Source organism: Humulus lupulus, chromosome 8, assembly GCF_963169125.1.
Source record: "Humulus lupulus chromosome 8, drHumLupu1.1, whole genome shotgun sequence".
NCBI lineage: Eukaryota > Viridiplantae > Streptophyta > Magnoliopsida > Rosales > Cannabaceae > Humulus > Humulus lupulus.
In genome coordinates, this window is record NC_084800.1 from 30,893,020 (window position 1) to 30,965,108 (window position 72,089).

At 37.8% G+C, this 72,089-nt stretch overlaps 3 protein-coding genes across 3 annotated transcripts in view; 1 reads left to right on the top strand and 2 right to left on the bottom strand.

Moving 5' to 3' along the window:
• Positions 1-7,698: 7,698 nt before the first annotated feature.
• LOC133796631 (uncharacterized) lies at positions 7,699-8,545 on the bottom strand. The gene is made up of 2 exons (XM_062234232.1): positions 8,363-8,545; positions 7,699-8,247 (listed from the first exon to the last, which is right to left on the bottom strand). The coding sequence occupies exons 1-2, from the start codon at positions 8,478-8,480 to the stop codon at positions 8,054-8,056; spliced, it is 312 nt and encodes a 103-aa protein (XP_062090216.1). The 5' UTR covers positions 8,481-8,545; the 3' UTR covers positions 7,699-8,053.
• Positions 8,546-8,580: 35 nt separating this feature from the next.
• LOC133796630 (SPX domain-containing membrane protein At4g22990-like) lies at positions 8,581-17,822 on the bottom strand. The gene is made up of 12 exons (XM_062234231.1): positions 17,596-17,822; positions 15,453-15,533; positions 15,140-15,260; positions 11,758-12,069; positions 11,524-11,637; positions 10,649-11,106; positions 10,255-10,556; positions 10,128-10,172; positions 9,842-10,032; positions 9,484-9,674; positions 9,049-9,182; positions 8,581-8,964 (listed from the first exon to the last, which is right to left on the bottom strand). Exons 2-12 carry the CDS (start codon positions 15,503-15,505, stop codon positions 8,726-8,728), a joined length of 2,160 nt encoding a protein of 719 aa, XP_062090215.1. The 5' UTR covers positions 15,506-15,533; positions 17,596-17,822; the 3' UTR covers positions 8,581-8,725.
• Positions 17,823-66,214: 48,392 nt separating this feature from the next.
• The window catches only part of LOC133796633 (uncharacterized), a 6,019-nt gene continuing 144 nt past the window's right edge, over positions 66,215-72,089 (top strand). Inside the window, exons 1-16 of the mRNA XM_062234233.1 lie at positions 66,215-66,374; positions 66,469-66,559; positions 66,882-67,056; positions 67,145-67,250; positions 67,698-67,780; positions 68,062-68,088; positions 68,171-68,337; positions 68,463-68,576; positions 69,023-69,103; positions 69,267-69,331; positions 69,796-69,852; positions 70,276-70,347; positions 70,499-70,744; positions 70,932-71,047; positions 71,137-71,253; positions 72,016-72,089. The exon at positions 72,016-72,089 is cut by the window's right edge and continues 144 nt beyond it. Coding sequence (XP_062090217.1) covers positions 66,321-66,374; positions 66,469-66,559; positions 66,882-67,056; positions 67,145-67,250; positions 67,698-67,780; positions 68,062-68,088; positions 68,171-68,337; positions 68,463-68,576; positions 69,023-69,103; positions 69,267-69,331; positions 69,796-69,852; positions 70,276-70,347; positions 70,499-70,744; positions 70,932-71,047; positions 71,137-71,253; positions 72,016-72,089 — 1,645 coding nt within the window. The 5' untranslated portion in view covers positions 66,215-66,320. The remainder of the gene's footprint in view (positions 66,375-66,468; positions 66,560-66,881; positions 67,057-67,144; positions 67,251-67,697; positions 67,781-68,061; positions 68,089-68,170; positions 68,338-68,462; positions 68,577-69,022; positions 69,104-69,266; positions 69,332-69,795; positions 69,853-70,275; positions 70,348-70,498; positions 70,745-70,931; positions 71,048-71,136; positions 71,254-72,015) is intronic.

Consider the following 72,089-nt stretch of genomic DNA (forward strand, 5'->3'; position numbering starts at 1 on the left):
CACAATTGAGTTTTTGCGTCAGTTTTATATGTGACGCAGAATTCCATGACGCAAATGACAGGCGTTTGCGTCAGTGGAGCACTGCCACAAATGCTAGGTTTGTGACAGTGCCCCACTGACGCAAATGTCAGCCTAGTTTGCGTTAGTGGGCACTACCACAAATGCTAGGTTTGTGACAGTGCCCCACTGACGCAAATGCTATATAAAAACAATTAAAAAATGCTATGAATCGCGACCTCGTGTACCCAACCACCCTATGCGACCCCAGCCCCCCCTATACCCAGTCCCCAGCCAGCCACCTCTCAACCCCTGCAACCCCAGCCACCCCCCACAACCCCCGCGACCCCAACCACCCCTATGATCCCTGCGAGCCCAGTCAAAGAAAAAAATTAAGAGGAGTTTTTTGGGTTTTGGTTTTTGGTTTTTCAAACAATAATCTTCAAAATAAAAAATCTATACAAAAATTTAAAAAAAAAACTATGTATAAGGTTCATAAACATATTATATTCATCAATTTAACTTTAAAATTAAAAAAATGAAAAAAACTTACCAAAATGGGTTGAGAAATTCGGAGGCGCCGCTAGTTGGGAGAAAACCTAAGTCTTTGAATTTGAGAGAATAAGGGGCTCGGGGACGATGGTTGGGATTTAAAACTGAGCGCACCGTTTGCGTCAGTTGCCCACTGACGATAATGGCATGTTTGCGTCAGTGGGGAACTGACGCAAACGGTGCGTTAACGGCGTCAGTTGGCCACTAACGCAAACTTCGCCAATTAACAGCGTCAGTGTTATCACTGACGCAAATCCCCCTGTATTTGTGGCAGTGCTCAACTGCCACAAATGCTGATTCTCAATCAAACGGCGTCAGTCAACTGCGTTGATTGACGCGTTTGACTGACACAAAAGGGGTATTTTGGTGTAGTGTATAATTAAATGAAATTGTGTATTTATATACACATATATATATATTTGAAAGGTAAGGAAATTTCAATTAATAGGTAAATCAGACATAGTCCATTACATAAAGCATGATCAACAATAATAGGCTTACCAAGTTGTATACAATAAAAATGAAGAAAACCCTAACAACTACCTTTACTAAAGGTCCAATAAGGCCCCAACTATCGAACATCAAACGAGTGTTAAGTAGACTAGGTTTCCTAACCAAATGAGCATATGACATATTTATCCCACTAATAACAATCAACCAAAAGTCTTCCAATAAAAATTGGGAAAAAATAAATTAATTATTCAAACAAGAAATAAGGGTAGCATAGTAACGACCAACTATGCTCGTGAAAATCAACTCAAGAGAACGGAAATTCACGAAGTACATGGTCAACAAAGATAGAGATCGAGGCCTCCCCTGGCTCTGAAGGCCAAGGAAATCATGATCAAGATCCTTGCAGAAGCAAACTGAGTAGCTCAATGAAACACCTGTTAGGAAAAACTTATACGGGATCTTTATTTATTTTCATGTATATCTAATATTAAACAAATTAATATGAAATAGCCTAGAACATATTGTTAAAATTGAATTAAAAGATAAACAATGATTAGAATACTTACAGTATACGCAGCGGAATTAAAGAGTCATTCATTCAGTTTCTCTAACTCTTGAATCCTTTTTGTCGTAGAGTATTATCAAGAAACTGAACCGTTCTTCTAATTTCTTCACAGCCTTCCAATGTATCCTTAGAATCACCTAGACTATAGTGGGCAATTCTCAACACATGAGCTAGATACAGAGAGAAGAAGAGATAATAGCAAAGAGGCTTAGAAAATAACTTGTGTTTAGAGAGAATCTAAAACTATCAGAAAACCAGTGTCTGTCATCTCAAAAATCTGAATCTATGACTTCTCTCTAAGCACTCATTTTATAGAATTAATTAGGTCATTTAATTTAATTAAAAAATCAATAAAATAATAATCATTTTAAAGCCCTAGGTCGAAATTATCATGGGCTTTAGGTCCGTGAAATTTCTCATTTGATTATAAGTCCATTGGACTCAAAATCAAGGCCTGTATTATTTTTTATTGCTTTAATTAATTAAATAAGTATTTAAACCCTTTATCAAATTAATTATTTATAATTTGAACCTTGATTTAAACTTATTTATTAATTTAGATACAAATTTATCTTAATTAATAAATATGTCATAATTTCTCTTTTCTTCTCAAAATTACATAACTCTGTGAAACTATCCAAAATTGACCTGATCAACTTTGATAATTCTAATTGATAATTAAATAAATTAATTGAGACTATCTAGATGATTTTATCCAAGGTACAATGGGGGCCATGGGCCTAGGAAATCAAGCTCCAATAAGTTATCATAAATCTAACAAATAAATTTACTAACTTATTAATTCCTCGTGACTCCACTATAGACTCGGAATTGCACTATTGAATTCATAGAACGCTCTATAACAAATATAGATACGCTATTAATTATCCATTGTTACAATCATAATTGTCACACAATCCTCTATAGACGATCTACAATGAGATGGGACTAAAATACCGTTTTACCCCTTATTGTATTTTATCCTTAAAACACTTTGTTCCTTGTAAATGATATTTCAGTAAACTAATTTAATTATTGAAATGAGATCTCTATCATTTAACACCTTGAACCAAACTAAAAGGAAACCATCGTTTCACTTCTTAATCAGAAGCTATAGATGTTCATATCTATGATTAACACTCTCACTCAATTATACTACCAAGTTCCCAAGATGTAAGTATGAGCTAGTCCGTAGGGTAAGCTGGTAACAAACAAGTCAAATAACTCAAATAATACAATCAGTTAGAAAATTAACCACTCAGAATTGAGATTGAATTGACATATGGTCAACTATATGATATGACTAGAATAGATTTACTTATCTTATCAACTGTCAATATCGGTCATGTCCGATGTAACAAATACATCCGATCTTATCTACTTTGCTAATGTTCTAGAAAGAACATAACACTGTAATGTGTAAGTAGATCATATCGTAGATTGACAAGTCAGTGTAAATCATGTGCATTGACTAATCTTATGACTAACTTATTTTGAACATACAATCATATTTATATTCCACTGTGATTACGTCACTATAAATAAGATTAGCTACATGCTCGAGATTTAATAGAAGTTTATATTAAACAAATAATCATGAAATTAAAACATATGAGCAAAGTGATTGACCAAGTCAAAAAATAAATGATTTCTATTCTTTTATTGATAATAAAAGGAGATTACAAAGAATTTGAGTTTTAATTAGGGCATAAAATCCCAACAACACCAACCACCCAAAAGATCACACAACCATTCTCCTAAACGCCAAAAATAAACATGCACCAAACAAAATAAGCTTCACCATAAGCACCATGGATCCCCGTAAAAGAACAATGGACCGATGAAGGGTGAACAACACCATTATTAATTAAAATTAACACAGACAAAATTAAAGAAAATAAACAACAAGGCATGTGAAATAAAAAAAAAAGCAATAACCCCTTCACACCAAACCAACCATCCCAACACCCCCTGCCCTTGATTCAAACCCAAAATGACGAACCCCATCGATACCACCGCCCACCAGCACGCAAAGCAGCACCCGACCACCCACGCAAGATAGCCACGGACGGAGATGACCTAAGAAGGATAAGACCAGGCAATAAACCAGAAGCAGTAGAGCAGTGTAGGAGAAAGAGGGGCGAAGGGGTTGCTTGCGGTATCACCAATGACCTATCGTTCGAAGCCTTGCCGAAGCCCAGAGGTAGTCCAACGAAGCCCTAACTGAGAGGGGACTCTATGGCAGCAACTAGGGTTTCAGAAGACCCTATGCGAGAGAGAGAATACGAATACCAGCTAATTTATGTATTTATATTTGAATTTGAATTTGAATTTTGATTTTATTTTTAAATGTATCTATTATTTTGTTTTGTTTTAGTTTTTTTATTTAAATTTTAAACAATTAATCAATATAGTTTATATAAGAGTATTTTAAGAATTTCAATAAAATATTATCTATAAGTTGACTATAATTAAAGTCAAATGTTATTTTTATTTGTATTGGCAATTACAATGTTTATTATAGAATTTTATAAAATACAAGATAATATATGGTATTTGACAAAAATAAGGAATATATAATGATGTAAACACTTTGTTCTTTTGACAAAATTATACTTTATTTTTAATTTTATATATCAAATAATTTTTTAGTTGGTTTATTCTTTGATTCGTCACTATTTTTAATTATAATCAGTCTGAAATGATAATTTTATATTTTCAATAATACCATTTTCATACCTAGTACATTGTATATATTATCTAAAATTAGTTAAAAGGTACAATATTTTGAGATAATTTACAATAAGCAAAGTATAAAGTAAACAAATGGGTAATAAGGTGGGTTTAAGATCAACAACATGATACTAAAATAATATTATAAGGATCTGATCTATCTCGTGGGACTCACTTCGGACTCAACATTGAAGAGATTATCCAAGGGAAATTTAGGTATTTATGCATGATGTAGTTTACTATATCTAAAAAATATCATCATTTACCAACATTTTAAAATAATGATACTATTTGCTTGGTTTTCAAAAATATCATTTTCAATTTTTTAGCCTCCATCTCTCTTCTCTTCTCTTCTTTCACTCTATCTTTCGGGTCACCCTTTGATTCTTTGAAAAATCATGACAGTCACCACAAAACCATCATCATTACCAAATTTATTTGAAAAAATATCCCCAACTTTGGCATCCTTCTCCCTTTTTTTCTTATCTCTTTATTCTCTCTTATAATATCCATGTAGACTAAAATAAAATGCCCCATGACATTTTATGATGATAAAAACATAAACTCACTAAAAGTTTAATTAAGACACTAATTTATGCATTTCGAATAGATATATGCATGATTTTTTTTTGTTTTGTTTTTATAATTTTTTAGATTTGAAACGTAAAATTTTGTAGAAAATTCGATACGCCTTGATGCCCAGTTCGATGGGCTCTTAAAAATAATGATTTTTATGAAAAAAAAAACAATTTTATAGAATTAGAAAGTGTATAACTTTTAACTCGAGTATCCGTTTGAGATAATTTTTTTTTAATTTGAATATTTTTCTATGAACTACACATGTGAGATGTGTACACCTTTGAGAAGTTTAAAGCTTGAAAATATACCCACCTTTAACCGTCCAATGATTTTGATAATTTGGTTGGATTAACTCGTTTAAAAAAGATTCATTTATGTATAAAAACTCGAGCGATAATTTGTTATTGTCGTTTATTCATCTCTCTTCTCTTTCTCTTCTTTCACTCTCTCTTTCGGGTCACCCTTTGATTCTTTGAAAGGTCTTGACAGTCACCACAAAACCATCATCATCACCAAATTTCTTTGAAAAAATATCCCAAATTTTGGCATCCTTCTTCCTTTTTTTCTTATCTCTTTATTCTCTCTTCTAGTATCCATGTAGACTAAAATAAAATGCCCCATGACATTTTTTGATGATATAAAACTTAAACTCACTAAAAGTTTAATTAAGACACTAATTTATGCATTTCGAATAGATATATGCATGATTTTTTTAATTTTTTAGATCTGAAACGTAAAAATTTACCGAAATCTCGATACGCCTCGATGGATTCTTAAAAATAATGATTTTTATGAAAAAAAACCATTTTATAGAATTAGAAAGTGTATAACTTTGTATAAAAAGTCAAGCAATAATTTGTTATTGTCGTTTATTCACATAGTGGTCTTGTAGCATTGATGTTTTTCACGTGCTGTAGCTTTATGACATATTGTCGTTTTATTAGCTGATTTTGGTTACGCTAATGAAAATATCTGAATTTGTCCTAAATTTAAATGCATCCAACTTTATTTACTCAAACGATGTGGGATATATTGTAGAAGATTCATTTTACTAAAAAGTAGTAACTTTTTATTGTTGTCTTAACATAACATATTCATTTTTCATCATAGAATTATTGTCGTTTACACAGCTATTGTTGTTTTAACATTCACATATTTATTGTCGTTTAATGTGTTGTCGTTTTCACAAATTGTTGTTGTTTCTATATGAATTTCTTTTTTATCAGCTAACTCGGTTAGACAATTGGAGGCGCTTTAATTTATTCTTAATTTAAATGCATTCCTATCATTCAAGAAGTTAATCTATTACAACAATGTAAGCTACCCTACATAGCTTAATTCGAGGCTAACAGCCTGAACAAAATAACAACTAACTAGCCGACGGAAATACTAAGTAACAAAAATAACAAATATCATTACACATAATACTCCCCTTAAGATGGAGAGTATAAATTTTTGAGGCCCATCTCAGAGAGAAAGCATGAAATACAGTAGGAAATGAAACCATAGTAAGGAGATTGGCCATATTATTTTTGGAGCTGACATGGATCATCTTGAGCATCCTAATTTGGACATTTTCTATAATTATGTGACAGTCAATATTTTGTGTGCTCGTGAAAAACAGGGATTTCAGAGAAATGAATTGCAACATTATTGCAAAAAAAAAGCAGGGTAGGAGTTGTGTGATAGACTTCAAAATCTTTGAGGATAACAAGTAACCATATGATTTCACATGTTGTGTTAGCCATTGCACGATACTCTGCTTCAGCTAAAGAACGGAACACTGTTGACTGCTTTTTAGACTTCCAAAATATTAATGAGTTACCTAGGAAGACACAATAGCCAGAAATAGATCTCCTTGTGTCAATACAACTTCCCCAATCGGCATCAGCGAAGGCAAAAATTTGCAAAGCATTTGAATGGTCAGCAGTAGGTGAGAAAGATGGGAAGAACCCTGTCCTGGTGTAGCTTTTAGGTACTGTAAAATTTGATTGCAGCATGAAGATGAGGCTGGCGTGGATCAGTAAGACATTGGCTCAAATGATTGACTACATAGCTTATGCCTGGTCAGGTAATTGTTAGGTAAAGCAACTTGTCAATGAGACTTCTATAAGCAGCAGTAGGATCTTGAACTAGTGTTCCCAAATTCTTGCTGAGTTTGACATTGGGTTTAGTAGGAGTAGAAGCAGCTTTAGTACCTAAATAACTTGTGTCAGACTAATTGCAAAGTAAAAAGTCTTTGAGAGAGATATTACATTTTTATTTAGCCCAATTTTAAATTCTAGAAAAAAATGAATATGACCAAGATCTTTAAATTTAAACTTGTTGTCTAATTAAATTTTAAAATGTGATACAGCTTGTTCATCATTATTAACTACATCATCTACATAAACAGGACTAAGTATACACCATTATAGTGATAATGCATTAAGAATACTCCTCAACAAAATCAAAATTCGGTTGTGGAGCACAAATATCAACTAATACTAAATGTTGGTAGAGTACTTTCTTTTCAATCAGCTGTTCTTTTAGCTTATTGGAATTTTTTAGTCTGCACTGCAGTGTACTTTGTTTACACGACCTATGTGGGATATATTATAGACAATTCATCTTAATTTACAAAGACGTTGTCGTGGAAGTGGAATGATCTTTGCTGTTTAAGGTTGGTACGTTCTCACTGGCTGCTCAGTTAAATTGTTTTTTCCTTCTCTGCTTTATTTTAATGGAAATATATATTTCCCTTGTGAGAAAGTTAATATGAAATTAAAGAAAGAAAAAGAATAAAATTAAAAAGCATGATTTTCGACTCCTAATCAACATGACATATATTGCATTTTATTATTTCAAAGCAAATAGTTCATTTCAATATTTTTCATGAGATTAATGTGAGGCTTGTTAAAACCTACTGCTGATCAGTAGAATAAACAACATAACAATTCGTGAGAGTTAGCCATCAGAGTGCTCGATCGCAAGTGGCTCGTTGGCTCTTTTTAGCTCATTATCCCCAAATTACAAAAATTACAAAGAGCTCTCTCTTTTTTTGGACCGATTTTGGATTTTGATCGGTGCATGGTAAGAAGTATGAGGTTCCATCTCAAAACCAATTAGTGATGAGTAGAGTAACTCATGCTCTTATAAATAGTATGATGATCCCACATACTTTCCATGTGGGATTCATTCACTAACAATCTGAAACTGGGTCTGAATATTATGCAATAACTCATACTCTGTCAAGCACACAATGACATACACTCCTCCATTTATCTCTGATATATTTACCCATTCACATATTTTGATCTTGATCCGCCCTTCAATTCTTTCCTCAGACTCAGTTCGATAACAAATCAATATCAGTATTAGGCTCTCAGCTACAAAAATAATAAAAAATGAGAAAAAACTTTAGTTTAGAAGCAAAAGAGGCTGTTAATGACTCTGTCCCAGAACCTATTATTGACTGTTAATGATGAAGTCAAATAAACTTACTGCATTTTTTATAGACAGGTGAAGAGTAAAGATCTTTATTGGCATCCATTGGCTTGTAATTCCCAGTTTTGTAAGCCTTATAGATCTCTGCTATGTTAGCCACCACCAATTTACACATCGTTCATGACATAAACGGAACAAAGAAAAGAAAACAAAGGTGGGAAAATGTGTGAGTGCGACAAAAGGAAAAGTTGATGACATAAAAGTGAGATGAGAGATAATAAGAACAAAGTTAATTTGCTTAGAAAGTTATAGTCATAAAATACAGTCCTTAAGCTATTTAATATTAACATTATTACTATACAACAGGGGTAGACAAGAGGTAAGAGGAGGAGTTGTTATTATAGTTTTGTACATATTGTATTAGTAGAGAGAGTTGTAAGTGAAGCAAGTGGCAAATATGGAGGATATACAAATGAAGAAACAAGGAAGTAAGGTGGTATTCAAGAGCATTCCTTGGCCCAAGTACCCTGATAGTGTTATGGTTCCATCTGCCACCACTCGTGCCAGAGTTCCCGCTTCTGTCGAAAGCAATCCCCCGTTGTAAGTCCCGCGAGAAAGCCTTGACGACATCACTCGAGATAACAGTGATAAGTTCACACCTGATCAACAGTTCTACTCATTAATTCTTATATATATGGTGTCACCTTAACTTTTGTGCTTGAGAAACGACCAAATTAAGTTACCTTCGAGTACTTCAGCTGAGACAAATGTAATCAGAGCCGATCCCACATATTGAGGTACGGTGTAAGGGACCACGATTTGGAAGCTCAAGAGTATGCCTAAGCATACCATAATCTCAGATGCCAGTAAAAGTTGCCTGCAAAATAAATAGATGAGTTAAAATGGAGAGAGAGAACAAGGAAAAAGTGACTAGTTTTATCATATTGAATAATGTGACAGATTGAGGCTGATGGTCATAAGATGACTTTTATGTGAACAATCACTTAAATAATCAGTGATAGAGAGTCTTGCATAGGCATAGCCCAAGGCTACCTTGCATATGAAGAAACCAAGCCCAGAATGAATAACAAAGTTTCATCAACAGTTATGTGTTTCAAATTTGAAGAAAATGGTTTTGATAAGGAAATTAATGTCCTTTTTCAAAATCGAATGTGCACCTTTCTTCAAACATGTTGCTGACATAGTTACCAACAATAATGTTTACTGGGAGCACTGTCAGACCAAGACATGCAAGAAAGATTGCCACGCTGCTTGTGGACCATACAAAATAGTATCCGGTGATGACACTTGATTCAGCAAGCAAAATCTCCATTGCATACTTGAGCATAAAGTATATAAATAGTTGAACCTGGTAGAATGACTCAAGTGAGAGAGGTGATCATATATAGTGATGTTTAGAGCAATTAACTGGAAACGAAAAGAATAAGCATACTAGTTAATTAATGCAAACTTAAAGTTGGTAGTGGAAACATGTAAAAAAGGCATGAACAAAACCATAGAAATAGTTTCATGAACCTTTACTGATGGTGTTAGTAATCTATATGCTGATACAATTGAATCAACTGGCTTCTGTATTTTGTCGTCAGAATCTTCATCAGCATCGCAACAATCTTGGACATCATCTTCATCTTCTTGGTTAGCTTCAGAGTTCATTAATAATGGTTGTTTGCAGTCATTCTCTACAGAAACATTTATGCATTGTCCTCCTTCAAAATATGACCAACATTAGCTAAATATATTTTTTCCTACAAGAAAACAAAATGCTCATTTTAAGTGAAAATGGGTATTGAAAGTCACTTACCGATGTCCTTATCCAGCCTTGCCTGAATCATGCGTGGAGATTTCCCTGCGCAAGAAAGGTTTGTTGAAATCACTTGATCAAATTCCAAAAAAAATGAGAAAAATAGTTTAATGGAAAAAAAACAAACCAGAATTAGAGTCCTGCGAGGAGAGATCTTCATAATTCTCACGATAAGGCTCTCTAAAAGAAGTCCAAAGCCAGAGCAAATAGAAAAGCCATGCAAGAGCCATAACCCAACCAGGTAAAGTGTCTTCATTGAATGTCAGGTTGTAAATCTTGAAGTTAGTTTGAAACAAACAAGCAAGAGCAGGACCACATGCCATTCCAAGTGCACTAGCACTGACAAAGCCAGCAGATGCTTGCATTCTTAGTTTAAGGGGCACACAATCACTGATATACCGTCTATTGATTGCTCTTGCCGAACCTAATCTGTAATGACAACATATATGATATTAAATTTTAATATAGGCTAATGATTTAAACAACTAAAAGAGCATGATGAAGGATATGAAATTACTTACCCACAACATAATCGGCCAATGAGAAGAACTGATATTGAATTAAGATCATAAGCCAGTGCATATAAGGTGTTCCCCAATAGAAGAATGATGCTACTGAATACTAGTGGCCTCATGTATGATCTATTTGACCATGCACTGAAATAAACTGAAGAGAACACCTGAGCTATAGCCATTGAACCTATCACAACTCCACAGACAGTGGCTGCAGCTCCAAGGGTCAGGGAATAGTGGTCAGCTGTTGGGACAATTATATATGTATTTACCATATATAGAAATGTGTTTGCCAAGTTCAAGAGAAGTGATATGAAGTGATATCTCTGGTCATCGATATCGTCCTCAGAAGACGCAGTTGGTAGCTCATCTGGGAAAATAAGTGCATGTCTTCCCAAGAATTGAAGAAAATTTGTCGAGTTTGATAACCTCTCAACAGCAGTCTTGATGGAGTGAACAACAGGATCCTGCAGATACAGATCATTAGATGGCATTTCCCAGTGTAGAAAGTACATATGAAATCTAATTAAATGAACCAATATTACTAGTAGTACTCTACTGCTGAGCTGAAGCAATACTGGAGGAATTGTTAACAATAAACAATCATTTAATAGGTTAAAACCTAATTAGAACTGAAATTCAATGCCCAACTACTGCTACTATACCTTCAGTTCATTATAATTGTATAGTAGATTTTTATGTAAATTGGTTCACCCAAGTCAATTGAAAAATGGATTAAGAATATCTTTATCCACCCTAATCATTTCATAACCAGATTCTAAACTATTTATGTACAGCCATTTTTACCACCTTAAACATATGTTAACATCTCTAACAATACATATATGAAAAAATACGATACTTGGATGGATATGAGAGTAAACCGGATGGGAAAGTTCAGGCTGATCATATATCGATACATAGCTCCCACGATTGTCTTTAAGGTCTTGGAGTTCTGCTAGATTGCGAGATATGGCTCCAACAACTGCCACAACACTCTGCACATATGACCAGAGAAGGTCAAAAATGGAACTTACAGTGAAACATGAAAAGAAGAGACAAATTAATATGAGGAGTAATATATAACTTTAGTCGATCTTGTAGGAGTAGGGCATTACCACATGCTTGAAGACTTGGCGCAATTGAGAATAAGGATGATTGGAACGAGTTTTGACATAGTAATCAGTAAATTTATAGCCAAGGCGCTTGTCAAATTTCTTCAAAATCTTGCGTAGACCAATAGCATTGATTTCAACATAAAAGATAAGCCTTAGAAGATCTCGGCCAACATCTCTATAAGCTTCTTGCACTTCAGATACTTGTTTTCCTTCTGGCTGCTGTAAGAGGGCATCATACTGGTCTCTGAGATTGGATATCCTGCTTGCAAGCAATCCTTGTTGTTCCAGAAGAAACAAGACAATCTTCTCAATCTGGAGATTAAGGATATAGGATACATCACATAAATATATAATTGTAACACTACTTCAATTCATCTCATGAATAATGATTGATGAGATAGATGAGACCAATTAGGAGAATAATGTTTAAGTGAAAGTAGTGAAAATGCATTGGTGAAAAGAAATTAGGGAATTTTACAATTATTTACTTAGAATCTAAATTATTTATAAAAATACTTTCAATTGTTTACGTTTGCATATCATACCGAATTTTGAAAAAAAATAAAAAATCTCACTTCCCGAAATTTTTTATTTTTTAGGTTGTAAAATGTTACATTTTTGTTACTTACGATACCGATAAGATACCAATTGGTCACTTTTTTTAATTAAAAATTTATTTTTAGAACATATTATTTCAGTACATTTTGCTTACCTCCATAACTCATTTGTAGATATCTTAATATATCAATTAGTTATTTTTATATTATATTATGGTATCTTATTATTTAAGATACATTTTTGGTAACCTTCAAACTTATTTCATAAACTGATGAGTTGTCATATAGTATAATAAGTTACCATATAGTTTATTAATAAAAATTCATTTATGAAAACTTTAATTGATCTTTTTAGTCATTCATATAATTTATATGTTTTATTATTTAAGATACTTTTACGTTATCTCTAAACCTATTTTATAAACTAATTATTATCATATAGTATAAAAAAATTACTCATATAATTCCAAATACTATGAATAACTTATTAGAAAATGATATTATTTAGTATATTTTCGTTGCTTGTAAAATCATTTAAGATACCAATTTATTACCTTTTAATACATGACAAAAAAATTTGGTATGCCACAAATTTAAAACAACCAACAAACTTAGTGAGTTACCAAAATAGTCTTCTTATGTTATATTTAAAAGTTACCAAACAATATCATAAATAATTTTTTTTTAAAAAGTTACTTGAAATGTTTCTAAAATAACTTTAAAGTTGTTTAGAATACCATATGTTATCTTTAAATATAAAATAAGAATACATATGTTAAATTTTGTTTAAGTTTAAAATTTAGTTACTTTTTTGTTAACAAAAGAGTAATTGGCGGCAACACCCACTTATCTATACATTTTGTTACACTTAACCTGCTATTTTCTTTTTGCCAATAAAACCTCCCAATCCCCTGTTTCGTTATCAAGTTTACTTTCTCTGTTAGTTTTTGCTTTTAACTGCTAGTGTGGAGCCACGTGGCTTTCTAAAGCAAATGCCATATCATTATTTTAAATTAAAAACTCGATAAAAATATTTACATTAATTTAAAATACAAAAAAATCATTTTAATTTAAAATAGATTAAAAAAATTACTTAAAATATATATTATAAACAAAAAAATTAATATTAAATCATAAATATGAAATTTAAAAAAAAATCTAAACCCTAATTTCCTTCTTCTTCCTTCCTTTCTTCTTCTTCTTCCTTCCTCCCACCGCTAGCCCTCAAGCCCTGCCCATCCCATCTCCGACCACCTGCAACTTCGCCCTTCCCTCAAGCCCCATCCTTATCTCTCTCACCATCGACCACCTGCAACTCCAACCCCGGTCACTTCCCTCTCCCACCTCCCTCGCACCCCGACTTCACCTGCACTAGGGGTGAGCATCGGTCGGTTTGGGCGGTTTTTTCATAACATAAAATCCAGAATTCGATTTTCGGTCCGGATTGGTGCAATCCAAAAACCGACCGACCAAACCAGTTAAAAGAAAAAATCGACCGTTTTGGACCACGGTTTGGTCGGTTAAACCGACCAAACCGAATTTCTTATTTTTTTTATTTTATTTTTCAATTTTTTTTTAAAGTTTTAGTTAAAAAACTAAAATTTTTGGATTGTTGGAATCTATTTTTGTGCATTTTTAAAACATAAATATATAGAACATAATTTCATATATTTTTTTTTTATTTAATCATTTTAATAATTAATAACTATATAATATTATATTGTTCGGTCGGTCGGTTCGGACAAAATTTTCAAACCGACCGAACAGTGGCGGTTTGCGCCGTTGGCGGTTTTTTCGGTGTTCGGAAGGTCGGTGTATACGGTTTTTTCGGTTTTTCGGATTTTATGCTCAGCCCTAACCTGCACCCGAAACCCATAGCCCCGATCCTCCCATCTCCGCATGTGCCTTCGACTACCAAGAAAATGAGCCACCAACTCGCTGCTACCATCACTCTAGACACAACCCCATCTGTTTGCGACCCAATTCGACCATTCTGCCTCCCACATCAAACTCGAGCCCCACAAGCCCCAACCAACTCCAGCTCCACCTTCGACCATACGCAAGCCAAGCACCCCGACTTCACCAGCTATCTGTTTGCAAGAAGAAGATGGGAAGCTAGAGGAAGAAAGAGAAGATATCGCGTGGGAAAAAATAGATTAATGTATTTTTAAATATTTAAAAAAAAATTTAAAATGTTTTTTTTATTACTTTTAATAAATTAAATAATCTTTTTAGAATTTTTTATTTAAAATAATTAATTAATTAATTATGATGTGACATTCGTTTTAGTTGGCAACTTGGTTCCACACTGGCACTTAACAACAAAAACTAATGGAGACAGTAAATTTAATAACGGAACAAGGAATTTGGAGGTTTCATTGGCGGAAAAAAAAGAATAGGGGTTAAGTACAGAAAAAGTAAAGAGATAAGAGAATTTTAACGCCAATTACTCTTTAACAAAATATGAAAAATAAATTAAAATGTTTTTTTTCTGGTTATTTTCTCTGGCAACGGCGAAAAAACATAAACTTACCACATATTAAAATGATCATCTTGAAGAGTAGGTCGCAATGGTACAAATTCGTGAGCCCAACCGACTATCGGTGTGGTCGGAAAATATTTTTGAAGTTAAGGAGAAGAGAGAAAAAGAAAGCAACCTTGAAAAAAGTTATGAAGAAAGTGGAAATAAGTTTCAAAAAATGTATAATTGTAAATAAAATAACTCACGTTATTATTGTAATTAAGATAAAAAAAGGAACTTAGTGTAAATTTTCCAAGAAATTAAGCGAATGGAATTTCATTCATGTGTGTGTTAAACCAGTTACCTGACTATCTAGCAACCTGGAGAAATCTCTAAGAACCAAAGGGCGATTTTGTTCTCCAACCTGAATTTGTTGTGTATAACGGTTCACCTTCTTCTTCATCAACTTATAGTTAATGTAGTATCTGAAATAGGAACACACATATATTGATTATTAACACAAAAAATACACTGATCAAACTTTTCCAACACTATACATTATCTTATTATAACAAAAAATATGAAGAAATAAACAAACACATTAATGATTAATGAACAAGAAAGACAACTCCAAGTAACTTCTCGTGAAGTTTTTTCGGTACACAATGCATACATACCCTTTCCATTCTTGAATCTGAGATTCTCTTAACTTCTTCCCAAACGCAACCATTGTTGTACAAAGAGTCAAGTATAAACCACTGACCAAAAGATTGAAATACAAAATTCAGCAGAATGAGATACAAAATGGCAAAAGGTATTAGTTATTATTAGTATTAGTATTGTTTCTCACCAGTTAACAACATGACAACAAATTTAGCTGATGAAATTTTACAAAGAAAGAAAAGAAAATGTAGAGAAATAGCTGATATACGGTCATTTACATTAGTAGAAGAAGTAAAAGTGGATATTAAAACTTGAACCCAAGAGAGGGTCTCAAATCAATGTCTCATTACCAAACATTGTACATGTTAATAAAAAGAAGAAGCCAACAAAACTTGGATATATATAGTGCGAAATCAGAGTTTTGGTAAATCTAAATGCAAAAGAACAGATCCGTCAAGATATATGTATATATATATATATATAATTATGACACGTGATCTTTCCTTTGACACTCGTCTTAAACATTTCTGAAACTTTTTCTACATTTTTAGTACTATATATGGCCACGTACAACAAATTTTGCCTATTATTATTTGGAATAACAATAATAATAAATATTGGGTAAAGACTTGTTAGCCTTTTCCCACCCTGTACACGTGCACATACATACTGTATATATACGCATGTCATATTGATAATTTAACCTGAAATTTATTTATTTATCTATGTACGAGTGTATGTTATGTGGACTATAATATAGTACTTGAAGACAAGAAATAGATTTTAGAATAAAGTTAGGATAAAATAGGATTAGTAGAATTGAAGAATATAATTTCATATATAAAAAGTAGTATAAATATTTACATATTTTTAATATACAAAAGTCATAATGATTTTAAAAAACAAATATATAACCACCAAAATTTAAATTGCATATTATTTGGTATTAATTTTTTTAATTATTATATCTAGTAAAAGTTACACTCGAATACTTTATACCTTTATAGTAATAATAAAGTAGTTGAACTTGATGTCTTATCCCTTAAAATAATAATGCAGACTCAAATAGTCGCAGGTGGGATTTTAATATTATTTAGGGGGTTTAGCTTTAGACATATGCTTCTAATAGTGTATATATAAATATATATATATATATTTATGCTTTGTTTTTCCACAAAAAAATCAACTTTAAAGAAAGAAAGCTGGATTTATGAATATTTCACCACATCAGGTTTTACATGAATGTTTTCCATGCATATTTCGGTTCTTTGTTGCTTGAAAAAATGCACTGCAAAACATAAGTAAAACCTGATGTGGTGACAACTTTGTATTTATGAATATTTCACTACCCAAAAAAATTCCCGATCGAGTGAAGAGACAATTTTCTCATTATGCATATGTTTCAAACTAATAATTTCTATCTAATATCTAACAGAAAAGGCAACAGCAATACAAGTTTTCTTGTCAGCCCAAGACCTTTTTTAATTTTTTATTGCTATGTGTCAACCAAAAAATAATTTATCATATATTTTTTCTGAAACTTTTCTCCCCTTCCCAAATAGAATTCATTATTTATGTATCCAAAACGACAGGAAACTTCATACAGACCTCTCACTTTTTCTCCCATTTTCCATTCTTAGCAGAAATAATTTCAACTTAAATTAAAATACAATACTAAGAATTGGAACAAATTCATCTTAAGATGTATACTCAAAATAGTTTTTTTTTTAAAAAACTTAAATTTCATTAGGCATTCAAGGTGAAGTGAGAGTTGAAAGTCTGCCAGGAAAATCTATTGAAATTCCACTAGTTATATATATATATATATATATAAACTAGCTGATGGAATTAAGCCAGAATTAGTTGTGTTTTAATTCTGAATACTAACATATAGTTCTTCATATAATCTTCACATATGGCTCTGTTTTGTTGAAATCTTAAAAAAGCGTAATTCTCATATTAATGGCATATGCTAAGCTTCCAGAGAAAAAAGATATTCTAGAGCTGTTCAAAAGAAGAAAAATATTTATGCTAACACTTAATAAGAAGCAAAAATTAAACCTTCTTCCACTCGTAATCGCATGCATATAAAGGTAGGTATTTATACATATATATATATATATATGCAAATTTATATATGTGTGTGAGAGTACTCACAGCTTTAGAAACTATGGTCGAGTAGCAGTGGAAGTTGAAAGGTCACCAGTTACAGAATCTTCAGTGCTGGATGTCAAACTTGTACTCTTCTCATGTTAAGAAAAGAAAAAAAGAGCTGTTATTGAAATCAGTTAAAGAAAAGTGCGAAAATTCAAGGCAGAGAAGAGAAAGGAGGGTGGAAGTGGGTGCATGGTTGCAGAAGAACATATATATATATATATATATACGCTTTTGAATTTTGACAGTAAAAGCAAAGGAGATTTTGTACAGCTATTTCCCACCAGACACTCAAGCTCAACTTTACTAGACCCTTCTGTTCTTTTCACTTCAGTCACTCGACTTTTAGACGAATGAAAGGCCTTCTAGTCATTATCTCCTTAGCTACTGAGTCACTGACCATATATGCCTCTCATTTTTGTGGTTAATAGCTTGATAAAGTAGCAACCAAGGAAAACCATGCTTAAATTTAGGGAATATACCTGTGTTTTTGCAAAATTAAACTTTGTTACTCTGTATTATAAATAATACTTATATGTGGTAACCTATAATTTTAAAATAAGTTAAAAATAATACATCTCTTCTAATTTGGTCAACAAACTTTTGAAAATACCTAAATCACCCTCCAAATTAATAATTAAATCATTTTTATTACATGAATTTTATATATATATATATAATATGTAAAACCTGTCATATATAAATAATAAAATAAATAATATTTTTAATATAAAAAAAGGATTGAAAAGTCAAATTAATATTAATAAATTGATTATTTTATTGTTATTATTATTATTCCTTTATCTTCTCTCTTTTTTCCCGATACCCTCCAGCCCCACTCCATGTTTCTCTCCTTTGTTTTCTTGAAAACCAGTCGGTGTCCATAGAGGACCACCACCCACAACCTTGCCGGCGGCGAGTGATGCCAACCGAGCAACCAAAATCACCACTGAGTCTAAATTGGTCCAATCTTTGCAACTTGTTGCCCCCGTTAGACCCATTTGATGGACCAACCCAAAACCGGAAATGGCTTCCCCTTGGCGTGAGGAACACAAAGGTGTCGCTGGTCTTCTTCCCTCTACCGTTGAATGGTGCGAACGGACCTCGTCGAAGCCGCACCTTCGCGAACTAGATCTCGCCGTCTCCAGTGGCGGCGGACGACAACTTTGCCATTCTTGTGCTCAGGAAGCCAAGTTCTATCTGTCCCTTATGACCCCGACCATACATATATAATTATTCATTTATATATATTTATCTATATATATTTAATAGATAACAATTTTACTAACTGTTTTGCATTAAAAAAACTGAATATAAATGACAAAAATACTAATTTATGTATCATATATATAATTTAATGATTTAATTATTAGTTAATTCAGTATAATCAAGGGTAATTTAGATATTTTAAAAAGTTTGTTGATAATTAGAGGGGAGAGTACCATTTTTAACTCATTTTCTAATTAAAGGTACCACATGATTTATATTCATAATATAGGATACTAAAATTTAATTTTGTCAAAACAGAGTACCGAGTATATTCCCTTAAATTTTATAGGAGGGGAAAGACTACTCAAAACTTTGTTTCACAAGTGGCAATTTAAAATAAATAAATACTTGTTTGTTTAGTTTTAATATTTACACTTGAGAGTATATTCCCCCTTTATTTTCTTTTTTTATTGATAGGGAAAAAGTTATCTTGATATTTTCTTTTAAGATTATTCACCACCTTTGCTTTAGTTACTAGAAAGACGAGAGGGATTGGATGGGATTGTGGAGCACGAGACAAACAACTTTTGGAGCAAATATTTGGGAGTGTGTAACCAAATAAATATTAGACACGTTGTAGGTCATATTAGACCACATACAAGTAACCAAATGAATATACGACACGTTTTAGTGTCATGTGATCCCATCCACAGAGGTTCACACAGTCACTGCCACTTATTATGGTGTAGGAAAATCAATAAATTACACCAACATATTTTCTTAGCTAGTCAATGTCAACATAATATAATGATGCTTTAATTTATGAGACATGTTTATATTTAGGTAGATAGATTTAATGCCATGTACTTGGTGTTCCATTCGCCCTAAACATTATCTTTTTTTCTTGTATTTAGGAATATTCTCTAGAATTAAATTTATTCCATGAATATAAAATTAAGGTTAACCATATACTTACTATTTCCTAATATTATAACTAATATAAGTGAAATCATCATTTTAATATTCTGAAACTCGTCCTTATTATGTACCCTCTTTAGTATTTTATATATATAATAGATATTATCTCATGTCAGAATAAAATATTTTCTTGGTGTGGTTTCCATTTGCGTCCCAACATTTTTTTTTAAAAAAAAAATCTCAAAATTTGCTGTTTTCATTGGGAAATATAGATTTTATGCATCATAACATAAGAATTTTTTTTAATATGCTAACTTAAACACTCTTCCTATTAATGTGCTCCCAACCATGCTTTGGACAAAAATACCCCTTTCATAAACACTTCTTCTATTAATGTGCACTCATGATTAATTTTTGTATTCTGCACCAAAAATTTAAGGCTTTAAATATGCTAAATGTGTAGTTCTCGAAAAAATACTAAGATTTAAAAAAAAAACTAAAACGGACATTTAAGCAAAAAGTTATGGCTCACTAATAATTTAGTCAAATTTCAACGTAGAACATCGATATAGCATCAATGTACCATTGATTTTGCATCATTTTTGCCAAAAATCAAGTTTTCATGATTGCATCGCAAGAGCATCGAAACAACATCGATTTTGCATAAAAAAATGTCGTTTTGACAAAAACAAAAAACAAAAAAACCAAGTTTTCAAGATTGCATCGATTTTTTATCGAATTTGCACAATTTTGGCCAAAAAATCAATTTTTGTTGCATGCATCGCAATTGCATTGAAGAAGCATCGATGATACATCGATGCTTTGCGTTGAAATTTGATGAAAATTTTAGCAAGCCATAACTTTTTGCTTACATGTCCGTTTTAGTTGATTTTTTTTTTTTTTTTGAATCTTAGTACTTCGTTTAGATCTACATGTTTAGCATATTTAAAGCCTTCAATTTTTTTTATGGAGAATACAAAATTAATCATGTGTGCACATTAATGTGAGAGAGGGTGAGAAGTTTAATAAAAGGGTATTATAGTCAAAATTATACAAAATAACATATATTTGAGATACCTATTAAATTTGTCATATAAATGAAATATAGTATATTATTAAGCATATAACCAAAAAAATTCATTTTCATTTGTGGTTTACCATATGTATATATAATTGGTCTTTCATTTTCTTAATTGTTTTTCTTTTGTTGAGAAGATTCATTTTCTTACCTTAGATAACAAATACGCATCAACTTTTTATGTCCTCTCGATGAAAATGATGTTATAATGTCGACAAGATGTCAAAGTTTGTGAATCCAAATTATGTGTGGTCAATGAGCTATAAAAAAAAAAAAAATTTGATTTTGATTAAAAAATATATATTTATAAATAGAAAACCCCCCAAAAAAGAAACTTAAAAAACATAAAAACAAACTTTAAGAAAAGAAAAAAAAATTGTTTAAAAAAATAAAAATCGGAAAAGAAAAAAAAAAGACATATATTGATTTTTAATCCCATATTTATTGAAAAGTTAGTTCTTTACTTTTGTCAACTTCTTTAATCCTTACGATACAACATTCGTAAAAATAATTAATTTGATCATATTTTTCAATAATTTTTTTTCAATTTTCTATATTTATTATAAATTCTATAATTAATTATAAGGGATTGTTGAATAAAAATTAAAACATTGTCTAATTTTTATGTGGTTTGATTATCTTATTTCACGGTCATGGAGATAAAAAAAGTTGATTAATGAATGTATATGATGGGGTGCATACGGGTTGGGTTTCAGGTGCATTGGGTTCAGATTTTACGAGTTTCAGGTTGGGAAATGAGGTACCGAACTTGCTCTGAATTTTTTCGGTTTTTTGGGTAGTTTTGGGTTTCGAGTGGGATTGGGCTGAAAATGGGCCTTGGTAAATTTTTTTCAAAAATACCAATTTTTTGACACTTTTTTTTTTACTTTTCACATGTTTTTTTTTAACTTTGTTGTTAGTTTGGTTTAATTGATTTTTTACAAATTTGGCATTGGTAAAAAAATTTGAAAGAGTAAGGGTTAGGGTTTTTGTCATCAAATTAAAATTAAAATATATATTTTATTAATTTGTTCGGGTGTATCTACAAAACTCGAACCCGACCCGAACATACTCGGATTCAGGTCTAATCTGACCCGAAATTAACGGGTTTTGTCAAAAACTGGGTTTTTCGAGTTACAAGTCGGGTGGGTTGTGCGGGTTTTCAGGTTTTGTGGGTCAAATGTTCACCCCTAGTATATGATAATCAAATAAAATATTATATAAATATATATGTCTCTATATAAAAAATGTGTAAATAACAAATCATATATACAAATACACATAGATAATTTTATATACACTATTAAGTTTTACAAGAAATACGAAATAAACAAGCATAAACATAATAAAAATTAATAATATCAAGATAATCGAGATAATATAGTTATTAGTATTAATTATAAAACAACAATGTAGGTAATAATATTTTCTTAATGGAACATTAATTTAATTTAAAAAAAAATATTATGTATTGTTCAAAATGTCATGATTTTTTTTTTCTCATGTTATGTTTGTTATTGTCATAAATTAAATGTTCAAATATTTTAAGAATGATTCACCATTTATTTTATATTTTTTTATGTATTTTAAAAGAAAAAAATAAATAAAAATAGCATTTAAGGACCTAAATGATACGATTTGAAAATGTTGGGGGACCTAACTTATACAAAATCAGCTTTTTGGACCTAAGTATTACAAAGTGTAAAGAATGCGGACTGCATCTTGTTACACCCAGATTTCGAGACTTGAGGTTGTAACCTCGAAAGCTGGATCCTTCAGGGATGAGTTCGCAAACAAATACATGCTCGTAACCTAGATACCGAACCTTCAAAGCAGATGGCAACCTCGAAGATGGGCAGCCTCGAAGTTCTTGCAAGCTCGAAAGACAGAACATCGGAGTACGTCCATTGTCAGATGACCTCGGACCAAGTGGCCCGAGCTTGGCATAAGTGAGAGCTCGGGGTAAGGCGGCCTCGGTGGTACTTACCCTTTCCAAACTGATTTTGGGAAAACAAGACAACTTGTACTTCATTCATAGACTTAGATGGGCATGATGCTGATCGCTGATCTTGAACGGCTTAATAGGTCACTTGAAGAGACATAGTCCATGCATTCAAGAGATATTATTGTTGTAACTTCCCTACAATAAAAGGATATTTATTAGTCGGTTACACGCCCCCTGGTCTTCAGGGGACGTTTCCTTGTATATAGGAGTTACAGACTTTAAAGCCATTAAATTTATTAATATACAGGAGAACTTCCCAAAACGTGTGGGATAGTATTCTGAGACTTCCCCTATAAATAGAGAAGTCATGTACCTTTGTAAAGGACCGAAATTTTGTGATCTTGAGAGAAACTCTGGAGAATTCAACCCTGAAGGATTTCCAAAAATTTCCTAAGTTCTAATAACAAAGACTCGTGGACTAGGCAGAGTTAACTGCTGAACCACGTAAAAAACTCTCCTTGTTTTATTATGTTATTCTGGCCATAACGCTTTACTGTTTACGTGCTCTACATTTTAAGTTGACAAAAAACGAGGTCAACAGTGTGGTGCTTTCGTTGAGAGCCTTAAGCAGTACGATCCCTGAACAGTTATGGCTGCAAATGATCAAAACATTCCTAAGGAAAACTATCCAAGACACCCTGGGAAGCAGCCAATGGTAAACCCAGATACTGAAGAAAGAAGCGAGTCCTCCGATTCTCGGGGACCTCCAGCACCTCCAGCCCCAAGGGATGAGGATATGTATTACAATCCTGAACGGTACGTCCCCATTGTGGAACTTGAAAACCGACAGCTGAAAGAACAATTGGCTGAAGCCAATAAGCGGAATGAGGAGTTGGCTAGGTTAGCTGCAGAGGCTCAGGCGACTCAGCCTCCACCTCCGCGTGAGAATCAAGCCCCTCCTCTAAGGGACGTGCATGTTCCTCCCCGCAAGCCTCGTGGACGTCCTCAAAAAAATGCTGCCATAAGGAGGCCAGAGCAACCTCCGGCACCAGCAGAGCAATCCGCTCCCTCGAGACCCCGAAGAAGTACCCGAGCTAGGGCTCCGGTTAATTCAACTATGGAGGTACCAGCGGGAACTGGGAATAACCGAGCCCCTACAGAGGCTCGGACTCAAATCCCTGGAAACACGCAGAATGCAACCGACCCATCTCGGGCAAACTCTGGACCGTCTAGGCCTCGAAATGGGTGGCAGCCACCGTCACCCATACGATCCCCTCCATCGCCTATGAGATATCCTTCACCGCCTCGCAGGAATGCTCAACCAGTTCGAGATGATGAGGAAAGACGTGCGGGAAGGAGGCAAGGCAACAGAGAAGCCTTCAGGGAGCGGAGAGGCGCTCAGTCTACAAGAAGTCAAATGTCCCGGTCTCGCACTGCAGAGACGAGGCAGCATGAAAGAGACCTATCTCGAAATAATCATGAGACGAGTCTTACCATTGACGACTCAGGGGATACTAGATCAGTCAGTATGTATGATCGAGGTCAGAAAAATACTGGGAACCACAGAAGCTGCTCCGACCTGCAGGAACACTTGAATCAGAATCGGGGTAATGGTAACCCGTCAAACCCGGACCTAAGAGATCGCCTAAATGGGCGTAAAGATCCCCTGCGAAGGCGCGAGCCTGGAATTGTGATCAATGATAGCCAATTTCAGGCAAGACCTCTCGCGGACTCGGTTCAAGAAATAATTGATCAGTTGGAAAAGGCCTTTAGGCTTTTGCAAAATGAGCGAGGTCAGAGTCGGGATGAGGATTCTGACGAGGAGCTCGAACCGTTTGCTCCCCATATTTCCAACACTCCGTTCCCTCAAGGGTTTCGAATCCCTCATGTCCCACCTTTTGAGGGGAAGTCCGACCCATACAGCCATCTGAGTACATTCAATACTATAATGAGAGCAAGTAACGTGTGTTACAAGCTCAAATGCATGTTATTTCCAGCATCGCTTGCGGGACCAGCCAAAAGTTGGTTCAAAAAATATAAAAGACATTCAATTACTTCTTGGGATCAGCTATCAAAGGATTTCAAGAAGCAGTTCAGAGCCATGATCGGGGTGAGACCCGAGGCATCAACTCTGACCAACGTTCGGCAACAGCCAGGCGAGACATTAAAAAGCTACCTTACGAGGTTTAATTTGGAAGTTGCCCAAGCTCGAAATGTGGATGACAGTGATCATTTGATGGCTGTCCAAGCTAGAGTAATGCCAGGAAGTCCTCTCTGGGATGATATGCAGAGAAAACCGATGAGGTCCTTAACCGAGTTTAATAAGCGAGCTCAAAGGTTTGTCAATGTAGAGGAGGCGAGGTCGACACTGAATATGACCTCTCAGCCCGTATGTAATGCCCCAGATTCCCTAATGTGGTTTAGCGGCTGGATTAGTAGGCCGGGAGGGCCATAATTGCTTAATTATGCCATTAGATGTGTTTATGCGTGTTTATGAGAATTATATTATAATATAATGTTAATTGTATGCATGTCGATGATATGTGTTGAGACCACATTATGATGTGGGTTTGTTCGAGCTATTCGACATGAGACGATCTTAGATTATTGATTAGCGGTTTAGTCACAACAGGTTTAAGTGTCGGGACTTGGGTTGAGTCTCGGGTGATTTTGATGATTAGAGCGTTACCGGGGGATAAAGGGTAACATGATGTGACTTATTGGTATTTGAGAACATTGAGAATAGCGGGAATTGGAGAGCGTTAATTATGATTAACTAGTTAGGAGGAAAGTACCAATTATGCCCTTGGGAGTCTTTAGAAACTATTAATTGACCTAGGGGTAAAATGGACATTTCACCCCTAGGATAGATATAACCTTTGACAGCTGAAGAAAGTGGTGGAAAAACAGAGTATGCAAAAGAGTTCTCCCGTACCTTCTTCTCTTCACCTTTCTTTGTGGTTTTTGAACCAATTTTGAGGATTCAAGTTTGGGAGGCGAGCCTTGGGAGTTTGGGAGTGTGTTCCACCATTGAAGACCATCATAAGCCGAGCTTTGGGTAAGTTTCTAACCATGGTTTTCTCTGGTTTGCCCTGTTCTGGTTTTATTTTGCAGCTGAGATTTCTAGGGTGAATTCATGGTTTTGTTGAGAGTTTTGGCTAGGATTCCCATGCTTGTTATGTTTGGGGTGTGTTAGAATGGTTTTTGGGATCATTTGGCATCAAGAATAGGATTTGGAAGCTTGGAAATCGAGTTAGAATCGAAGGAGTTGAAGAAGGTCGGTTCAGGGGAGATTGGGTCTGGAGGTAGCGCTACAGCGCCCATCTTAGGGCGCTATAGCGCTCCTCAGGAGGCTTTCTGGCGCTTGGGTGGTTCTGAGTATAGCGCTGTGGCGCTAGGGGTTGAGCGCTGTAGCGCTACCTTGTTCCTTCTAAGTCCCGTTTTGAGTGCTTTTAAGGGTTTTTGACTTGGGGTTTCAATCCTTAAGGCCCGGGATCGAATCTACTCACCGTGTGGGCATGTTTCAAGGTCCCGAGGGTGGTGCTTAGGTTAAGACCCTATTATTGTGGATTCTCATTAATGGAGGTTATAATTGGTTGTGACTAGGTAACCGCTAAGGAACTAAAAGATCGATCGTTCTCAGGGGTCGTCCTTATCATACTTCTCGCTCGAACCTAAGGTAAGAAAACAGTGTATGAATACAGTTGCACCCTATGCAGGTATATGACATGCATGGTTTGTTATTGAAGCATGTTGATTGATATATGTGGACATGGATTGCATTTTAAATGCTAGTGAACGCTGATTACCTGTTTATGACACTGACTAGTCAGGGACCGACTCTAAAGTCGATAATCACGCATTGAATGGCTCTATGGCGTTAATGCGGGACCGAACCTAAGGTCGAAGAACTTATAAGCGCTTGCCTGGTCTATGACCAGATGACTATAGCCAAGGTATATGACCCCGGTGACCGTTTGTCACATGGCTAGGGGACGTTGTCCATAATTTCGACTCTAGGGTCGAGAGGAAGGTTATGTTGGTGACTAATCACCATGCACCTGTCCTATTCAAACTTATGAAGGAACTTCTTATCAGTTAAGCCCTGGTGACCCTATCGTCACATGGTTAGAGGGAGCGATGCTCACTATTGTGACTTTTGGCTATTGTCACCTATTCGCTTGGACTGATAGTCCTGAATGGTTATTATGACTGTTGTTGATATTATGTCATGCTTTATTGTGTTTTCTTGCTGGGCCTTGGCTCATGGGTGCTTTGTGGTGCAGGTAAAGGGAAAGAGAAGCTCACCCAACCCTGAGTGGAGAGCTTGGGTGATGTGATGTACATACAGGGCCGCTTGACCGCCACGGTCAAGGAGTTCTCAGAGGGACTAGGGGTTTACCCTATTTTTGCCGCTTAGGCTGGCGGAGATTGTAAATTTGAAACAGTAGCGACTCTTTTGTATTACGAACTACTTGTAAACATTTTGAAAGGCTCATGAGCAATTTGTTTACTTGATGAAGTGCATCCTTTCCTTTTTACTGGTTTTCCACCTTAACCTGACAATAACACTTAGATCACGTTTTAACCAAAGGACTCGGGTAGCGAGTCAAATTTCCGGTTCACCGTTCACCGTAACTGTTCTGGGGTAGCCAGGGCGTTACACCATAACCACAATGATAAAAGTAAACTCTGCCTCAACCTCGACGGACCCACCAGCCTCAAAGCCTACTACGGAAAACCCTTCCAAGAAAAAGAAGAACGAAGGGAGTAACCCCAAGGCCGAAGGGGGAAAGAAGAAGAAGGGGGAAAGATATTTCTCCGTGTACACCGAGCTCAACGAGTCTCGGGAGAATATATACCTGGCTAATGAAAACCAGGTCCCTTTCAGACGTCCAGACCCCATGAGAAATCAGAAGTCCAAAAGGGACTCTAGCAAGTACTGTCGTTTTCACCGAGACACTGGGCACACTACTAATGAGTGCCGACAGTTGAAAGACGAGATTGAAGGATTGATCTCGAGAGGTTATTTCAGACAGTATGTCAAAAACCAGAATACTAATCAGGCGTCTACAAGCCAGAGGGCAGCTGCGCCACAACCTGCACAAAACAACAATTTCTGAGCCAGAGAAGAAGATAGGCCCCCTCCAATTGATGGAGAAGAAATGATAACCATCTCGGGTGGGCCTCATCTCGCAGGAGTGGGCAGGAATGCCCAAAAATGATATGTGAACGAGCTGAAAACTGGGCACGGGTCTCCTTATGAACCCGAACCTAGAGCTCCAAAATGCTAGAAGGTTGAATCTCAACCGATAACCATTACTAAGGTCGATGCGTCCCATGTTCAGTTCCCCCATAATGACCTGCTGGTCATCACTCTCCAGCTCGCAAATAAGAGAGTTCACCGAGTTCTCATTGATAATGGGAGCTCCGTGAACATCCTCTATAAGGCCACCCTAGAAAAGATGGGACTCGCGCTTCGAGACCTAAAAGCGTGTGCAACAACTTTGTATGGCTTTTCAGGAGAGGGGATTGCCTGTATGGGGTCCATCAAACTCCCAGTAACCTTGGGAGACTACCCGGTCTTGGTGACCAAGATGATGGAGTTTGTAGTAGTGGACCTGCCATCAGCCTACAACGTGCTGCTCGGGAAACCCGCCCTAGTAGGGCTGGGGGCAGTCTCGTCTGTAAGGCATCTGGCCATCAAGTTCCCGACTTCTAGTGGCATCAGGACGCTGAAGGGAGATCAGTTAGCCGGAAGGGAATGTTATAGTATTTCCATAAGAGGAAAGAAACAGGCGAGCGAACAAACACTCGTCGTTATCCAGAATAAGGACTAGGGATGCACATGGGGACGGGGTGGTGCGGGGAATGCAATCCCCGCCCCCGTCCCCGCCTCCTATTTTTTTCCCCGTCCCCGCATATTCCCCGGTGGGGAACGGGGCGGGGAATCTCCGTCGGTAATGGACACCATAACGGGGCCCCTTTTATTTAAAAAATTGCTAAAAAAAATAATTATATATAGATATTCAAAATTAATATTTGCAAACACCAAATTAAAACATTATAAAACTAAATTCATTCTATAATTGATAGTCATTTAGATAAATTCTAAAATTAAAAACTCTTCAATGTTAAACTTAAAATCCATAAACATAAGCTTAAAAACCATAAACATAAACTTGAAATCCAAACAAACACACAAAACTTAATAAAATTGTAATCATGTCTTCATCTTCAACTTTGAAATCTAGTAGTAGTCACCACCACCATTCAAGAGTCTTTATTCTTCAAGCATCGAAATCCACAAAACTTGGGCCCTAAAATAAAAATTTCATCAATTATAAGTAACTAGATATTTTAAAGAAAAGAATAGTAAACAAACAAATAAATAAACGCTAACTTACCGCTTCATCATCTTCAACATCATCAAATAATGTACTATATGAAGCCTCATTTTGTGATGCTTCTAAGAAATAAACAATATTGTCATTAATTAATTTTTTTTAATATAAAAGAAAAATAAATAATAAGAGTAAGTTAGAATAAAAATACTTAGTTTCTCATCCCATAACCAATCTTGTGTACATACTAAAGCCTCCAACATGTTCGGATGAAGCCTATTACGACAAGGAGTCACATGTCTTCCACTAGTACTGAAAGCAGACTCGGAAGCAACTGTAGACACTGGGATAGCCAAAACATCTCTAGCAACTTGTTGTAATGTTGGATATTTAAGATCGTTTGTCTTCCACCAAGCTAAAATATCAAACTCTCCACTCCTAGGCAAAACTGCTTCCTCCAAGTATAAGTCTAACTCAGACTTGTAAGTATCCACATTTGAAGTACTACTAACAAACAAGTCAAAACCAGCTAAATCATCTACACATCCATCATTATCTCCACCAACTCCAGAAGCATTGAATAAAGGATCAAGAAGATTTTCTTTTCCATCATTCGGCTTATATTCTTTCACTAAATCATAGCATAACATTCTAATTCGCTCAACTTCATTTTGATATTCACCAACATAAATTTTAGGAAAGTAATACTCAATCAATTTCATCTTAAACCTTGGATCCAAAACAGTTGCTATGGCTAATATTCCATGAATGGAAGTCCAATACTGCTCAAATTTATCTATCATATTTGATGCCATAATCCTAATCTCATCATATAAAGATTTAAGACACTCCTTAAACAACAACCAAATTTCACAAATCTTAGAGAAGAATTGATTAGCAGTAGGATATTTAGTTCCAGAAAACATCTCAGTGACATTGTAAAACAACTTCAATTTCTCACACATAACTTTTGCCAAAAGCCAATCTCGCTCACTAGGTTCATTTTTGTAATTTTTCTCCGTATGTATTAGGCGACTAAAGACATCTTTATAAATAATGGCACTAGTGAGCATCAAATAAGTGGAATTCCACCTAGTCTTACAATCAAGCACTAACCTTTTGTTACTAGAACATGATAATCCTTTCTTAGCCTCTTCAAACTTTTCAACTCTTTTTGGAGTGCCAGTCCAAAAAACTACACTCTCACGTATAGTTTCTATGTCACCTTGAATTGCCCCTAGTCCTTGCTGAACAATCAAGTTCAAAATATGAGCAGAGCATATCATGTGAAGTAGTTCCCCTTTCATTAGTAAAGAAGCATTTCTCAATTTTTCTTTCATTTGATCCATCATGGCAATGTTTACAGTACAGTTATCTAAAGTAAGGGTAGACAACTTACGCTCAATAGACCATTCAATCAAACACTCCATCAACACTTTTGCTAGAAGTTTAGCCGTATGAGGGGCAGGCACATATATAAACCTGAATGTACACCATAAAAAATAATTAGCATACATTGATATCAAATATTGACATAAATAAAAAATTTCCTAAGAAATTTATTATATTACCTGATAATTCGATTGCGCAAAATCCAAGAATCATCAATATAATGTGCGGTCACCACCATATACCCTCTCTTTTGATTATTCGATGTCCACATGTCAGTTGTAATCGCAACTCTACTACGATTGTCATTCATTGAGTTCATTGTCTTGGTCTTCTCATTCTCATATATCTTCAATATATCCCTCCTAATAGTAGTTCAAGATACATGTCTGAATAATGGCTGGAGAGAGTTGACAAAACTTCTAAATCCATCATGCTCAACCATATTGAGTGGATACTCATGCAAAACAATCATCTTAGCTAGTTTTTCTCTTGAAAACTCTTGGTGAAAGTTGTGGGCAGCAAGAGAAGTACTTCCATCCTTCTTCCTACTTGGATTCAAGAACGATTGTTTTATATCACGATTCTTTCTAAGAGGACAAATCTTGAAATGATCACGTACATGTGTTGTTCCATTTCTGCTTGATCCTCCCAATTTCTTTTGACAGTAGTTGCAAACTGCTTTGTCAACTCCTTCAATTTTTACCTTCTTGAAATGTTTCCAAACAAAAGAAGTCAACTTTCTCTTCCCCTGAACATTCTCATCATCAATAATAGTTTGGGTTTCTGAATCAACATTATTTGGAGGAGTTGATGAGTCTACTTCTTTAGGTGTATTTGGTGTTGTTGCTCCTTCCATTTGTCCATATGTTGATGGAGTGTCTTTTTCAATCTCACTCATAGTTCCACTGTATATAATAATAGACATGTAAAAAGTCAACACACATGTTAAAATGCAAAAATTATTATAAATTGCAAAACACAGTTATAGACTTAGTGTTGAAAACATATTAATAATAAAATAGAATAACATATAAAATAATTAAATATAAAAATATAGATAATACATAACAATATTTTATTATATATGATACACATATTTAAATACAAAATCTAATATATATATATCACAAGATTCACAAGAATTACAAACATAAATAATATATGTAAGATACACAAATATGAACATGCAATAAAACAATTACAACATATATTTATATACATTCTATACATCTGATTAAGAATAAAGGTAGAAAATAATTTTATATTCTACTATTATAATCTAATCTATCCAACATTATTCGTGTATGTATTATATAAATTTATTTATACTCATTAGTTATTACTAGCCAACATTATACATAGTCATTCATGCATAGTCATACATATATCACATATAAATTTACATACAAGATAAAATTTCTCAAATCTCAATAAATATATATATACATACAAGACAAACAAAACTTGCTAGTTGCTACCAAAGAAAAGAATGAATGATAATAATAATAAAAAATGGAGTAAATCAATTTCAGAGATATAATTATTAAAAAATAAAATAGTGCTAACCTCAAATTTTCTTCCATTTCAGAACTTCCAGTTTCTCTGAAAAGTGAAAATAATATAGTAATAGATTATAGGACTATAAAAATACTTCCGTATATGTTAGAAAGAAAAAAAATAAGAGTATTGTTGTTACTGTAAGTGTTTATATATAAGTACAGTATATTATTATAAATTTATAATATAATAGTCGGTTGGTAATGGTGACTTTTAAATTTCCTATATAATATTAATATCCATCAAAATCTTTTTAAATTTAAATTAATAACATAATTTTTGAAATTTGATATTAATTAGCCTTAAAAGTTAATGTATTTAAATACAATATATTAATAGTGTGAAAATTGAAAAGTCCAATAGGTAATATATGTCATTAAATTTTTCCAAAATAAATTGATATGATGTAAATGGAAAACTAGTCTGTACGTGTATTCATATATATTAATATATATATATATATATAATTAACCAAATGGATATGGGCATATCTTGAGAAGAGGAAAAGTCTAATTTACATACTTAGTAATTAGCTATTATAATTTATATGTATTAATATATATAATCGGGGATATATCGGGGCGGATAGTACTTTCCCCGACCCCGCCCCGCCTCCGACTCGGGTACGTAAATCCAACCCCGTCCCCGCCTATGATCCCCGCTAAGCTGGGGAATCCCCGCCCCTATAGGGGCGGATCCCCGCGGGTCCCCGTCCCCATGGTGTTTATGTGCAACCCTAATAAGGATGGGACGATCTTGGAGATAGACGAAGAGATCAACCCAAGAGTGGAGGAAAGAGCTGACCTCGAGCCATTAGAAGAGCTCGAGAATGTTAGGCTCGAAGAGTCAGATCCATCGAGAACGGTAAAGGTCGGGAAACATCTACACGAAGAAACTAAATAGGAATTAATTTGCTTTCTAAAGAGAAACCAGGATATCTTCGCGTGGTCACATTCGGACATGGTGGGAATAAGTCCAAACATTGTGAGTCACGCATTAAATATTGATAAAAGCTTCCCACCGAAGCAACAAAAGCGAATACAGCTGGACGACGATAGAAAGAAGGCACTGAAATAGGAAGTCAACAGGTTAAAAGCAAATCGATTCATTAGGGATGCTTTTTACCCCAATTGGGTAGCCAATTTGGTACTGGTCCCGAAGCCCAATGGGACGTGGCGAACCTGCATCGACTATTCGGATCTCAATAAGGCATGTCCAAAAGATTGTTTTCCCTTACCGCGGATTGACCAGCTCGTGGATGCCACGGCAGGGCATGGACTGATGTCATTCATAGATGCCTATTCTGGATATAACTAGATTGCCATGCATGCCCCTGACCAGGAACATACGAGCTTCATAGCGGACAAAGGGCTATATTGTTATAATGTCATGCCATTCGGGCTCAAAAATGCTGGGGCCACATACCAGCGGCTTATGAACATGATGTTTCAGAGAAAATAGGGAACAACATGGAAGATTATGTTGACGACATGTTAGTCAAGTCCCAACTTAACGATAACCATTTTGATGATCTCGAAGAATTCTTTGTCGTGCTCCGGAAGTATAACATGAAGCTTAACCCTCAGAAATGCTCCATTGGGGTATCTTCAGGAAAATTCCTGGGTTTCATTGTAAACGCTCGTGGAATAGAAGCTAACCCAGACAAGATCCAGGCCCTGATCGACATGCCCTCACCTCGAAGACACAAAGATGTCCAAAGTTTGACCGGCAGGATGGCGGCACTAAGTAGGTTCATCTCGAAATCTACAGACCGTTGTCTTCCATTTTTCAACCTATTGAGGGGAGGCAAGAAATTTGAATGGACGGAAGAATGCGAGTTAGCCTTCCAGGAGCTTAAAAAGCACCTCGCAGAACCCCCCATCATATCAAAACCTGTTACGGGAGAAGTGCTATATTTATATCTTGCCACTACTGAGCACGCCACAAGTGCAGTGCTCGTGCGAGAAGAAGAAAAGGTGCAGAGGCCCGTGTATTACGTCAGTAAAAGATTACTGGGGGCAGAGTCAAGATACCCCTTGATGGAAAAGCTAGCTCTCAGCTTAATTCATTCATCTTGAAAACTTTGACCCTACTTTCAGGCGCACCCCATCCATGTATCAACTGATCAACCACTAAGACAAGTCTTGTCTAAGCCAGAAGCTTCAGGTCGACTTCTTAAATGGGCGGTTGAACTCAGGCAATTCGAGATCACCTACCACCCAAGGACGACCATCAGGGCACAATCCTTGGCAGACTTTATAGTGGAATGTACTGGCATGACCAACGATGAAGTTATAACCCCGGCCCACGAGCTGTGGAAACTTTACATTGATGGGTCATCTAATGAAAATGGATCGGGGGCAGGAGTCATTTTGATCACTCCCGCAGGAAGCAGATTCCATTCTGCCTTAAGATTCGACTTTAACGCATCAAATAACGAGGCCGAATACGAAGCTTTACTGGCGGGACTTCGTATATCCAAGGAGCTCAGTGCTAAAGCAATACATTGTTACAGCGACTCCCAGCTAGTAGTTAACCAAATTTTGGGAGAATACCAGGCTCGTGGCATGAAAATGGCAGCTTACTTAGAAAAGGAAAAAACGACGTTGGAACATTTCGAGTTTTACGCGATCGAACAGGTCCCCCGAGAACAAAACTTGAATGCATATGCCTTAGCTTAGCTTGCTACTTCCACCGAGAATGATGAGCTAAATGTTGTGCCAATTGAACATCTCTCGGCACCTAGTATTAATGAGCCAGAGCTAGAAGACGTGTGTATGATCGACTCCGAGCCTACTTGGATGACTCCAATAGTTGAATATCTCGAGACCGGCATCCTTCCAAAAGATCGGAACCAGGCTCGAAATTTGATGTATCAAATCCCCCGTTACACCATCATGGATGGCAGGCTGTATAGAAGGGGATATTCCATGCCATTACTTCGGTGTGTGACTCCACCCGAAGCCAAGAAAATCATTGAAGAAATTCACGAAGGATTCTGTGGAGACCATACTGGGGGGCATAGCCTGTCCAAGAAAATCATACGCCAAGGTTATTTCTGGCCTACTATCAAGTCGGACTCTTTCGAGTACGAAAAGAAGTGTGATAAGTGCCAATGATTCACCACAATTCCTCGGGCTCCACCGTCCGAGCTGACCATGATGACCTCCCCATGGCCATTTGCGGTATGGGGAATCGACCTCATAGGCTCTCTCCCAACTGGCAAGGGCGGAGTGAAGTATGCTGTAGTTGCCGTAGACTACTTCACGAAGTGGACAGAAGCTGAACCGTTAGCAACAATAACCTTTAAAAAAGTCCTTCGACTTTGTAGTGAAGAACATTTTATGTCGATATGGGATGCCGAGGAAAATTGTGTCCGACAACGGAACCCAGTTCGATAGCAATCTGTTCACCAACTTTTGCAAAAAAAATGGAATAATAAAGAGTTTTTCGTCAGTTGCTCATCCCCAGGCGAATGGCTAGGTCGAAGTTGTAAACAAAACTATCAAGAGTTCGCTGAAGAAAAAGTTGGAAGAAGCAAAAGGACGATGGCCCAAAGAATTGCCCCAAGTTCTATGGGGATATAGAACTACGGCCCGAACATCAACAGGACATGCCCCATTCTCTCTAGCGTACGGTTGTGAGGCTATGTTGCCAGTTGAGGTCGAAATTCCAACAATTTGAGCCCACGCTTATGACCAAGACTCGAACCACACTCAACTCGAAGAAACCCTAGACCTGATCGAAGAAAGAAGAAATGAAGCTCAGCTAAGAAATGCTGCATACCAACAGCGAGTTGCTAGGTACTTCAACAAGAGGGTTTAGGATCGAAAATTCGGTGTGGGAGATTTGGTGCTAAGGCGTGTATTTTTGGCAACGCGAGATCCAGCAACTGGCGTGCTCGAGCCAAATTGGGAAGGACCCTACCAGATAGAGTCAGTCATCCGACCCGGTGTCTACAAGTTAGCGAGATTGGATGGGAGCCTAGTACCGCAAGCATGGAATGGCGAACACCTACGACCTTACTATCAATAGTGTAGGAAGGATGTTGCCTGTAACCATGCTTGCTTATCTGTATTGTTTCATCTACTTTTTGATTTTATCAAATAAAGATTTATTTCGTCTAATATGGTTTATTTTTGCAATCTCTCTTAATCTAATAACCTATGATCACATTCATAGGATATTAAAGGGGCATCATTGGTATATATAAATACCACTAGCTTGAAAAATAAAGTAACATATACGAAATACATACAAGTGTTTGGAGATAACTAAATGCGCGAGCTGGGATAATTTGGATATAACCGAATTATCAAAAAAACATACAAGTGTTTGGAGATAACCAAATGCGCGAGCTAAGATAATTTGGATATAATCGAATTATCAAAAAACATACAAGTGTTTGGATGTAACTAGATGCGCGAGCTTAGATAGTTTGGATGTAACCAAATTATCAAAAGATAAAAATGTTTGGATGTAACCAAATATGCGAACTAGATTAAAAATATGTGTATGGATTACAAACCAAACACGACCTTAATAGTTTTGGAGCAAACCAGCTGAAACTAATCGACAGTAAGTTGGAACATAAACCCACTTCGAGTTAAGTTGAGATCGAGGCTGAAGTATCTTATAAAACAATAGTTTCGAACTCATAACCTCGGAGAGATAACCGAGGACGAGAAAAAGTAACTAAAAAATAAGATATAACTAAATCGTTTGCATTACACACCATACAAGTACTTTCGGGTTCATGGTTAAAGTAATATCCGACCTTGACAAATAACGAGATCGGAAGCGGATAATTCGAGCAAACTGTGCGTAAATGCATTGAACCTCGAGCCTAAATCCAAACTATGTTTGTGCGAGTAAACAAGCATACACGATTCTTTAATATAAAATGTGCAAAATATTTCAAATCAAGAAATGTAAAGCATATATATTAAAAGAAAGCCAAAAAGAAAAAGAAATTGTATCAGCCCTACGGGCATAAATTAAAACAATTACAAAAATAAAGGGACACAGCCCCGAGGTGAGATTCAAGAAGGAGCAGTCTCCTTAGCCTTCTCAGCACCAGCAGCACTAGACTCTCCAGGACGAATAGCATGACTATCCTTCTGAGCAGCCTCCTCTGCTTCAAGCCGAGCATTCCATTTATCTACAAGCTTCGCCTCAAGAGGACCTAGGAAGCTGGTGTCGAGGTCGGTGTTGCTGGCCCAGATCCTGTACATAGCTTGATCAATCGCCTGGTCCTTCTTCTCTTCGTACTCGGCAAGGAGGCGAGCCTTTTCACTCTCGATTATCTCGGAAGTGGCGGCCTTCTCCTCCTCAAGCTTAGCATTGGCCTTCTTCAGCTCCGCAACCCGAGCATTCGCCTTTTCGAGCTCTGTCTTCGAATCCTTGAGCTCATCAGCCATCTTAAGCTGAAGATTCCTCGACTCCTGGGCCAAAGACATGCTCGAGTGCACCTCATTGGGTCAGCTTATAATTAAGCTGAGCCGAGACGACAAGAGCTTGAAACACAAAGAGATTGAATTAGAACATAAGCCAAGGCACATAAGAAATTAAAAGTAAGTTGCAAAAATTACCGCGGCAGTAAGTTCAATACTCTTATCATAAAGAGTATTGCAGTCTCAAGCCTTATTCACAAACTCCCAGTGCTCAGCGCCGAATTCCGTAAGACTCTGACCCACCCGAGAGAGGATATCCGAGCCAATTACAACTTCGTGGGCCCCGGCAGCACTATCAAGCACGAACTCATCAACGTGAGGTCGGGCCGACGGCAAGAGTGACTTGGAGGTTGAGGGTTTTTCGGGGGTTGGCCGAGTGCTGGAGGAATTGTAGTCGGAGGAAGCGCGGCAGATGCGGCCGAGACAGATGCGTTGACCTGGGCAGTCGGGTCCTTGTCTGTGCTCGCAGTAGTTGGAGCTGGTGGAGTCTTCTCAGTGCGCTTGAGGATTTTGGAGGGTCGGTTTGACCTCCGCGAGCCTCTTGGGCGCTTACTTCTTTGGGCCCCTCGCCACTGGCAAGCACGGCATCGAGGTCGGAATCCATGGCACCTGCATCATAGCAATCAAGATTTAGCATGGTGCTAACAAGCATAGAAGGTATAAAAAGACAAGTGGAGAAAAACCTAACTGGAACTCTCCCCCGAGCTTGAGCTCGGAGACCACGAAATTCCCCCATCTTCAGAAGAGGCGGGGGGAGTGCCTTCCCTATAGGTGGACATCAACCTCGAAAGGTCCCTATAGTCATTGGTCCCGTATTGGACGACTATTCCGTTCCATACCTCGTTTAGGCTATACATGGTGTCATATTTCCCGAGCCAGCTATCGAACCTATGAACCCGTTCATTTACCCAAGTCCACACATAAAAATGGTTTCTATCGTCCTCGCACAGAACTAACCTATCGGGTTTGTGCTTTAATAGGGAGGGGGACCACATTTTTGAGCTCAGGATGACTGTACCTTGCTCATCCGAGCCCGAGCTCGAGGCTTCATCGTTGGCCTCGTTCCCTGATTGCGGGCTCCTTCGGCGAACTGGAGGCGGGGGCCTCACCTCTCTTCTTGGGGGGAGGATGCCTGTTGGCAAAGGCACGAGCTCCCAGCGGTCATATTTTTTATTGGACCAATCCGTGGTGGACTGGCCATCTCCCAAGAGCCCGCAAGCTCGGAGCTTACCTTCATGCAAAAGGTATGAGAGGGATCTCTTGCCATAAGGAAGTTGGAGCAGAGTCTCTCTATGCTCCTTCATCTCGTCAGTAGGAGTAGGACGATGAAAGTTGGCTGGAAAATAAAATACATTTCAACTAAGTACGAACCTATAGACAAAAGTCTGTGCACAGAAAAGAAGGAGGTTGGGATACTTACGAATCTGTCTGAACGAGTAGTATCGAGATGGAGCTAGGCCATCTGTTCAGAAGAAAGCCTTCTTGAAGTCAGGAGGATGGTTGGGAAGATCCTCAAACATCTTTTTCTCCTTGGGGTAGCTCGAGAGATAATAGAAGCTGTCTCCTCCCCGAGCTCGAGAGGAATTGCTTTTCAAGCAGAAAAGATACAGGATCTCCTCTGGCGATGGTCCTTGCGACTTCAGCTCGTGGTATAGCGACCTCAGGGCAGATAGAACCCTGTAGGAATTAGTGTGGAGCTAGAATGGAGCCAACCCAACGAAGTATGTGAAGTCCTTGAAGAAAGACTTCAAAGGCAGTATGGCTCCTGCCTTCATGTGCTCCTGGCTCCAAGCCGCATATCTCAGCTTGTTGTCAGGATTTCCATCTCCTGGAGCGCGGCAGCTTCGCTCGTGGGAGGTAGGGGCTCAACACCTTAGCGAGCCTAATAATCTTATACCATGAAAGGCCAGGATATCGTTTATCTGACCTAGCGAGGTAACCGAGCTCCAATAGTGCTTGGCCTCGAAAAATTCCCTCCTCGGCTGTGAGGTAGAGGGCTCCCCCATCAGTGAGAATCGAAGATCTCCTGGGTTGTACACGACTGTCACTTTCAGCCTGGGATCAAGGGGGATCGGTCTGGGTCTTGAGTCAGATTCCGGATAAAGAGCCTCTCGAAGGATTTTTCTCTTCTTCTCTATAACCTCGACGATAATGAGCTCGGGTTTCTTCTTGTTCGCGAGCTAGCTCGTGTTCACGAATCAGACGCTGATTCCGGGTAAACAACGAATCCAGGCTCGGAGTTTTTGGTGAATATGGGATGGCAAGCAACGACCCCCACCGTCTTTCCAGATTCTGTGACATCTAGCAAGAAAGAAAAAAGTGGTGAGGGCCATGCATGCAAGGAATCAAGAATAACGATCTTGGTGGGTCAAGCTCGAAAATGCTTGGACACAAGATGAGTTCGATCCTGGAGACCCGATTAAGTGTCACGACGTGTACTTCACGAAAAAGGAGGGAAGTGGGTCTAATTTTTTAGAATCCCGAAATATCAGGAAAAAAGGTGGCAGTTATTCAAAAATGGTATTTTTGAGTATCGTGCATTCTTTAAAATCAAGATTTTATACCCAATATCTTGATATGCAAGATATGTCCTCCAAAATTTGAAAACCCAGAAAAAAGACCATATTTGGGTCTTCCTACATTTGATCTGGATTCAAAACCAGTAATGGGGAACTAAACTAATATCTATCGATCAAAGTATCCTAGCATATCAAACTAAAGAATAAACCAGTATATTCCCAAAAATGTAAAAGCAACAAAGGCAAAAACTGGCGTAAAGAAAAAAGAAGATATACGTAAAAGTTAAGATCAGATACTTACACACTGAAGATGGTGGTTGCAGAGAAACAGATGACTAAAGAAGAGGCTGTAGGTATGATCTCACGGTCTCGAACAAGCTGGCGGTCCTTTGTTTCTTTGGCTGAGAGAACATGTAACAGCAAACACTTTCTGGGCTTGCCTCTGGGTTTCTCTTTTCTTTTTTCTTCTGGTAAACGTGAAAATGAGAGGAAGAGGACGACTGGAGTCTTATATATAGGCTATCTAAAATCTTAATAGAAGGAGTAATCTGGGCCATTGGCCAGATTCCATATCAAATCCAATGGTCAGGGATAGGAGACAAGATGGTGCCGTAAAGGTGGCAGGCGAACGATCGTGGGCAGATTACCAAGGCACTCGAGTACCTTGAGTAAGCAATACTCAATTGACGCGTGTCCATACTCGAGTATGTGTGACGGTGCGGTTCCCAAAGAAAGTAGTTCAAAAGTTTCCTTCTCATAGGATTCGAACAAATACTTTTGAGGGGGCAAAATGTTACACCCAGATTTCGAGACTTGAGGTTGTAACCTCGAAAGCTGGATCCGTCAGGGGTGAGTTCGCGAACAAATACATGCTCGTAACCTAGATACCGAACCTTCAAAGCAGATGGCAACCTCGAAGATGGGCAGCCTCGAAGTTTTTGCAAGCTCGAAAGACAGAACATCGGAGTACGTCCATTGTCAAATGACCTCGAACCAAGTGGCCCGAGCTTGGCATAAGTGAGAGCTCGGGGTAAGGCGGCCTCGGTGGTACTTACCCTTTCCAAATTGATTTCAGGAAAACAAGACAACTTGTACTTCATTCAGAGACTTAGACGGGCATGATGCTGATCACTGATCTCGAATGACTTAATAGGTCACTTGAAGAGGCACAGTCCATGCATTCAAGAGATATTATTGTTGTAACTTCCCTACAATAAAGGGATATTTATTAGTCGGTTACACGCTCCCTGGTCTTCAGGGGACGTTTCCTTGTATATAGGAGTTACAGGCTTTAAAGCCATTAAATTTATTAATATACAGGAGAACTTCCCAAAACGTGTGGGATAGTATTCTGAGACTTCCTCTATAAATAGAGAAGTCATGTACCTTTGTAAATGACCGAAATTTTGTGATCTTGAGAGAAACTCTGGAGAATTCATCCCTGAAGGATTTCCAGAAATTTCCTAAGTTCTAATAACAAAGACTCGTGGACTAGGCAGAGTTAATTGCTGAACCACGTAAAAAACTCTCCTTGTTTTATTGTGTTATTCTGGCCATAACTCTTTACTGTTTACGTGCTCTACATTTTAAGTTGACGAAAAACGGCGTCAACACATCTGAAAAAAAACTCTTATTATAATAATATTTCATACAAAACTAGATTTTTAATAATTATCTTTTATCAATAGTAAACAAATTTTTTTCTCTAATCATTAAGGTATGATTTGAATAATATCATGAATATTTTGTACCTTAAAAATGGTAGTTTGTGATCTAAAATGTTATCATATTATTTAAGTAAAAAACATAAACAATGTTTTGGTTTAATTTTTCTTTTAATATGTTTATGTGATTATTTTATATATAACATTATTTATTTAAAATTTATATGACAATGATAAAATTTTAATAAAAATATTTGTACCTAGTATTTATATATATATATATATATATAAGTAAGTGACTTTGAATTGCAAAATGTGACTATGAGCCTCAATTTTTTTTCAACCACACTCTTCCATCCCTTTGTGGAAGGATTAAAAATGGTGGGCACTCTTCATTCCCTCCATTCTTTCCATCCAACGAGATAAATGAATGCTCCGCTTCCTAATCTAGTTTCTCTCCATACCACTCCATCCTCCAATATTTTCACATTGTCAAACGGACTGTAAAAAAACTTATTTACACATATATCATGCCACGTCAGCATGAAATATTGGAATTTGAAAAAAATTGGGAAATCCGGCTTCCCAAATTTTTTGTGTTTTCTGATTGTAAAAAGTTACCTTTTGGTTGCTTAGGATACCAATAAGATAACGATTGATTACTTTTTTTTATATATAAAAAATTTTATTTTTAGATACATTTTGGTTACCTTCAAAACTTATTTGTAGACTTCTTAATATACCAATTAGTTATTTTTAGGTTATATTATGGTATCTTATTGTTTGAGATATATTTTGTTAACCTTCAAACGTATTTCATAAACTAATGGTTTGCCATGTAGAAAAATAAATATATATGTTTTTAAATGTAATTTATTTTATGATGTTTAAGACATCATTTGGTTTCTTTATAAGATTATTCAGACATTTATGTAAATTGCTATATAAATAGGCTAATTTAGAATACCATTGATAACTTTTAAATATGAAATAGCAAAATACTATCTAGTAAGCCATTGTACGCCATAATTTTCCAACGGGCTATTAGCGAGCTGAGATACGGCCTAAATCATATCAGCCACGTAAATCCCCCATGACCGGAGCTGCTGTCGTCAGGTCCTACCTCGTTAGCTCAGGTATCCAAAAGGTTCACCAAGACTACTCAAGGACCGAGTCAGGTCCATGAAGGCCGCAGGTCGAGGAGGCATCCAGCTCGTGCCTCGGGCTAGAATTGGAAGCTATGACCTTTTGTAAAGTCAACCACGCAAGGTAAACGTGCATATATCAGACATCACGTGTCTGATATATCCCTGACTTCTCGGACACGCAGCATGAACGTGCGTATTCAGGCACCCACGACTGGGTTGGGCCGTGCGGCCCATTATCCCCCTTACCTATTGATTAGACCACACTTCATGTGTCAGGTTTAAGGAATTAATCATGAATGTCACAGAAGTGATATGATAGATAAAAAGGTCACGGGATGACCCCCCTTACCAACCCCCAGGTGCCGTCTCCTATAAATATGGAGACCCTGGGAGTTGCAAAGGGTTGGATTATATTGTATAAGGAAATACCCTGTAAAGGAATACCAGAGATATAGCAATAATATTGACTGGTGGAGTAGAAGGATTTTAACATTTGAACCACCTAAAAAAATGTATTTCGTGTCACCAGTCCATAGAAAGATCATCCATCTATTTCGGTTCATTACAAAGCACTAATCATTTCCTCTTATTTTCTTAATTACCTGTTGGCGAAGAATCGCGTCAACAGTTTGGTGCTTTCATTGAGAGTTAGTTAGATTGGTGCTATCACAAACATCCAACTATGGTGACCACTCGATCAAGACACGGTAACGAGGCAGAACAACATGATGGGCAGGAGGCTCATCATGCCGCCATCTCCGGTGAACAAATTCCTGAGGTCTAGCAGTGGCCGGGCAAACAGCCGGTGGGCCAAGATGACACTGGAAGTTCGGCGCCCTGGCCACCTAATCCAAACCCAGATTTTTACACTGCGGTAGAAATGGAAAACGCTCAGCTGAGGAGCTAACTAGTGCCCGACTACCCCCTCTTACAACCGACGCTAACGTCGGAAAGAGGCAAGGCGAGACTCGTAAGTCCCGCAGGGGTAATCGGTCCAGGCCTAGCCGCTCGGACAGACCGCCGGCATCCAACTCTGTTCCCTCATCGCACCATCGAGAGACAAACTTCGAAGGAATGCCTAGAGCCGAACAACAGTATAGCCGCTCGGTCCGAACTTCAACTCCCAGCTCCCAGCCAGCCTCGAGCGCGCCCAGGAGGGCTCGAGGGAATTCCAGAAGGCGATCCGGGGAGGGCTCACAGCGTCAGCCCGTCCCCACCAGCCGTCCTGCACCTCGTCCAGACCGCCATCCGCGGGACCCGCAGGTTGGCAGGGCCAAAAGGCCCCCACCTAACTTGATCCGCCCTGACGGAACCAGGATTGCATCTCCGGTCAGGCATCCTCCGTCTCCAATAAGATATCCGTCTCCTCCTCGGCCCATCCGAGATATTCCAGCTTATGGAAGCAGTAGGAGAAACCTGCCATCTGCAGGACCTTCCCGACATAGCAGGGTGCCGAGAGAGAGCCCGGATCCTCACCCCCAAAGGCGGACTCCGAGCTTTTCTAACGGGAGCTACTGGACCGACAGTCGCCGGAGTGACCTTTCTGGCGGAGACCTGCGTCACGTTTAAGCTCGGCACAAAGTCCTCAAACCACCCAGGGGGGCGACCTTCGAGATCGCCTTAACTCTCATAGGGGGGAACCAGTAGGAGGTGGCAGCCATGCTCGCTCAGGGGGAGACCTGTCCGAGGTACGTAACGGCGGGAATGCCCCAAATAACCTATCTCAAGATAGGAGGGGCAATAACCCACCAAACGTATACAATGGATCCGGAGCTGCCAAACAGCCCCAGAATAACCAAGGAAATCAGGACAAAACCCTTGAGCGCCTAGCTCAGATGGAGGAGCTAATGAGGAAGCTCCTGTCGGAGAAAGAGAAAGACGAATATGATTCAGGGGACGAGCTTGAGCTCTTCGCCCCCAGCATTGCGGCTACAGCATACCCACCCGGTTTCCGTATGCCGCACTTGTCCAAATTCAACGGAGATGGAGATCCGTGGGAACATCTGGGGATGTTCAACACCCTGATGATGGCCCACAACATTGGCCCTGAGCTGAGGTGTCTGATATTTCCCTCCACACTGACTGGACCAGCCAGGCAGTGGTTCAAACAAAGCAAAAAACAATCAATCAGCTCCTGGAAGACTTTCTCTGCTAACTTCAAAAGGGCATTCCGAGCCTCCCAGGCCGCCCGCGTCAAGGCCGACTCTCTGGCTAACGTGAGGCAACAACCCGACAAGCCTTTGAAGGCTTACCTGAGCAGGTTCACGAACGTCACTGCTCGAGCCAGAGACGCAGATGACAGCTCCAAGCTCATGGCTTTGAGGACTGGAATCCTCATCGGAGGGGGACTCTGGAACGAAATACAAAGGAAATGAGTCAGCTCAGTAAATGAATTCCTGAATAGGGCCCAAGGATGGATCAACTTGGAGGAAGCCCAAGCCTCAGCTGCAGGAACCAGCCAGGTCCCTGAGCAGCCTGCTGGAGTGGGAACGGAGGTCGTGACTGCAATCCAGAACGTTACACAGAATAACCAGTTCGGCGAGGGCAGCCAACACGGCCCACAGAAGAATAAATTCGTAGACAAATTTAAGCCAGTCTACGCAACTTATACAGAGCTCACCCACTCTAGAGAGAACATCTTCCTGGCAAATTCTGCTTGCCTCCCCTGGAAGAAGCCGAAGCCGTTAAAGCACCAGAAGGGGAAGAGAGACACCTCCAAGTTTTTTCGTTTTCACAACGACGTTGGCCACAACACTGATGATTGTAGGCATTTGAAGGATGAGATCGAAACTCTCATCAGAGCCGACCCCTTGGCTCAGTACGCGCGGAATAGGGTTCCAGCAAGCCGACCTGCTCCGGAAGCCCCGATCAGTCAGCCCGGGTCTCGGATAGATCAAGACGTCCCTCCTCCAGTGATCGGAGGAGAGATATCCACAATCTCGGGAGGTCGGCATTTAGCTGGCACGAGCAGGGGTGCCCAAAAGAGGTACATAAACGAACTTAAGGCGCATAATGGAGTAGAGTTCGTCTCGGAGCAGCGTCTGCCAAAGCAGCAACGATTGGAGAGGCAACCGATCATTTTTACAGAAGAAGATGCGGGCCATGTCCAGTTCCCTCATAACGACCCTCTGGTCATAGCAGTGCAGCTCGCTAATCGGAGGGTTAGGAGGGTGCTGATCGATAATGGGAGCTCGGTAAACCTTCTATTCCGGTCCACGCTGGAGAAGATGGGTTTGACTGTCGCCGAACTGAAAGCAACCTCCATAATGCTGTATGGTTTTTCGGGAGAAGGATCAGCGGCCATAGGGACGATCGAGCTGGTGATCACCCTAGGAGAAGGACCTCGGACAGTCTCCAAACTCCTTGAGTTTGTGGTCATCGACTGCCCCGCTGCGTACAATGTTATTTTGGGCCGACCCACACTCATAGCTTTTGAGGCCATCACATCCGTTCGCCACCTCGCATTGAAATTCCCTTCTTCCACGGGAATATGCACGGTCCGTGGCGACCAGCTTGCTGCCAGGGAATGCTACAGCATTTCCATGAAGGGAAAATCGAAACCCGGGCAGCTAGCAATGGCCATCCAAGGTGGAGGAGAGGAATCTCAGGAACCTTTAACTGATCCTGAGATTGAAAAACCTTAGAGCACCGAAGGGGAAAATATCATCTTAAGTGAGGATATTGACCCCCGAATAGGCGAGGATAAGTCCGAGCTCCAGGCTATTGAAGAGCTCGAGGAAGTAAACATCGATCCACAAAGCCTTTCACGGATGGTCAAGCTCGGGAAAAACCTCTGTGACAAGAGGAAAGCGGAGCTGATCAAATTTCTGCAGGATAACCTGGATGTGTTTGCATGGTCACACGAGGACATGGTGGGAATCAGTCCAAATGTCATCATGCACACCCTTCATTTGGATAGGAGCGTTCCTGCTAAGTCCCAGAAGCAGAGGCGCCTGGGAACAACTCGGGCTGAAGCCTTAGAGGAAGAAGTAGCCCGGCTCAAGAAATGCGGCTTTATCCATGAAGCCAAGTTTCCAATTTGGGTCGCCAACCCCATGCTGGTCCCGAAGCACAATGGGAAATGGAGGACCTGCATCGAATTCTCCAACCTGAATAAAGCCTGCCCCAAAGATTGTTTTCCCTTGCCAAGGAATGACCAATTGGTGGATGCTACAGCGGGGCACGAGCTCATGTCCTTTATGGACGCGTACTCAGGCTACAATCAGATCGCCATGAATCCGGTGGACCAGGAGCACATTAGCTTCATGACCCCGACTAACGTCTATTGTTACAAGGTCATGCCATTCGGGCTGAAGAACGCCGGTGCTACATACCAGAGGTTAGTAAATAGAATGTTCGCCAACCAGATCGGGAAGAACATGGAAGTGTACGTTGACGACATGCTGGTTAAGTCAAAGACTGCCGATAACCATGTTTCTGACCTGGAAGAATGCTTCAAGATATTAAGAGAGTATGGCATGAGGCTTAACCCTCAGAAGTGCACCTTTGGAGTCGCATCTGGAAAGTTCCTGGGTTTCATTGTCAATACCCGAGCAATCAAGGCAAACCCAGACAAGATTAGGTCATTACTCGAGCTTCCCTCACCCAGGTCGCACAAAGACGTCCAAGGCCTGACAGGAAGGGTGGCAGCCCTAAATCGGTTTATTTCAAAATCCACCGACAAGTGTCTGCCATTCTACAACCTGCTCCGAGGAAATAAGAAGTTTGAATGGACAGAGGAGTGCGAAAGCGCTTTCCTCACCCTAAAGGCACCATATGGTGCTTTGGGGGCAAATCTTGGCCCTAAAGGTCTTAAGGCAAGGGTATTACTGGCCCACTCTGTCCAAGGACTCGATCTCGTATGTCAAGAAATGTGACAAGTGCCAGCGGTTCGCCACAGTTGCCCGAGCTCCCCCAGTCGAGCTGAAGATGATATCCTCCCTGTGTCCATTTGCGGTCTGGGGAATCGACTTGGTTGGCGCCCTCCCTACTGGAAAGGGCGAGGTCCGATACGCTGTGGTGGCCATCGACTACTTCACGAAGTGGGCTGAGGTAGAACCTTTGGCAACGATAACTTCCAAAAAAGTCCTCGACTTCGTGGTTGAGAGCATTATCTGCCGATTCGAGCTGCCCAAGAAAATCGTATCCGACAATGGGACGCAGTTCGACAGCGACCTATTCACCGAATTTTGCGAAAGATACGGGATTGTGAAAAGCTTCTCGTCCGTGGCCTATCCTCAGGCAAATGGCCAGGTCAAGGCCGTCAATAAGACCCTAAAGGCGAGCCTCAATAAGAGACTAGACGAAGCCAAGGGGGTCTGGCCAGAACAGCTCCCCCAGGTTCTGTGGGCATACCGAACCTCGCATCGGACTCCTACGGGACATACTCCTTTCTCCCTGGCTTTTGGGAGTGAGGCAGTCCTCCCTGTGGAGATTAAGGTACCTTCGCATAGAGTCCAGGCATATGACCAGGACCGCAACCACGAGCTACTTTGCGCTTCCCTTGACTTGGTTGATGAAAGACGAGAAGATTCGCAACTTCAGCTCGCGAATTACCAGCAAAAAATCACTCGTTATTTCAACTCAAAAGTCAAAAAGCGCACCTTTGGCGTTGGCGACCTGGTCCTCAAGAGAGTCTTCTTGGTCGGTAAGGACCCCAAAGATGGAGTATTGGGACCGAACTGGGAAGGGCCATATCAAATCATCGAGGTCATTAACGAAGGGACTTACAAATTAGCTCGGCTCAATGGAGGGGCAGTCCCACGAGCTTGGAACGTCATCCATTTGAAGAGATATTATCAATGGCACCCTTGTGAGGCTTAAAGGCCATCTTTTATGTATTAAGAAATGAGAATTAACTTTTCGTTCATGATTGTACATATTTACAAGTGTAATCTAAAGTAACCACGAAAGACCCTTTCCCAGTTACTTGGGGGGCATATGGTGCTTGGATACATCCAGGTCGCCTTAAAAGGCTTAGAAGTTAATTCAAATTGATTGATCGTTGTTTTTTTCAAAAAGCACGAGATATTGATAAAAATTAACGCGAACTAAGCTGTACCCTGGATATAACCAGGTCGCCTTAAAAGGCTTAGAAGTTAATTCAAATCGATTGATCGTTGTTTTTCTCAAAAAGCACGAGATATTGATAAAAATTAACGCGAACTAAGCTGTACCCTGGATATAACCAGGTCGCCTTAAAACTTAGAAGTTAATTTAAATCGATTGATCGTTGTTTTTCTTAAAGAGCACGAGATATTGATAAAAATTAACGCGAACTAAGTTTTCAAACTAAGTTCCTGGACATAACCAGGTCATAAAACTTAGAAGTTAATTTAAATCGATTGATCGTTGTTTTTCTTAAAGAGCACGAGATATTGATAAAAATTAACGCGAACTAAGTTTTCAAACTAAGTTCCTGGACATAACCAGGTCATAAAACTTAGAAGTTAATTTAAATCGATTGATCGTTGTTTTTCTTAAAGGGCACGAGATATTGATAAAAATTAACGCGAACTAAGTTTTCAAACTAAGTTCCTGGGCATAACCAGGTCATAAAACTTAGAGGTTAATTTAAATTGATTGATCGGTGTTTTTCTCAAAAAGCACAAGATATTGGTCAAAAATTAACACGAACTAAGTTTTTCAAAGAAGTAACATAAATGCAGAGGCAAAAGGAAATAAACCAATCAAAAGTAAATATTGATAAAACTAATTGTCTCGAGGCGGAAAAACCTCATGCAAAGTTAAACAAAAAAAATGAGAATATTAAAGGAATGGGTGTGAAAAAGAAAGGCCCTAAGCTCCACCAGGCTGCTCCGAGGAGGTCGCTGTCTCGCCCTCCTGCTCAGCCGCAGCGGATGCCTCCCCGGTCTCAGAAGGTGCCTCCTGCTGGAGGCAAGCCTTGAACCCCTCCAGGAAGACCTCCCCGTCCGCTCCTAAGAAGGAGAAGTCGCCGTCCGGGTTATAGGCCCAACAGTGGTAGAGCATGTCCTCCATGGCGGTGCTGGAAGCTGCCTTCTCCGTTTCCAAGGCGTCTTTAGCCTCCTCGGCCCCAGCCTTCGAAGAGTCTAGCTCGACCAGCGCGGCGGCAAGGGCGGCTTTGGTAGCCTCGACCTCTTGAAGCTTGGGACGGGCTTCTTCCAGCTCGGCCTGTACGACCGCCAGAGCATCCTTGGCTTCTTTTTCCTTCTGTTGGGCCATCTGCAAGGAAGTTTGATGGGCGGCCAAAATTGCCTGATGCTCGCCCCTCATATCCTCGAGCTGGGCCTTGGACTTGGCTATGCTCCGGTGAAGGGCCAAGACGCTCTGCAAAAACAGAGAAACTACTGCCTTAGAAAAAAAAAAAAAAAAAACAGGGCAAGGCATGATAACCAAAAATCATAAAAGGGTAAAGTCAGCTTACCGTTAGGGCCATTCCCAATGAAGATTCCATTACGCCCACCGGGCTCCTTGTTTCGATGGCCCGCAGCTCTCTCTCAGTGAAGCGGTAGAAGTGGTCGACGGCGTAGCTCGCCGTCTCATACACCGTCCCCCGAAAGACGTCTAGAATCTTCTCCAGGGCCTGGGGGTCCACCGGGATACGCACCTCGGGGGCCGCGGTTGCCGAGGCCCCGAACTCCGCCCCTGTGTCCCGGACAAAGACCGGAGCTCGCGGAGGGGGTGGGGGCATGTTCCCCACTACAACAAGAGGTGCAGTTTCCTTGGCCTGGGCTGCTGGGGTCTGCTCTTTCCCCTTTGCAGGGGACTTGGTTGGGGTCCCAGCGGTTTTCTTTGCCACCCTGAGCTTCTTCATTTTGGGCCCAGAGGCCCCAGCCGAGGAGTTCCCTCCGGTGAACATAGCTCGCAGATCTTTTCCCCCGGTCTGAGACATCTCCTCTGGCAAAACAAAGACAACATCAATATATCAGTAAGCAGTCATGCAAAAACAAGGGGGAAAAAAGCGAAACTCAAGTATGTATATATACTAAGAGGAATCCTACCCCCCGAGCTAGAAGAGGAATCTATGGTCACGACCATCGGCCCCGGAGCTTCTGCGGGGGAATCTAAGACAATTACTTCTCGAGCTGTCGCGGGTTCTGGGTCCGAGGCCGGTTCAGGACTAGACTCTTCTACATATTGCCTAAGACCCGGTGCTACGGTACCCTCCCAGAGTGATGGCCATGACCGAAGGTTGGTCCCATACTCCTCAAATAAGGCCGACCTAAAGGCTAGGGTATTGTCTACGACTATTGTACCCCTAGGCCGGCTACTTTGGTAATCCAGCACGAGCCGGTCGACACAATGGAGCAGGGTTACATCAAAGTCTGGATCACTTCGATGGCGTTTGACAAGCTGTTTGGGATTGAACCTAGCTAGCCGTGGGTCTGCAGTGGCCCTATCTAAGTTCCTAAACATATATGGGTTACCTTGGCCGGAGGGACCTGCAGCTGCTCCGGACCGGATCCTCTCCTCGTCCGTTCTTTGGGCTTCCTCCAGCGCCTGCTTCCTCCTCACGAGGGGCACCTCGTCCTCCTCATCCTCATCCCCTGCGGCCTCCTCCTCGGGGATAGGCCTCATCTCGCGAGCTGGGGGAAGCACCTGGGGCCTCCTCAGGTTCAGAGTCTGGCCTGGAGAGATCAGCCCGCATGCCAGCATCGTCTTGTCTGTCACGAGCTGGCGATAGTCCTTTTCACTGGGGGGCAAGCCCGCCAGTGTCTCGTATTGGCTCTCAAGGATCACGAACTTGTCTGTCCTTGCGAAAATGGCTGCAGAATTAATCTAAGTCAGAAACGGATAAGGGGGAAAGCTAACAGATACTTAACTTACGAGCTAAGGATGAAAAGTACTTACGAGGACGATTGAAGTAATGCAGGTCGCAGTTGCGAAACCCCTTGGAAATGAAGAACTGGTCTTTGAAGTCGTTGGGCTGGCTGGGCAGCTCAATGACCGCAGCCGTATTTAGAAACCGAGTCAAGTAGTAGAACCCGTCGCCTCGCCCCCGCTGCTCCGGGCTGGCCTTGAGGCAAAAAAAGTATAGGATATCTGCCGGAGTGTGGACCTCCCACTCCTGTTTCAAGAACAAATATCTCAACCCCGCCAACAAATGATAGGAGTTGGGGGGGAGCTGGAAAGGGGCCAACCTCACATAGTTGAGAAAGTCAGCGAAGTACTGATCTAGCGGAAGGAAAGCCCCGGCTTTGAAGTGTTCGTCACTCCAGGCCGCGAATTCCTCGTCGAGCGGCGCGCAGCTCCGCTCACCTTCTAAGGGAGGTCGGGCGATGAGGGCGCCCCTCCCCAGTTCGATGTTGTGGGAAAGGAATATCTTATTCACTCTCCCCTGGTCGGTGATCTTCGAGACGATCCTCTCGGCCTCGAAGAAAGCGTCGGGTGCCACCTCGGGCTCCCGCTCCACGGCCGGCCCGAAGACAGGAATGGGGGAGTCTGTCATCACTTCTTTTCCCTTGGATTGTTGGGAAGACGAGCTGCCGGCGATCCTCTTAGAAGCGTTCTTCTTGGGTCCCATCTGGTCGCCTAGCGAACAAAAGAAGAAATTTTCAGAAAAGGCGACCTAAGCATAAGGGAGAGTCAGAAAAAGGCGTTTCCTTTGCACGAGCTGAGGTAATCTCAGCTTGTGGAGAGTGAGACTACGCGGTTCTATGAACACGCGCCTATGCTCCCAACAGATCCCCGATTGCTCGGAATTTGTGTGTCAGGAGGGTCAGGATGAAAATTTGCCTTGGAGGGAAAGTTTCAGTAGGTAAGGGGTGCAAAACCGCCTGTGAGGCATGTCCCCTAAGCTACCCGGTTTTGCACCCAAAAGTACTGGATATTTTAAACAACCATACCGAAAATCCTACCCAGAAAGTTTCCCGAGAAAATGCACCCTATAAACCGTGTCTCTAAATGGTTTTCTACTACAAGCGATACCCTAACCTAAAAGGCTTTCACCCTTCATGCCCACAAAAAACCAACAAAACCTTGCATGCAGCTACAATAAATATTTACCTAGGCTACAGTGAAAAATAATTTCAAAGCACGCACAATCAGGGGACTTACGGAGTATTCTGGTTGAGAAAAGGATGAAGGGATCGTCTGGGTTGGGGCTTCATCGGAGTAGTTGATTCCAAAGCTTCAAGGGAGCCCTTACACCTGAATTTCTTGAGTGCTGGGAATGGCAGCCGGAAAGAAGAGGGTTTTTCTTTTGAAGATGAAGAAGAGAGAAGAAAGTGGAAGGTTCGGAAAATTTTTGAATGACCGGGTGGCCCATGCGTAAGGTGGCCACCCCTTATATATACATGAAAGGCCACGTGAGGAGGGCCGTTGGATTGCCCTGATGTGGGATCCAAGGCTCTCCACTCGAAAGGCGAAACGAAGGCTGAGTATAGGCTAGGTCATTTAATGCGGTTCTCGGAAGACGTACCGTCACCAACCACGATGTTCCACGTATTCGGCGCCTGCATAAAATGTGGAATATGAAGAGTTCATGGGGAAGCCTAAAAGCCCCTACTGTGGCCCAACACGACATCGTGCACCACGAGCAGGGGCTTGGGGGGCAAATGTACGCCCTAATTTTCCAACGGGCTATTAGCGAGCTGAGATACGACCTAAATCATATCAGCCACATGAATCCCCCATGACCGGAGCTGCTGTCATCAGGTCCTACCTCGTTAGCTCAGGTATCCAAAAGGTTCACCAAGACTACTCAAGGACCGAGTCAGGTCCATGAAGGCCGCAGGTCGAGGAGGCATCCAGCTCGTGCCTCGGGCTAGAGTTGGAAGCTATGACCTTTTGTAAAGTCAACCACGCAAGGTAAACGTGCATATATCAGACATCACGTGTCTGATATATCCCTGACTTCTCGGACACGCAGCATGAACGTGCGTATTCAGGCACCCACGACTGGGTTGGGCCGTGCGGCCCATTATCCCCCTTACCTATTAATTAGACCACACTTCATGTGTCAGGTTTTATGAATTAATCATGAATGTCACAGAAGTGATATGATAGATAAGAAGGTCACGAGATGACCCCCCTTACCAACCCCCAGGTGCCCTCTCCTATAAATATGGAGACCTTGGGAGTTGCAAAGGGTTGGATTATATTGTATAAGGAAATACCCTGTAAAGGAATACCAGAGATATAACAATAATATTGACTGGTGGAGTAGAAGGATTTTAACCTTTGAACCACCTAAAAAAACGTATTTCGTGTCACTAGTCCATAGAAAGATCATCCATCTATTTCGGTTCATTACAAAGCACTAATCCCTTCCTCTTATTGTCTTAATTACCTGTTGGCGAAGAACCGCGTCAACAGCCATGAATAAAATTAAGCAAATGCATTGCATTTTACTTTTATCTAGTATATATATATTTATATATATATATATCTTCTATATAATAAGTGTTTAGATAACGAAAATTCTTGATTTTAACGGTTTTTTATTTTTTTAATGTATTCTTATATTTAACGGTAGTTTGTAAACACTTAAACTTAAATAAAATAAAATAAATAATTAAAAAAATTAAAATAGGATATTTTTTTAGATATTTACAATGATAATTATTTAAAAATAATAAATAATTAAACAAATTAAAATAAGATATTTTTCAGATATTTTACAATGATAATTATTTTAAAATAATAAATAATTAAACAAATTAAAATATGATATTTTTGAGATATTTTAAAATGATAATTATTTAAAAATAATAAAATCATATTTTTTATAACTTAAATAAAATTTAATTAAATTTTAACTCACGAATAATATCATATTAAACATATAACAACAAATTGCTTTTTAAAAAAAACTAGCAAAAAACTTAAATTTAAAATCACGTATAATATTTAATATTATATTAAACATATAATATCTTATTGTTACTCCCAAATTCAAAAATTAGAACAAACATAAACAAAAATAAATAAATTATTTAATTAAAATATGATATTTATTTCAAAATTTATATGACATTAATATAAATTTAATAAAAATAATTAATAAATTATATAACTAAAACTGAGCAAATGTGCATATTGTACGTTGCTTGTATCTAGTATATATATAAAGAGAGGGTAATTCTAAACCTTTTGTATATGTGGGTCACTTTAAACCTTTTGTGCATAATTTGTTTTTTTTTAAATAGGCAAAATGGGTGAACAAAAATTTAATTAAGAAAGGAAACCTAATACTTATTGGAAGCAATAGAATATAAATTCCATCATTTATAGTAATTAGAATTCTATTGCATTAGAAAAAACAAACATTGGAATGAAGAAATTATTAGAATTAATTTTCCATTCCAAGACTCATTCCGGCAAAACAACAGGTTGTTAGTAAACTATAATTGAAATCATAACAAATCAATAGAGAAATAAAAGAGAATAAAATATAAAAAAAATCATAATTATTTTATTTTGTTTACATAATTAGGAAACATAATTTGAATATTAAATTGATTAAACTATCATTTTTTATTTAAAAAAATTAAAATAATGTTTTGGTGGGAATGATTTTTAGAGGACGAAATTGTCTTTTGATTTTAATTTTAAAAAAACCAAATAAAATAAAAAGAAAGGGAAGCACGAGGGTAAACGAATTCCTAAGATATTTAAGAGAGAATCATTATAATTATTTTCTCCATACCTTATGGACTTCTCCCATTTCTTAGTTTAGTAAAAATATAAATGTTATATTATTTTATAATATAATGTTTTAGATTAAATAAATGTGACAAAATGTGTCATATATTGTAACATATAATAGAGTTACATTATTTAGATATATGTGAAATATCCAAATATGTAACATATTTGGTGTTACAAATTCAATCACAAATTTGTAACTTCCAAATATTACCCATTATTGTGTAAATTTGTTGTTACACAATATTGAGATGAATTTCTTAAAGTCATATGTGAAATGACTGTTAGATGTGTGATTTTAACTCTCATAATGTGTATGAAAGTTACAAAATCAAGTGAGAATGACTTTGGAACGTTTTGGAAAATTGGTTGCTGAAAAAACGTCTTGGACCGCGGCCTGAGTTTTTCAGGCCGCGGCCCAAGAGGCATAAAAACATCGTGGGCCGCAGGCCATGTTTTTCAAGCCACGGCCTGAGCGGCTGACAACATTTTCCAAACTTCGATTTTATTTAATTTCGAACGTTTTCAACAGCCAAGTAACTCCCGAATCTCTATTTTAATTCTATAAACATCAAATTAATCATTGGTAACAGCCACGAGGTTGGTGGAATTTAAAATTCAAAGGGTGTCTCAAAATTCTATAAATAAGAGCCTATTGCTCACTTGAAAGACACAACTTTTCTATCCATTAAAGCGCTTGGCTATAAAACACCTAAAAGCTTGATTATTCCATAAAGCATTTCCAAAATCTGTGAGAGATCCCTTAGTGCTTGAGTTAGGGGGAAATAAGCTTTTGGACAAATGTTTCAAACCTTATTCAAGTTGGTGATCCCCAACACTCTTCACTTTGGTTGTGTGAGTGAGAGTTTTCTTATTGTTTTGTTCTTGTTCTTATTTTTCTTCTATTGCTTCTCTTCTCATTATTCTTGTTATATTTACTTGTATCTTTGTTTAGAGTTGTAATCTTTATTTCTTTTGTTTCAAACCCTTCACTTTATTTGTATCTTTTGCTTAGAGTTGTATTTCACTATTCTCTACTTCTATTTCTTCTTTTGTTTATTTGTATTTACAGTTATAGAGTTGTAACACTTTATTTAATCAATCCTTGTTGGTATAGATTTTTCTACCGCAAGTGTACGGTGTATTGCAATATAGTTTTAATTGAAAGGATGTCGAACCCACAGGGATCAAATATTTAATTCACCAATTACTATAACTTTTAAGTCTAGAATTTTTATTAGAAAATTCAACAAATAACTCAAACAATAAAATAAAGAAAATGAAATAGCAAAATAATGGAAGCTAATGATCTTGGAAAGTGATTAGATAAAAGATAAATGTACTAGAGTAATAATTTCACTATTTAATTATGAACATGGTTTCTTTAGTATCCTAATTAGTTCTCCTCATTTGTAATTTCTAGAATTCTAATATAATGCATCTATCTTTCTCAAGCATATATGCAATTAATCTCAATTAATCAATATGATTTCTCTATTCGCTATTAATTAATCAAGAAGTCATTAATCAAAAATTCTTTAAGGCAAATTCATAGAGTTCAAGGAATCTCTCAATCTCACAATCACTCTATGTCAAATCTTCCTATGTCCAATCTAAGTTTATCTTTCTCAAGCATAAATCCTAGATCTCAATTCACAATAATGATGGCCAAACATTAATATGAGAAAATTAAATCAAGAAGATATGAACAAACAAGAAGAACTTCATAAAGATAATAATAAAAACCTCAATTCAATAATCAAAATAGATCCATCTAATACTCTAGCACAAAAGGAGTTTAGTTCTCCATTACAAACTTAAACACAATAGCAATGTAGTTGTTCATAATTAAAAACTAAAATAAAAGGAGGAAGAAAGAAACTAGATGTAATGATGGTGATCTTGATGAATTCTAGCCTCATTTTTCCTTTCCAAGCATGTAATCCCAAGTCTAATCTCCTCCAAAACGTCATTAGAACCCTAATTATGCTTTTTCTTTTATAACCCCTCAAAAAAACCTCTTTTGCCCTTCAAATTTCGTAACTTAAATTTTTCGTACGGATCCAGGCGTTGTTGCCCCTCGAACAGGCACTTTTGTGCTACTGGAAGGCCAAATACATGCTCTCTGTAACAATCAGGCGCTGTAGCGCCTGATGATGGCGCTGCAGCCCTAATCCAAGTAAAAAATTGCGCTGCATCCCCTGATGATGGCGCTGCAGCGCCTAGACGAATTCTGGAATGTTGAATCTTCAAGACAGGGCTGCAGCCCTATTTCACAATTTTTTTTTCATTTTTTCTCCGTTTCACTCCCGTTTTGTACGAATTTCGCACCACTTCTCCTTGGACCCTACACATACACAACACAAGCGTAAAACCAAACAAAACAACCTAGACACCTACAAATTAGATATAAAATGACACTAATAAGTTAATCTAAAATTCACTTATCACTTGTCTATTGTATTTTTGCATAGAGTTGTAAATTTCTTACCATTTCTATTGAGGCAAAAATATATTCCTAACAATAAATGCATTACCACATAAATAATTTTCATTCGCATCAAGCAAACATACTACAAGTATAATATATTTTATACTACTTACTGATTTTTGACCACATTTCAGCCGCTTATTTTCATTAAAAAAAAAACTTAAGAACTAAACTACAATATTTCTGACTATATATTCCTAACAATAAATGCATTACCACGTAAATAATTTTCATTCGCATCAAGCAAACATACTACAAGTATAATATATTTTATACTACTTACTGATTTTTGACCACATTTCAACCGCTTATTTTCATAAAAAAAAACTTAAGAACTAAACTACAATATTTCTGACTACTTATTTTGCTGCAAACTTCCCAAACTACTATTATAATTGTTGATAACAAGTTCTCATACAAAACCAAAATACTGTTACATTTTACCCAAAAATAGTTACAACAATTTTTTGTTACCAGCTCAACTAATACAACAGATTCAAAACAGATTCCTATTAACTAACTCTCTACCAGGTACAAAGAAATATATATACATATATATATATATATACAGCTAGCAGAAAAGATCGAGACTCACCAGACTTACCAAATACTTCAACAACACAGTGAGATTCAAGAACCCAGAGCTATCTACATCATTTTGTGGTCTTACTCCGAGAGAGAGGGTGAGGGTTTTGTAGTGCGTGTAAAAGAAAGAAACAGAGAGAAAAGTGAGATTGAGAGTAAAAGAAAGAAACAAAGTCAGAGAGTTTAGAGGGAAAAGTTCAAAGAGATAACCAGGTTGTTCTTCTGTAACTTGGAATCTGAGAAATCAGTTGTAATCACCATTGATTTAGTACAAGAGCAAGTCACTTCTCTGAGGCGAGCTCAATGAGGATGTAGCCCCAATTTGGTGGTGAACCTCGATAAATTTGTTTTTTCTTCTTCCTTACTTTCATCTCTTCTTCTTTGATTGTGTTAGTTTGTGTTTTTGCATCTGTGCCCTAGGTTGTGATTTCTCTGGTTTGTGCGTGAAGTGAAAAGAGTAAATTTGAAACAATAGAAGTTATTTAGGGTTAGATAATGATATAAAACAATAAACAACAAAAAGAAATCGTGTCTCAATATTAACCATATATTTTGTGTGTTGTGTGAAAGGTCAAGTTTGACCTTGTGGTGTCAAAGTGATCTATTGAGTTGGTGTAGGGACAGGTTAGTAAATTCCTACAGTGGTATCAGAGCTAGGTTCTTGGCTAGAAAGTTCAACTCAAAGGTGACACCAAGATTCAACAAGGCTGGAGGAAGAAGATCCCCAAGTGACCAGAGACAATCAAGAAGAGTTTGAGGATATTCCATTATCCGAATCTACTGAGAATTCTAAACCTTCATCTCTTTTAAATTATGAATATACTAACATGAGTAATATTAAAGTATACATTGACAAGTTTTATGGGTCTGGTGATTACAGAATTTGGAGAAGAAAAATAAGATCTTTACTTGCACAACAGAAGATATTACGGGTGTTAGAGGAACCTATTGAGTGGCCAGAGGGTACAAACAAGATACATCAAGAAGAATACCTAGAAACAGCTACATGGATTATTATCTTCAATCTTTCAGATGCAATAATAAGATTGGTAGATAAAGAAGAAACACCAGCTAAAATCTGGAAGAAATTGGAGGAGTAGTTCCAACAAAAACCACTCACAAACAAGATTTTCTTAAAAGAAAGAATCTTTGGATACAAGATGAGTCACTCTAAGACTCTAGAGAAAAATCTTGATGAATTTCTGAGGATGCATATTGAACTTGCAAACTCAGGGGAAAATGAAGCACTGAGTGATGAGAACCAGGCTATAATCATACTAAACTCTCTGCCATAATCCTATAAGGAAGTCAAGACTGCAATCAAATATGGAAGAACTGAGATTACACTTGAAGAAGTAATCTCAGCCCTCAAGTCAAAGGATTTGGAAATGAAAACAGAGAAATTAGGAACCTCTAATGGAGAAGTGTATTTGAGTAGAGGTAGACCAGTTCACAAGAAACCGTGGCAAAACAGGGGAAGAAGTCAAAGTAGGGGTCACCACAAAGGTCATCACAGTAATGACAGGAATCGATCTCAATCAAAAGGACCTAATGGACAAAAGGGGTGTTTTCATTGTGGCAAACCAGAACACTTCAAGAGAGATTGCTATTTGTGGAAGAATAACAAGAACAAAAAGGATGGATATGAGGAACCTAACACAACTACTCTCAAGACACCAAAACATAACCATGAGTATCAAACTGCAAACTTAAGTGATGGTTATGATAGTGGTGAAGTTTATGTTGCTGCCTCAGAATTTAAGAATGAATGGATACTAGATTCTAGATGTCATTTCATATGACTAACAACCTAAATTTGTTGTCTGATTTCAGGGAATCCCAGGGTGGAAAGGTAATACTAGGGAATGACCAAAGCTGCACTATTAAAGGATCGGGCACACAGTGTGTTTCAAAATGTTTAATGGCGTCCTAAGAACCCTAACAGTGGTGAGGTATGTACCTGACCTTTCCAGAAATTTGATTTCACTTAGTGTTTTGGATGACTTAAATGTAGACAACAAGATAAGGGGAGGACAGATGAAGATTTGCAAAGGCTCTATGGTCATTATGAAGGGTCTAAAGAAGGGAGGGTTATACTATCTAATAGGAGAGCTAATAGCTAACTGCAACAATACAGTAACAACATCACCCGAAGACTTAAAGGCTACTCTTTGGCATAGGAGGTTGGGTCATATCAGTGAGAAAGGATTGCAACTAATGAGTGATTAACACCTACTTGGAAAAGACAAAGTACGCAAGGTAGATTTATGTGAATATTGTGTATTAGGAAAGCATCACAAACTAAAGTTTAAAACAGGTACTCACAAAACCAAGTCTATTTTAGAATACATTCATTCTGACCTATTGGGGCCTGAGAAAACTAGTACTCATGGGGGCAGTTCCTAGTTTATGTCTATTGTTGATGATTTTTCTAGAAAAGTTTGGGTATTTTTACTTAAACACAAAAGTGAGGCATTTACCAAATTTAGGGAATGGAAGAACTTAATAGAAAACCTCATTAATAAGAAAATCAAAACGCTAAGAACAGATAACGACCTTGAGTTTTGCAATACTGAGTTTGACACCTATTGTATAGATAATGACATATAGAGACATAGGATTGTTAGATTGACACCCCAATAAAACGAAGTGGCGGAAAGAATGAATAGAACCCTACTAAACAAGACTAGGTGTATATTACTAAACTCTGGAATAAATCAGGGGTTTTGGGGAGAAGCTGTAATGACAGCAGCCTATTTAATCAACAGATGTCCCTCTAGTGCAACTGAGTTTAAAACACCTGAAGATATGTGGACTGGTAAACCCCCAGATTAGAGTATTTGGTTGTGCAGCCTATGCTCACCAAAGTATAGGTAAACTTGAACCTAGGGCCATAAAATGTGTATTCTTAGGATACCCAGAAGGTGTTAAAGGCTATAGACTATGGGATAAGGAAAATGTTGGTTTTAAAACTTTGATCAGTAGAGATGTAGTGTTTCAAGAAGATATATTTCCTTGTATGTCTATTACTAACTAGAATGCAGGTACCAAAGGGAATACTAACATTGCAGGAAACACTACTAGTCACAATCCCTACACTATTCAGGTGGAACCTATCTCTAAAGAACCTGATATCAATCATGTGGAACCTATCCAAACCCATGAAACTCAAGACCCAACTCAGATGGAAACAATCATAGCTGAAGCAGAAGATACAAACCAAGTAGATACAAATGAAACTGACCGAGCTATAGATGAAAATGTGGTAGATTATCAACTAGTCCGAGACAGAGAGAGAAGGGTACCAAAGCCTAATAAAAAGTACAACTTCAATATATGGAATGAAGATTTAGCCTATGCATTCATGAGTGAACTGGAATCTAGAGTGACAGAGCCACAATCCTATGAAGAAGCTGTTCAAAGTAGGGAGTCTAAGCTATGGATTAAGGCCATGGAAGAGGAGATGAACTCACTAAGAAAAAATAAAGCTTGGAAACTGGTGCCTAAACCAAAAGGTAAGAGTACAGTAGCTTGTAAGTGGCTGTATAAGCTAAAGGAAGGACACAATGAAGGGGAACCTACAAGATACAATGCAAGACTTGTGGCAAAGGGTTTTACACAGAAAGAGGGAGTAGATTTTACTGAAATATTCTCACCGGTTGTAAAGTACAAGACTATTAGGGTTATGTTGGCCCTATCTACTCAATTTGACCTAGAAGTGGATCAAATGGATGTCACAACTGCATTCTTACATAGGGAATTAGATGAAGAGATTTATATGGAGCAACCTAAAGGTTTTGTCAAAACAGGAAATTCAGAAATGGTTTGTAAGCTGGAGAAATCCCTATATGGTCTAAAGCAGTCACCTAGACAATGGAATAAGAAGTTCAATGCTTTTATGACCAAACAGGGATTTACTAGGAGTAATTTTGACACTTGCATGTATTTCAAAGAAACTCAAATTCTAAAGGCTACCTATCTGTTACTCTATGTTGATGATATGCTTATAATAAGCAAGAACATAAGTAATATAGACTCTTTAAAGACATTACTGAGATCAGAGTTTGAAATGAAGGACCTAGGAAAAGCTACAAGGATACTTGGGATAACAATAAGCAGAGATAAGAGTAAAGGAAAGATGCATCTCAGACAGGAAAGCTACATCCAGAAAATTCTGGACAAATTTTCAATGAACAATGCTAAGATCGCTAAGCTACCAATTACCAACCAACGTCAACTGTCTAAAGAGCAATGCCCCAAGACAAAGGAAGAAGCAAAATACATGAACAAAGTTCCTTATTCTAATGCAGTAGGGTCCCTTATGTATCTAATGGTGTGTACTAGACCCGATCTATCCTATGCTATGAGCTTACTAAGCAAATATATGTCAAATCCGGGCAAACCTCATTGGGAAGCTATGAAGTGGACACTAAGGTACTTACTGGGAACTACAGATACTGGACTCACATACAGGAAACAGAACTATACTCTATAAGACTGGAAGGGTACAGCGATGCAAACTATACAGGGGATAGATATCAAAGAAGGTCAACTTCAGCATACTATTTTCTTATAGGTGGGAACTGCATAAGTTGGAGGGTTCAGTTACAGCCTGTAGTAGCCCTATCTACAACTGAATCAGAATATATTGCAGTGATAGAGGCTATTAAAGAAGTTGTTTGGATACATGGTCTATTGGAGGAGATTAACCTACAGTGTGGAACACCTACAATCTACACAGACAGTCAAAGTTGCATTCACTTATGTAAGATGTTAGGAAAAATAATATTGCCTCAATGGAAATGATAAGATTATATTACAACTCTAGACAATATATTACAAATAAATATTGATTGATTAAAAAGTGTTACAACTCTATGACAAAAGATACATGTAAATATAAAGAAAGAGGTAGAAGACGATAGAAATAGAAAATAAAACTCTAAGACAAAATATACAAATAAACTAGAAGTAGTATAATGAAAAGATATAGATGAGATTACAACTCTAAAACAAAAGATGCATGTAAAAGAGTGAATAATAGAAGAAAAGAAAAGCAATAGAATAAAAGAACAAGAATAAGAACAATGAACAAAGAACTCTCACTCACACAACCAAAGTGAAGAGTATTGGGGATCACCAACTTGAACAAGGTTTGAAACCTTTGTCCAAAAGCTTATTTCCCCCTAACTCAAGCACTAAGGGATCTCTCACAGATTTTGGAAATGCTTTCTGGAATAATCAAGCCTCAAGGTGTTTCTAGCCAAGTGCTCTAGTGTATAGAAATGGTGTGTCTTACAAGTGAGCATTAGACTCCTATTTATAGAGTTTAGAGACACCCTTTGAATTTCAAATTCCACCAACCCCCATTTCTCATATGGCTTTAAGAAATTCATCTCAATATTGTGTAACAACAAATCTACACAATAATGGATGATATTTAGGAGTTACAAATTTGTGATGAATTTGTAACACTAAATATGTTACATGTTTGGATATTTCACATATATCCAAATAATGTAACTCTCTATTATATGTTACAATATGCGACACTCTATGTCACATTTATTTAATCTAAAACATTATATTATAAAATAATATAACATAAGAACCCTGTATTCCATGATCGAACTAAACATGTAGAGATTAAGTACCATTTCATCAGGGAAAAGGTGACTCAAGAACAAGTACTAATAGAGAAGGTGCCTAAAGAAGAGAACCCAGCAGACATGGGAACTAAGATTGTGACCTTACACAAAGCTTGAATTTGCTAGACACAGGAGGATAACAAAGACAAGGAAAGAGTTAGGACCCTCAGAGATATTGCACTAACAAACTTCTTGTTCTATATGAGAACTTTGGTGGAATTTATTGATAACAAGTTCTCATACAGAACCAAAATACTGTTACATTTTACCCAAAAACAGTTACAACCGTTTTTTGTTACCAGCTCAACTAATACAATAGATTCAAAACAGATTCCTATTAACTAACTCTCTACCAGGTACAAAGAAATATATATATATATAGCTAGCAGAAAAGATCGAGATTCACCAGACTTACCAAATACTTCAACAACACAGTGAGATTCAAGAACCTAGAGTTATCATCTTTTTGTGGTCTTCCTCCGAGAGAGAGGGTGAGGGTTTTGTAGTGCATGTAAAAGAAATAAACAGAGAGAAAAGTGAGATTGATAGTAAAAGAAAGAAACAAAGTCGGAGAGTTTAGAGGGAAAAGTTCAAAGAGATTACCAGGTTGTTCTTCTGTAACTTGGAATCTGAGAAATCGATTGTAATCACCATTGATTTAGTGCAAGAGCAAGTCACTTCTCTGAGGCGAGCTCAATGAGGACGTAGCCCCAATTTGGTGGTGAACCTCGATAAATTTGTTTGTCCTTCTTCCTTACTTTCATATCTTCTTCTTTGATTGTGTTGGTTTGTGTTTTTGCATCTGTGCCCTAGGTTGTGATTTCTCTGGTTTGTGCGTGAAGTGAAAAGAGTAAATCTGAAACAATAGAAGTTATTTAGGGTTAGATAATGATATAAAGCAATAAACAACAAAAAGAAATCGTGTCTTGATATCAGCCATATTTTTGTGTGTTGTATGAAAGGTTAAGTTTGACCTTGTGGTGTCAAAGTGATCCATTGAGTTGGTGTAGGGACAGGTTAGTAAATTCCTACAATAATACATAGGGATGGCAAAAAACCTGGTGGATCGGGGCGGGTCGAGATTCGATCCGACCCGCTAGTTATTGAAGGGGGTCGGATCACGACCCAACCCAGTTGTTGTTGTTTTTTGTAATAAATAATTTAAAAAAAAAACTAATTACTACCACTATCTAGGGTGATCAACAATCCAAATATATAAATAAATAAGACAAAATATATTTAAGAGAGATAGATGAGAAAATTGATGTTTTGCTTTGAAGTATATTAAATTTTATTTTATTTTAGTATGCAAGACCATTGATAAAAAAATTTAGACAGCTCATTTATGTCTAGTATGATATATTTTTTTGCCATTTATTTTTTTTATTGTAACATTTAAAAAAAATTAGTATTTCTTTTATTAAAGAAAAAAAACCTTACTTGGTGGGGTCTGACCCGCCCCATCACATCTGGGGCGGGTCTGACTTGACCCGCATCAAAAGCCTTAACGGGGCGGGTCAAATCGGGGCAGGAGCTTAGTGGGTCGGGGCCAATCTTTAGCGGGGAAGAGTCGACCCGCCCCATTTACATCCCAAATAATACACGGAGCTTCTTCGGTGAGGGCATCACTTTTGCCCTTGCCGTGTGTGCGTTTTCTAGTTTCAGTATTTGGAAAAATTATAACCTAATTCTTTATATCACAGCATACATGATAGTTATAGTAGGTATTCCGTCAATTTTTTAGAAATTCTAAATAAATTATAGTGTCAAAATGAGAGTTTAAAAATACTATTTTCCCCGAGTATAAAAAAAATCAGACACACGTGCAAGTTATTGTTTGAACTCTAATTTCGACATCGTAAATTATTCATAATTTCTCAAAAATTAGAAGGATACCTCTTATATTGTTCACCATCGTACACAAAAATAAAAGTTAAGTTATAATTTTTTCAAATAACAAAAATTCCCATCTAGAAAATTCCCATCATACACGGAATCATAAAATAATAAATCAAAACGGGTCGGGTATTTGAATAATTGGGGAATACTGTAATAGGGTGAGAATAAAATCCGGTAACTTGAGAGGGTCCGGCCGCTGAGAGTATTAGACGTAAACTCAGCTCACTTAAGCCCTTATTTCATCGACGATGGCAAATCCAGAAGAAGAAGCCAAACTTGACTGCTTTCGTCAGTGGTTAAAGGTAGCCTTTTCTTGACTTTCACGTTATAATCGAGTGCATTGTTCACTCCTTTTGATTCAGTACCTGTAATTTTGTAAATGCAATGCTTATTCAGGTTAATGGAGTTGAACTTCGTGGGTGCAAGATCAAGGACTGTGATTCCAACAAAGGCTTCGGTATTTTCTTCGGCAGTGATGTTTCTGATGGTGAGCACGATTCCTTGCTTTGTGCATAAATTAGTAGGTGTTTGTTGATTTTGCTAAATTCTATGTGTATTAACTCTATTATATAATATATATTAGTTATTTATATATATGTATAGATTATAGCTATATGAATTAGGAATAGTATCTGGGTTTTAAGATTCAAATACAATAACTTTAAGGAAATAACAGAAGTTTCGTTTTATATTTTTGCATTGAATAGTTTTTTTTTCCTGTTCTGTTTAATCTCAGGAAAGATTTATGCTCACAATTCATTCTTTATTGATAAAGCATCCAAATTTGTGATTTGTTAAAAACAAAACAGGGGTTCTGTTAGTTGTTCCTCTGGCTTTAGCTATTACTCCTATGAGAGTATTGCAAGATCCTCTTATTGGGTCAGAATGCAGAGAGATGTTTAAAGAAGGGGAAGTGGATGATAGGTTCTTGATGATTTTGTTTCTAACAGTAGAGCGCCTGCGTAAAAGTTCTTCATGGAAACCGTATGTATAGCATTAAATTTGTTGAATTTGCTGTGATTAACTTATTTACTTCTAGTTGGCCAAATTTGATGTTTTGGTGAAATATCAGGTACTTTGATATGCTACCAACCAGTTTTGGTAATCCACTTTGGTTTAGCGATGATGAGATTTCTGAGCTGAAGGGGACAGCATTGTATCGAGCAACTGCCTTGCAGGTATCTGATTTTTAGCATTTTTCCACAAGTTGAATTTCATTTTGTAGATTTTTTTCTTTTTGATGGGTATCTGAGGGCATTCATTGAGAAAACGGGTCTTGCAGTCACAGCAAATAATCTAGATTGTGTTCCATGGATGCATGAGTGGTGGCCGAGTAATATATTCTTATGGTATACCCAAATGTGTTAATCATTTCTTTTCATGCATTCAGCCCACTTCATGGTTAGAGTCTATATTACATAATGGTGTCTTCTGTCTAGAGGCAGTTTGCATGTCATAGAAGCTAACGTGGTTTCATCAGGTTGATTTGCAAATGGAAGCTGTGTATTGCTTCTCTTTCTGCTCATTTGGATTTTTCATGTGTTGAACAGTTTTATGTTTTCCAGTGAATGTGTAGTCTATCTTCATTTGCAGTATGCATGACAAAAGAGATATTTATCTTACAGAAGAAAAATTTGCTCTCTTTGTATGAAGATAAAGTCAAGAATTTGGTGGAGAAACTTTTGACTCTTGATGGAGGTTCAGACAGGTGTGTAAGTGGAAGCTTTTTTTTTTATTCCCCTTCCCCTATCTACCCGTTTCAGTTCTTCCTTCTCTTTATTACATATGAAAAACATTAGTTCAGCATCTTTAATTAGTTTTTGAAACTCATTTTTTGTGTTTATTATTGTCTGTAGTCCTGCTAAGGTGAATTGTGGGACTCAGCTCATGAATAAATAGAAGAGCAGTAAAATCATTGTGATTATTTTTGTTATTTAAAAATTATAGGGATTGCTAAGTACTTACGCATAACTTTCTGCTTCTTTGCAGAGAGGTCTGCTTTGAAGATTTCCTATGGTAGGTATCTTATTCTTAGTCTAATTCACAATTATAATTGATTATCAATAACTCTTGCTTTTGTTATGCAATTGTTATGTAGGGCAAACTCTGTATTTTGGGCACGTGCTTTAAACATTCCTCTTCCACGTTCTTATGTATTTCCACAAATTCAAGGAACAAAAGATGATAGCTCTTCAACCGAAAAAAGCTCTGAGGTTTCCACCGAAATTTTCAGTGGAGAGTTGGCTAAAGGAATGGATGAAAAAGGTGAAGTCATCTTTCTCCCTGACTGATATTTATGAAATGAATCTTTGGGATTTCTAATTTTTTACAAGATTTTTTAGTTGCTAATCTGGCTTTTCTTGGTTCTAAAATGTTGCTTCTCTACTCAGGATCACAGGCTCATGGGCTTAACAGTCAAGTGAATGAAGAGACATGCAGTTCAACACAAGGGGAGACTGTCTGGGTTGAGGGTCTTGTTCCTGGCATTGACTTTTGCAACCATGGTATCTGTTAAACCTCTCACAATGCCGTATTCTGTGAAATCTGTTCAGTCTTTTATTGTTCCATAATTGGTTTTACAATTTTACTTTTTATTCCGTCGTAACTTGTTGTTTAAAATCCAATTCGTAGTCTATCTTGTTAGACTCCTAGCAGATATATGATAAGACTCATTTATTATTAATCTTAATGGTTACAATAACCCCAGATCTTAAATTCTTAAGCAATAATATGTAAATGTAATTTTTTATTTTTTTTTAAATGATGGTTCTTATTTTCATGTGTTACTTTCATAAGCGTTTTGATCCTCAAATTATTTATTTTGTTCCTTTTAGTTAATTATATTCATTCATATTTTCTATAAATATTGTCCTTGATATCTTTGCATAATCCTCGCTAAATTCTGAATTTGTTGTATTTGATTCGTCTTGCTGAAGATCTTGTTGTGCAGATTTAAAGCCAGCAGCAACTTGGGAAATTGATGGAACTGGCTCAACAACTGGTGTTCCTTTCTCCATGTATCTTCTTTCCGGTATGTCATATTTTCCAGTAGATAAATATTATTCAGTTGTCAGCATTCTCTAGTATGGTGCAATTGAGGTTCATGAGTATTTAGAGATGCTAAACAGTAGCTGGGATGGGATGTATGACTTACCATGACAATCTTTTTGTTTTTTTCCCCTTTCATGGGAAAGCTGGACAAAGTTCTCTTCAGGTCAACAAAGAAATTACCATAAGCTACGGAAACAAAGGAAATGAGGTACTGACCATTGTCATATAGAGGGATGGCAATTAGTAATACCAATATGAATCACTTTTATGAATGTACTCTGCATTATCTCAACTGTCTCCGGTATCGCTTGCTTTAATTTCCTCCTGCTAACATAAATATGTTCTTCACAACACTTATTTCTCTTTCCTACGATCTTTAATTATGGCTTTGCTGACCTTAGTGGTACGTTAAAAATGTACTGATTTCACTGGTTCGCCCAAGTTTCTTTCACAAGAGCAATCCCATGACATAATTCTACATAATCTGTAGTAGTAAAAACGATTCTCTATGTTTCTGGTTTTTACTATCTTTCCAACTCTTTTGTTGTCAAGTACTATTTGATTAATTATATGACGCATTGACATGTGTCAAATTGTGTATCAAATGAAAGATTGTTGTCTGCCAGATGGAGGCTTTGCCTTCTCAATGACAGCTTTCCTTGTTTTGTGCAGGAGCTACTCTATTTGTATGGGTTCGTTATTGAAAATAATCCAGATGACTATCTCATGGTAATGCCTCCTATATGTGGTGTACAAAGTTTGGGTACTTGGAAGGAATCAAACAATAGGAAAATGACCAGGGAAAAGCAGGGGCAATAACAAAGTCCCCATAATAGTAGTGGCATCAATTGCAGTGGATCCTCGGATCAAGGACAATATATCCCTTATGGATATGGTTGTTTCATCTATGGACAATCGTAAGGACTATATTGTTCTTGACCTGAGGATCCACTGCTAATGCTGTTATCACTCTTCTGAGGACTTTGCCATTTCTCTGCATTTTTAAATTTGGATCCTCCGGTTGTTTTATTTGAATTTTTCTCCAACTAAAGCCGTATTTTCTGTTGAAACCCTGATTCAGAGACTTTTTCTTATTCGCTGATTAAGTCATTTGGGATGAAGAAATAGCTGATGGGATGATTATATGGTTAGGTTCACTATCCAGTAGAAGCAATTCAGAGTGTTCCTTTTTCTGATTCGAAAGCACAGCTTCTTGAAGCACAGGTTTGCTTATTGTCTGGTTTCTAAATTTCTGTTTAATATATGATGTTATATTCGCAGAAGGAAACCATAAATACTTTACTTTTTTCACTCTCTTCCCTTTCCCTTTTCTACTTCGATAAGGAAAAGATTAGACAGATTATTTGTTTCACAGAACGCTGAAATGAGGTGTCTTCTACCGAAAAGTTTGCTGGATCATGGATTTTTCCCAGTAGGCATCCGGAAAGGAGAAGATGAGAAATGCAAACGTGACCAAGTATGCAGCTACAGTTGGAGTGGACAGCGCAAGATGCCATCATATCTAGACAATTTGATATTCCCAGATAGTTTTCTGAGTGTCTTGAGGACCATAGCCATGCAGGAAAATGAGCTTTATAAAGTTTCAAATATGCTGGAAGAGGTAGTTTTTCAAGCTACTTCTTTGCTTTATTTAAGCACATGGCCACATGTTGTTTCATTTTCACTCTTGCTAATTGTTTGTGAAATGGAGCGGCTGATAATGTTTCTTCTTAACCAACTTAATTTTGGTTCTTGTCTTGTTTCCCTTGAGTCTTAAATTTGGTTGAATGTTTCATCTTTGCTTAAAGCTTGTTGGATCCGAAGGGGAGAGGCAACCAGCTGATACAGAAGTCCGAGCTGCGGTGTGGGAGGCTTGTGGCGATTCCGGAGCTTTCCAACTTCTTGTTGATCTTTTGAATATGAGGTAATCTTATCACTTGTTCAACAATGCCAATACGAGTAGAACTCAATTTTTTCAATCACCGCGCTTATCCATGAACTCTTGTATGCCAGGATGACGGAACTTGAAGAACATTCTGGAACGGAGGAATCTGACACCGATTTGCTCAAAGGGGCAGATGTCATTGAAGCTGCAGATTTGCCGCATGTAGTAAAGAATGGCAAATCAAGGTACCATATTTCTGCTTTCATTGTTATTCCTCCATGAAGGAAAGTCTTTAGAATAATTCACACATAGCAATTTGGTTCGCATAGTATATCTGCTAGGACCCTAAATGTAGATTTGGCAGTAGCAAATATACTTAGAGACAATTAGAGTAGAAGCTAGAACAATTAGAGTACGAGAAAAAGAACTTTTAGCTGAAAGAAGTCTGTATTGAAGATGAAGGTCCGATTACAATAGTGAAGGTAGTTTGAGAGACATTAAACTCTCCCAATTTCAAATACCTAAGGCCTTGTTTGGATTTTACCAATTTTTTTTTTAAAGATTTGGGAAAATGTTTTTCTAAGTGACTTTTTCAAATATTTTTTCTTTTTTAAATATATTATAATTATTCTAAATTTTATAAAATCACTTTATTTAAGTTTTACTTTTTTCTAATTTTTTTTTCTGATCTTTTTGTTTAAATCCAAAACAAGAGAAAATTACCCGAATGCCTCTTCTCTACTTAGGGAAAGATTATTATAGGACAGCACCTGGACAAACTACTAAAACCTCGAACTTTGTCTTTCTTGTTTCTCCTAGCACAAGTGTTATTTATTAAGTAATATTTATTGGGGGCCTATTGACATGTTCCCTATATGATATTTATTAACTCTGCAGCTGGTTGGAGTGGGGGTGTGTACGAATGGATTTTCTATTATCTTCAGTGGAAATCTTTATTAATATTCGATGCTCTTTATTTCAGTCTAATTTGTTTATTGTGGATGCAGTGAAGAAGATGAAAAACCTACAGAACGCTACTTGGTTAGTCGAAACAAGTGGTCGAGTATAGTATATCGACGAG

Coding starts and splice junctions, on each gene's coding strand:
- LOC133796631 (XM_062234232.1), bottom strand. CDS start 8,480: ATGTGTAAATTGGTGGTGGCTAACATAGCAGAGATCTATAAGGCTTAC. Junction 8,248..8,362: donor ACCTGTCTATAAAAAATGCA/GTAAGTTTATTT, acceptor TTATTTTTGTAG/CTGAGAGCCTAATACTGATA.
- LOC133796630 (XM_062234231.1), bottom strand. CDS start 15,505: ATGGTTGCGTTTGGGAAGAAGTTAAGAGAATCTCAGATTCAAGAATGG. Junction 15,261..15,452: donor CAGATTCAAGAATGGAAAGG/GTATGTATGCAT, acceptor TTCCTATTTCAG/ATACTACATTAACTATAAGT. Junction 10,033..10,127: donor AAGGCTGGATAAGGACATCG/GTAAGTGACTTT, acceptor CATATTTTGAAG/GAGGACAATGCATAAATGTT.